This window comes from Pseudophryne corroboree, chromosome 6 (assembly GCF_028390025.1).
Source record: "Pseudophryne corroboree isolate aPseCor3 chromosome 6, aPseCor3.hap2, whole genome shotgun sequence".
Lineage (NCBI taxonomy): Eukaryota > Metazoa > Chordata > Amphibia > Anura > Myobatrachidae > Pseudophryne > Pseudophryne corroboree.
This window is the reverse complement of record NC_086449.1, coordinates 436,267,755-436,339,843: the sequence shown is the minus strand read 5'-3', so window position 1 is coordinate 436,339,843 and position 72,089 is coordinate 436,267,755. Positions and strand designations below refer to the sequence as shown.

At 45.7% G+C, this 72,089-nt stretch overlaps 1 protein-coding gene across 1 annotated transcript; it reads left to right on the top strand.

Annotated features, from left to right (window-relative positions):
• Nucleotides 1–44,511: 44,511 nt before the first annotated feature.
• On the top strand, nucleotides 44,512–64,531 carry LOC134935343 (hyaluronidase-5-like). Its single transcript, XM_063930467.1, has 3 exons — nucleotides 44,512–45,545; nucleotides 61,939–62,028; nucleotides 64,018–64,531. Exons 1-3 carry the CDS (start codon nucleotides 44,607–44,609, stop codon nucleotides 64,387–64,389), a joined length of 1,401 nt encoding a protein of 466 aa, XP_063786537.1. The 5' UTR covers nucleotides 44,512–44,606; the 3' UTR covers nucleotides 64,390–64,531.
• The last annotated feature ends 7,558 nt before the right edge of the window (nucleotides 64,532–72,089 follow it).

The following is a 72,089-nucleotide window of genomic DNA, read 5'->3' as shown; positions in this document are numbered from 1 at the left end:
GGAGCGGCGGCCCGTCGGTGTGGGTATGGCGTACCCACGGCTAAATTCTTACGGGTACGCCGTACCCACCCGTACCCGCCCACTTGCACCACTGGGTAAATTGCTCCAGGCATTCCAGAGTTATGCTGTCTGCTAAAAAAAACTTTGTGCTGCTGCCTCAACCCTAGGGGTGCTAGGGTGTCTTACCCCCACAGTGTTTGTTCCCAGAGTGTAAGTAATATGTATAGCAAGTTTGGTGTAAATTGCTCCAGGCATTCCAGAGTTATGCTGTCTGCTGAAAAACTATGTGCTGCTGCCCCAACCCTAGGGGTGTCTTACCCCAACAGTGTTTGTTCCCAGCTTGTAAGTCATATGTGTAGCAAGTTAGTTGTAAATTGGTCTAGGCATTCTGGAGTTATGCTGTCTCCTGAAATTCTCTGTGCTGCTGTCCCACCCCTGGGGGGGTAGGGGTGTATAACCCCCACCGAGTTTGCTCCCAGATTGTAAGTCAAATGTGTACCAAGTTTGGTGTAAATTGCTATGCTGTCTGCTGACATACTCTGTGCTGCTGTCCCACCCCTAGGGGTGCTAGCGGTGTTTGACCCCCACATTTTTTTCCCCCTAGTGTAAGTCATATGTGTACCCAGTTTGTTGCAAATTGGTCTATCCATTCGGGATTTATGCTGTCTCCAGAAATATTCTTTGCAGCTGTGCCATCCCTAGGGGTGCTAGGGTTGTCTAACCCCCACAGAGTTTGTTCCCAGATTGTAAGTGAGATGTGTACCAAGTTTGGTGTAAAATGCTCCAGGCCTTCCATTGTTTTGCTGTCTTCTGAAATACTCTGTGCTGCTGTCCCACCCCTAGGGGTGATAGGAGTGTTTAACCCCCACAGAGTTTGTTCCAAGATTTTAAGAAAGATGTGTACCAAGTTTGGTGTAAATTGCTCCAGGCCTTCCACAGTTTTGCTGGCTGCTGACATACTCTGTGCTGCTGTCCCACCCCTAGGGGTGCTCGGGGTGTCTGACCCCCATAGTGTTTGTTTCCAGAGTGTAAGTCATATGTGTACCAAGTTTGTTGAAAATTGCTGCCGGCATTCCAGAGTTATGCTGTCTTCTGAAATACTCAGTGCTGCTGGCTCACCCCTAAGGGTGCTAGGGGTGTCTTCCTCCCACAGTGTTTGTTGCCAGATTGTAAGGCATATGTGTACCAATTTTTGAGTACATGGGTCCAGCAATTCTGGAGTTATGCTGTCTCCTGATATACTCTGTGCTGCTGTCTGCCCCCCTAGGGGTGCTAGGGATTTCAAATTGTTTAAGTTGCGTCCGCCATGTTTTAATACGCTTGTATGTGAAATTTCACGTTCTTCGCTTGTAAACTGTGGATTTGTATAGCAAGACAGAAGGACAGAATGACAGAATTTCATTTTTATATAGTAGATGGCTAAATTCTGTTTGCAAATATGCAATTTTTATGTAGTGTGTTTTGGAGTTTTTGCTAAAATATAAATATACCTAGGCTTACCATACTATTCATTTAAAACAAGATCATTTAAAACAAGACTCTCATGGATTATTATGCAATATTTTTGTTTTATTTTATTTTTAATGCCAATCCAATTAGAGACTATTTTTACCACCCAAAAAATTACCTGTTTTCAGCCAAAAACACATAGGATTCCTGATAAGTTCACATACCTATGTGTTTTTGCAATCATGGGCACTAAAATGTGGCAGATTAACAAGGATTTATTTTGGCCCTCTGATGACTGCTGACTTCGGGGACAATTAAATAGCCCAGGGGTGTGGGAGCCAACCAGCTGCAGTAATTTAAATACCCCCCTCCCCCACATAAATTATATATTGTTGCAAAAATCAAATACAGGTTGAGTATCCCTTATCCAAAATGCTTGGGACCAGAGGTATTTTGGATATCGGATTTTTCCGTATTTTGGAATAATTGCATACCATAATGAGATATCATGGTGATGGGACCTAAATCTAAGCACAGAATGCATTTATGTGTCATATACACCATATACACACAGCCTGAAGTCAATTTTAGCCAATATTTTTTATAAATTTGTGCATTAAACAAAGTGTGTGTACATTCACACAATTCATTTATGTTTCATATACACCTTATACACACAGCCTGAAGGTCATTTAATACAATATTTTTAATAACTTTGTGTATTAAACAAAGTTTGTGTACACTGAGCCATCAAAAAACAAAGGTTTCACTATCTCACTCTCGCTCAAAAAAGTCCGTATTTCGGAATATTCCGTATTTCGGAATATTTGGATATGGGATACTCAACCTGTACTACCTTATGATCTATTATATGATTATAAATTATGCTTATTTCTCTTAATAGAAAAACTGCAATGTGCAGCCTGGTCTAGGCAATATGTACTAGTAGCAGTGACGTCACAACGTGGGTGCGGGGGGGGTGCGGCCCGCACCCGGGTGTCACCCGCCGAGGGGTGACACCAAAATGCCGGCTCCTGCTCAGTGACAGGAGCCGGGTGCTGCACTGTAACAATACGTGCAGCACCTGGCTCCTGTCCCTGTGTAGGATCCGGCACTGCATTCCGCATTCAGCCTGTGCGCGAGAGACTTGCCACTGCTTCACCCGCCGGCAGCGCCGCACACTCACATGCAGACCGGACACAGGTGAGAGACTCAGGAGCCCCAGGCTGCAGCCTTAGGAGGGGGGAAGGGGCGGGATGGGGGAGGAAGGGACAGAGTGGGCATGTGTGAGGGATAGAGGCACTTCCGGGGGGGGGGGGGGGGGGCAGCCAACATCTTCTTAACCCCCTGGAGTGCCAAAAACGGGGGTCCGCTCGCGAGGCCACGCCCCCTTAGGGTAGGCCACACACCCGTTTCGCGACCTCCCGCACCGGGTGTCACCAGGGGCAGTGACGCCCCTGAATAGTAGCTACTGCTCCCTCTTTTTGTCTTATTTTTGTGATCTGTTTATCTGTGGTCAATTTAAAAGGGCAATCTCTGCTGCTGCAATTATACTTTCAGCGGTCAGCAAACGAAGCAAGTTGTGATTTTGAAGTGTTTTTCACAGGTAACATATCAAGCATTACACGGTCGAGACTCATTATAATGACCACCAGCTAATAGACAGAGTAACCGCGTGTGAAGTATGGACAGCAGCTAGACAGGCTAAACTGTCATTTTAGACACGTCTGGTAGCCCCAAGGTCCATTTTGATGGTGAGTTCCTCCACTGTAGTGTATCGGTCAGCCCTCATGCACCTTAATAGCCGACGTTCACCTCTCCCATCAATGGCACGTGGTGCTCTGCAGTTTCCACGTCGGTTATTTGACCAGTCATAAAACACCTTCACCACAGCAGCATGCGAACAGTTCCCAAACTACGCTGTTTCAGAAATAAAGCCACCATTGGCCCATAAGCTGATATTAATCTGTTTTTAAAACTCTGATAAATTGCCCCTTTTACCCATGACAACAATAAGTAATATGTGTGCAGACGGCCTAACGCACACCTTATATACCCACCAAGCCAGCGCATGACACGTGATGTACTTCATGGGCTACGCACTACCCACTTCAAATGTAGGAGGTGGTGATAATAATGTAACTCAACCATGTACTTAGTAATGTGTGTATATATATATATATATATATATATATATATATTACTATCACACCACTAATTGTACAGCATTGTACAGAGAACAGAGAATGTTTGTCATTTATATCAGTCCCTTCCCCTCTGCAGTCTATAGTCTAATTTGCACACTACAGTTACATTTGTAATGAGCCTACAGTATCAGCATGTTATTGGATTGTGGAATTGGATTGGTGTACCATGTGGAAACCCATGTACTTATGGTGAACGCATACAAACTCTTCTTATGGTATATACAGTTCCAAATAGTTCCCTAGTTTTGCCATAGACAGACTTAGAGGGCCTGAGTCAGAGTCTCATGAAAAACAGTTGCAATTGATGCCACTTTCAGGGATCAGAAATAAAAATCGCTAGATTGCTCCGCATTGACGGCCTGATTCTGAGAAGTACAAAGCATATGTTCCATGGAACTGAGCGATTATTGCAGACTGCTGCAAATCCACACGCAATGAGTATTCATCGCAAAGTGAATGACGGGAAGTGACCATTTGGGGGTGTTAACATGGTGTTAGTGGAGCGTGTATCTGTCAGCTGCAAGCCCTAACGTTCAAAAACATGGTACCTGCATTACTACAGCTGTATCTAGTCTGCATAGCCATAGGTCTACCCTTCAGCCAGATGTTCCTTGTTATTGCGTACAGGCTGTGTACAGTATGTGTACGCAATTGCGAATGAGTTGCGGTTACTCGAGTAGACATCTGTTTTCATTTCTGGATGGCAGCTCCACTTGCTGATATCTGCATTTGCATTGTGTATAAAATCACACTTGCAGCTGCATTAGCATACTTCTCTGAATCCTGCCCTTAGAACTGAGTACAACTCTAAATCAGGACCCAGAATCTATCACTTGTATGGTTACTTGCACTTTGTGTTTCTTTAGATGATTATTTTCGGTTCCTTTCAGTACAGGAATGAAGGGAAAGGGAAAATGCTTACCTACAGTATTAATAATCTGTAGTGCCTTCCACTGATCAAAGCACCAGACTTTAGAAAATGATAAGATGCACAGTAGTCCCCAGGTTTAAGATAAACCTGTTCTCACATCTGAATAAGAAAACAGTTTAAACAGTTTGGACAGCCTTATAAATACTGACCAGTGCAGATGTTTTCTGAAGGATGGTACAGCACGTACTTTGGTATAGGAACGTGCATTGCATTCTATTGGCATAAGGATTATGGTAAGCATTTATATTTGTCTCTGCATCAGGATAATTAATGTGGTATGCTGAGATTATAAGCACAAACAATTATTATTGTTTTAATTATATTAATAGGTACTAGACACATGGATCCTAAGTCAGGTCCTGATATTTTCCAGTAAGCTTTGTTTCTTTCTTCGAAAAGTAAAATGTTATTTTGTGGTTTATTATTGTCTATGGGGGTAATTCCAAGTTGATCGCAGCAGGAAATTTTGTTAGCAGTTGGGCAAAACCATGTGCACTGCAGGGGGGGCAGATACAACATTTGCAGAGAGAATTAGGTTTGGGTGGGTTATTTTGTTTCTGTGCAGGGTAAATACTGGCTTCTTTATTTGGGATGCGGTCAAGATGCCGCCGGCCGGAATCCCGGCGGTCGAAATACCGACGCCGGAATCCCGACCGCCACAATCCCGACCGCCACAATCCCGACCGCCACAATCCCGACATATTCTCCCTCCGTGGGTGTCCACGACACCCATGGAGGGAGAATATAATAGTGTGCCGAGCGTAGCGAGGCACCGTGCCCGCAGCGTGGCGAGCGAAGCGAGCCCGCAAGGGGCTGCGTTCCGCTCACCACCCCTGTCGGGATTGTGTGGTCGGGATTCCGGCGTCGGTATTTCGACCGCCGGGATTCCGACCGGCGGCATTTAGTACTGATCCCCTTTATTTTTACACTGCAATTTAGATTGCAGCTTGGACTCACCACACTCAAATCTATCTCTCTCTGCACTTGTTATATCTGCCTCCCCTGCAGTGCACATGGTTTTGCCCAACTGCTAACAAAATTCCTGCTGCAATCAACTCAGAATTACCCCCCATATCTTAAATGAGATATATATGGAGGCACCAAAATCTTTTAAGTGTTTAGGGCCTCTAAAGGTCTAATTCAGAGTTGACCGCAGCAGCAAATTTGTTAGCGGTTGGGCAAAACCATGTGGGTCATTTCGAGTTGTTCGCTCGTTGCCGATTTTTGCTATGCTGCGATTTGTTGCAAACTGCGCATGCGCATGGCATGCAGGGTACATGCGCTTAGTTGTTTAACTAAAAACTTAGCAGATCTGCTGAGGATTCTGCGGCGCTTTTCAGTCGCACTGCTGATCAGCAAATGATTGACAGGAAAAGGGCGTTTCTGGGTGGTAACTCAGCGTTTTCCCGGCGTTTGCTAAAAAACGCAGGCGTGTCAGGGAAAAACGCGGGAGTGTCTGGAGAAACGGGGGAGTGGCTGGTCGAACGCAGGGCGTGTTTGTGACGTCAAACCAGGAACTAAACGGACTGAGCTGATCGCAATCTGTGAGTAGGTCCGGAGCTACTCAGAAACTGCTAAGAATTATTTAGTAGCAGTTTTGCAAATTTTACGTTCGCTAGTCTGCTAAGCTAAGATACACTCCCAGAGGGGTCGGCCTAGCGTGTGCAATGCGGACAACTCGGAATGAGAGCCCATGTGCACCGCAGGGGGGGGGCAGATATAACATGTGCAGAGAGAGTTAGATTTGGGTGGGTTATTTTGTTTCTGTGCCGGGTACATACTGGCTGCTTTATTTCTACACTGCAATTTATATTTCAGATCTAACACTCCACCCAAATCTAACTCTCTCTGCATGTTATATCTGCCCCCCGACCCCCACCCCCCCCCACCCCCCGCAGCGCACATGGTTTTGCCCAATTGCTAACAAATTTGTTGCTGTGATCAACTCTGAATTAGGCCCTCAATGCAGCCCTGATTAACATATTATTGCTATTGCTTCCATGTAAGCAGCAGTGACAGTACCTCCACCCACATCTAAATAAGGCTCATGGTCACCAGCATGCATAACAAAGTCAGGTTTATCATTAGTGATAGAAATAGAGAACTACAGTAGAAAAGTAGAAAGATACATTTTCCAGTATTTGAATATTGCTAAAATGTCATATTATTTCTAATTCACTATCCCTCCGTAATAGCGCATTTGGATTATGAAACAGATTATTCAGTGCTACAACCAGTAAGTACACTTCAATATTATTGCTTTCATATCAAGCTATCATTACTCATACAAGTGTTTTTTTATTTGCTTTCCAAACAGAATGCACCACTAGGAGATCCCTGCAGCAAATTATGCAAGAAGAGATCAGCGGATCTCTATTCTGTATCTCTGTCACTATCCTTCACTCTCCCTGCAGACAGCAGTGATATCCAGGGCTAGAGAGACAGATACTGTATATTGGCCCTCATTCCGAGTTGTTCGCTCGGTATTTTTCATCGCATCGCAGTGAAAATCCGCTTAGTACGCATGCGCAATGTTCGCACTGCGACTGCGCCAAGTAACTTTACTATGAAGAAAGTATTTTTACTCACGGCTTTTTCTTCGCTCCGGCGATCGTAATGTGATTGACAGGAAATGGGTGTTACTGGGCGGAAACATGGCGTTTCAGGGGCGTGTGGCTGAAAACGCTACCGTTTCCGGAAAAAACGCAGGAGTGGCCGGAGAAACGGTGGGAGTGCCTGGGCGAACGCTGGGTGTGTTTGTGACGTCAACCAGGAACGACAAGCACTGAACTGATCGCACAGGCAGAGTAAGTCTGGAGCTACTCTGAAACTGCTAAGTAGTTAGTAATCGCAATATTGCGAATACATCGGTCGCAATTTTAAGAAGCTAAGATTCACTCCCAGTAGGCGGCGGCTTAGCGTGTGTAACTCTGCTAAATTCGCCTTGCGACCGATCAACTCGGAATGAGGGCCATTGACACTATTTCTTGCTGTAATCATTGAGCCACATATTTCATTGTTGTCTTCCTTGGTTGACATTTACAGAATGTAGCTATAGTTCATCCTATTCGTCCATCAATTTTCTTGACTGAAATTCCAGTAAATGATTTAATAAAGTTATTAAAAAAGGCAGTTAAAATAATTTTTCATAGATATTATCAGAATTTAAAAGAAAACAAACTAAACACATAGCATGGGTTCTTTGTTTAAAAATGTTTTACAATGTGAAAAAATACTGCATTTTAAATGTTTATTAGCAGTTATAAGCAAATAATGAACATGTAGATGAACCCTCTAGAATAGTAGGGATGGCTCTCGACTACCAAATTTAACCATTACAAATAAGTAAGTTCTGTCTCCTGTGCTCATTCCATACTTAACTAAAATCTGTAATCACTCTCTCTCACTCTCTACTGGTATTTCTCCTTCACTGTTCACGCATGCAGTGATTACTCCCATTCTGAAAAAACACAATTCTGAACCAAACTTTCTTTCAAGCTTGGTGGGGTATGGGAGCTGAGAGATGGGACGGTAGATCCCATCTCTCAGCTCCCATACGCCACCAAGCTACTTGAGAGACTTGCTTATACTCACCTCACACACTTTAACTCATACAACTTATTGGATACACTTCAATCAGACTTTCTTGCCCAACATTCCAGAGACAGCACTAACTAAAGTAGTGAATGCTCTGGCCATTGTCCAAAAGCCACTACTCACTTCTTATTCTTCTAGATCTCTGCTTCTTTTGACACCGTTGGCCGCTCTCTTTTTATACAAACACTACAATCCCTAGGTCTTTGGGACACAGCCCTTTCTTGGATCTCATCCTACCTATCTAATCGCTCTTTCAGTGGGCCTAATTCAGATCTGATCGCAGCAGCAAATTTGTTAGCTAATGGGCAAAACCATGTGCACTGCAGGGGGGGGGGGGGGGCAGATATAACATGTGCAGAGAGTTAGATTTAGGTGTGGTAGGTTCAAACTGAAATCTAAATTGCAGTGTAAAAATAGAGCAGCCAGTATTTACCTTGCACAGACACAAAATAACCCACCCAAATCTAACTCTCTCTGCACATGTTATATCTGCCCCCTCCCCCCCCCCCTTTCAGTGTACATGGTTTTGTCCATTAGCTAACCAATTTACTGCTGCGATCAGATCTGAATTAGGCCCAGTATCCACTTCATTGAATTCACCCCCTCTACGCTACCTCAGTTGGAGTACCGCAAGGCTCAGTCTTAGATCCTCTGCTTTTCTCTATACCACATCTCTTGGCAAACTAATCAGATATTTGGAATTTCAGTATCATCTGTATGTGGATGATACTCAAATCTACCTATCCTTCCCAGATTTGTCACAATCTGTATTGTTCCGTGTCACTGAATGCCTTTCTGCCGTTTCCTCTTGGATGCCATCTCGCCACCTCAAATTTACTATTTGGATTTCCTAAAACAGAATTAATTATTTCCACCGACCAATAGTAGTTACCAACCTGATATCTTCATCACTATGTCCTGCAGCTGAGAAGCTGCTTCCTGACTGGAGAGAGTGAGACTGACTGACAGTGTTGGAAACCCAAATTTGATATGTTTGTTACAGAAAGTGGGGACTAAGGGGTTTAAATCCTTAGCCATGGAGAGAGGTAAAGTGGATGGAGATAAAGTATCAACCAATCATCTAGCTGCCATGTTCCAGGCTGTGTTTGAAAAATGACAGTTAGGAGCTGGTTGGTTGGTACTAAGGGGGTCATTCCGACCTGATCGCTAGCAGGCTACTTTTAGCACTGCTGCGATCAGGTAATCGCCGCCTACAGGGGAGGGAGGAATCGCTGTGCAGGTGTGCGCTCGCTTGTGCAGAGAGCTGCACAGCTCAGGACTTACCCGCTGCGATCATTCAGGACGGAGCTGACGTCAGGATCCCTCCTTGGAAACACCTGGGCACGCCTGCGTTCAGTTGGACACTCCCTGAAAATGGTCAGTTGATGCCTCCGGCCGGCCTCTTCCTGTCAATCATCTTGTGGTCGCGGGTGCGATCGCTTTCTTTGTTAGTTCTGTCCAGGGAGCGACGTGCCTGCGCATTGTGACCCATACGCAGGCGCACTACAGACCTGATCACACTGTTGCGAAAAATAGCAGCGTGCAATCAGGTCAGAATTACCCCCTTTATCTCTGTCTACTTTATTTCTCTCCTAGGCTTAGTAAATAGACCCCTAAGCATATTTACTGTTATGTTTTACTGTGGATAGTACTGTACCTCCATTCATGCCCAGCAACAGGGGAGGGGGGGGGGGGGGTCAGGGGGGACACTTGTGATGGGCCCCATGATTCTGTGGAGCCCCGGACACTCAGGAGACTAGGGAGTCCAGTCGATGTCCTGTATGCTTTTGATCCAGACTGAAACAGCCAGCATAATCAATCAAAGATCATTGATATCGGCAAAAGCTGTACTTTTGAGGATCAAAGATCTTAGATTGATTATGTTGACTGCCTCAGTCTGGATCTATCGAGTGCTAAGCTGTTAACTGCCCAGACCCTGCATCAGTGACTTTCTGTAGCAGCATCCTCTTCCCTCAGGCAGACTCCAGTAGTTAGTGTGTGCGTTTTTGTATGTATGCGTATATGTGTTCTACAGTATGTGTGTATCTCTGTGTGTGTTCTATGTGTGTATGTGTCCTATGTATGTGCATATGTGTTTTTTGTGTGTGTATGTGTTCTATGTATTGTGTTTGTGGGGGGGGGGGGGGGCTGAGAGACACAGAACAACGTTGGAAGGATGGAGCTGGAGTAGGTGAGGATGAAGCTGGAGGACTGGTGTGATACAGGTGAGGCGAGAGGCTGGAGAGAGACGGGAGGGTGAATAAATCAATGGCCAACTATCCTGTACCCACTTTGGAGGGATGGGGGCCCCAAAAATATGAGTGTACCGGGCCCCAAGAATTTCTGTTGCTGTCCCTTCCTCCATGATCTGAAATTCAATAACCGTAAAATTTCTGTAACTAAGCATAATTTCAGCATGCTATAAATTGTGTGTGCTTTGACTCTGGACTATATAGTAGTAGTAAAACATACAGTATGATTGAATAACTGTATTGCAGTAATTTTATGTCATGAAATATATATGGTGGAGTATTCTGCCGGCATTCAATGAACAATGATGTATTGTAATATTATATACTGCAATAACTGACCGGTCACTAATGTTCTCTGTATTATATAGCGATCATGGATGCTCCTTGTATTATATGGCAGGCATTGCTAGTCTCTATTATCTGGTGGTTACTGATGTTGTCTGCACTGTATGGCAATCACTGATGCTCTCTATATTGAGAGGTAGTCACAGATGCTTTCTGTGATATACTGTATGGTGGTTGCTGATGCTCATTGTAGTATATGCTGGCAGTTGATGCTCTCTGTATAATATGCTGGTAACTGGTATTCTTTATATTATTTGGTGGTCACTGATGCTCTGTATATATTGAATAGTGGTCATGCTTTCTGTGATATATGGTGGTTGCTTATGCTCTCTGTACTATATGGCAGTCCCTGATACTCTCATTGTTGTATGGCAGTCACTGATACTCTCTGTGTAGTATGGCAGTCACTGATGCTCTCTGCATTATATGACAGCCAGTCACTGATATTCTCACACATGCTCTCAGTATTATATGGCACACATAACTACTCTCTATATTGTATGGTGGTCAGTGTTGTTCTCTCCATTATATTACTCTATGCTCTGTATTATATGTCAAGTTGCTCTTTGCATTACACAGTGGTGAGTGGAGCTCTCTATAGTATATGGTGGTAACTAATGATCCTTGTATCATATGGAAGTTAGAGATGCTATCTGTAGTGTATGGCAGCAACTGGTGCTCTATATTTTATATATTATATGGTGGTCACTAATTTTCCTGCATTGTGTGACTGTCACAGAGGCTCTCTGAATTAAATGGCAGTCACTGATGCTCTCTACATTATATGGCACTCGCTGGTGCTCTCTGTATTGTACAGTGGTCACTGATTTTCTTTTTTTTATAGGAGATACCTGTTTTATATTTTTTGGTTACTGTTGCTCTCTATTTTAAATGGTGGGCACTGAAATGCCTTGCATAGTATGAATAACACTGATGCTCTTTGTATTGTATGGTGGTTGCTGATGCTTCAGTATAATAATAATAATAATAATAATAATAATAATAAAAAAAAGTTTATTTATAAAGCGCTTTTCTCCAAAAGGACTCCATGCACTTGTTTATATGGTAGTTACAACTACTCACTGTATTGTATTGCTCCCTGCATTATACAGTATAGTGGTCACTGGTGTTCTCTACAGTATATGTAGGTCACTTAAGCTCTTTGTTTCATATGGCTGTCATTGATGCTATCTGTAGTAAAAGGAGGCCACTGGTGCTCTCTGTATTGTATAATGGTCACTGATGTTCTCCATAGTGTATGACGGTTGCTGATGTTTCTATATTATATAGCAGTCACTAATTGTCTCTGTAGGATATGACAGTGTCTGATGATCTCAATTGAATGTTGATCATTAATTTTCTCTGTATTGTGTGGCGGTCACTGAAGCTCCATGAATTCTATGATGGTCACTGATGCGCTCTGCATTTTATGGTGGTCACTGATGCTCTCAGTAATATATATGGCAATCACTGATTTATATGGTGGTAATTGATGCTCTCTGTAATATATGACAGTCACTGATGCTCTCTGTATAATATAGTGATCACCGCAATATTTTGTGGTGAGTGAGGTAGTGTTGTACAGCAGCAATACTTAGCTTTGATACTTGAGATAGTGGAGCCCGCATGCTCCAGTTAAAAGTAAAAGCTCACAAGGATGACAAAATAAATGTGCAGATGCACCTTCATGTAATGGATAAAAATGGATTTTGTTCTCACTCATTTCAGTGTTTACAATCTTGATTTCTGTTTTCAAGTAAGCCAAAGGTGGCTACTATTTATTGGGGAAGGTGAGTTTAATCTTTGCCCTGGGTGACAAAACGTCTAACTTCATCCCTGAATAGATAAATGTCTATCTTAGAGCCATCTAGGATACATTTCTATTATATAAATACAGTACATGGCTGAAAAATACAATTCATAAGAAAACTGGATCAATTTAGGGGTGTGTTTGTCAAAATCACATAACCTGAAATCCTGTGAAAATGGGAGTTTTAGCAGGTTTCTGAACTTATGCCTATTTATAAAAGCCCTCTCCTGGTGACAGCTACTACCAGCTATCACTAATGGTAGCCTCCTCCTTGGCCCTCCTACGATGCTTCACCATTCAACGATAATTGATCATAGATAGTAAAGGTACAACAGGGGCAGATCTAGACTTTTCTTTTGGGGAGAGCGGCTTAACAAGTAAACCTTTCCCCTCATCTAGTCCTGACTCCTTCTATTCAGTCCCGACTCTTCCCCTTTCCAGTCACATCTGGTGTAGGCCCTGCTCACCACAACACAGTCTTAGGAGCACCGGCATCACTAGTCTTCTACACCCTTAGCCTATAGGTGACACACTATAAGTGATACAGGGGTCCCTGGGGATCTACAGTGAGGCTACTAAATGACAGCTATATGCTACAGAGACCAAGAGAGGGTTATAACAGCAGAGGAAGGGAGTTTTTTTTCTCTTTGGTATCTCACCCCTTGCAGTGGCTATTCAGCCCCCCATGATATCCCGTGCCAATATAAGATGCAGAACACTGCACCAGATTGCATACAGTACATCTCCAAGGTACAGAAAGGGTATATGCCCTGGGCTGTATTCCACCTGTGGTCCCATCTTCCTTTGCAAGCAGGGGAACAGGGGTCTTAGGTCAGGTCCCTCTCTAGACTTTCACTGATCTGCCCTTTCTTGTTGGTCCTGGGCTGGTCACGAGTGTGTCTCTGATGATCCTCTGTGTTGGGCTTCCTCCACAGGTCCACTGCAATAGAGGCACTATGTCCCAGGATTGCAGCTCCTTCCCTCACAGGGTCCTTTCTGGAACTGCTCAGTAGGGGTCCTGGCGGGGTCTATAAGAGCGGGCTGTCCTTCTAACTGCCAAAGTGGGTCCTGGATCCTCAGATGCCTCTTCCCAGGTACTCAGCACATGAGCAGGGATAGGAACATGCTAGGTAGGACCAATAGGACAGCACATCCGGATAAAGATGGTCTCTTCTTGTGATAGGTTGTATCGCCAGCTCCTGCCTCGGGCTAATAGCAACTGTGTGTATAATGTGGCACAACAGCCATGCCCGGCTGGAGCTGCACTATCACAGCACTGATCAACATGTGGGTGTGGCTTTTACTGTATAACGGGGGCGATCGCCCTGTTCGCTCCCCCTGGATCTGCTACTAAGATACAAGTATAAGTAGCGCCACATTCACTTAATTGCTAATGCCATCTCAGGTTTTTTATTTATTTAAATCTAGAAGCTGAAGTCCAGGCTGTCTATTCCAGTGCACAGGCAAGAGCCAAGAAGCATTGCTGATTAACAACTGACTGTCCTCTCATGCAGTAAAACTACACTTAAAGCTGCCAGACAGCTTACCTGGGAGGGGGGAGTTAAACTGCCCCTGTGGCTTTGGAAGTCAAAATGCCTTTCAGAGACTTCACTTTTTTTGGGGGATGGTATCGGGATCCCAGCACTTGGGATGCCGGCAGCCAAAAGACCAACAGATGCATCCCGACACCTGTTAGGTAAGTATTCTAATCTTCCCTCCCCGCAGCCTAACCCTAACCCTCCCGCCTTTGTGCCTAAATCTATTACTCACCCTAACCCTCCCTTTTCAGTGCCTAACCCTACTAACCCCTCCCCCCTAGCACAGCCTAACCCTGGGCCTCTTTCTAGTGCCTAAACCTAAAACCACACACCCCTCCCTGCAGCCTAACCCTCCCTGGCATACTTACGATTAGGATGCCGATAGGTGGAATTCCAGCGCCCGCATGGATTCCAGCACCAGTGATCGAACCCAGCATTGGTTTTCTGACCAGTGTCGGGAATCCGGGGTTGGTATTCCGACTGCCAGCTTCCCGAATGCTGGTATGCTATCCAGATCCTGTTTTAGCCAATAGTTGAATGTACTCTAACATACAGTAAGTTGCATTTCAAATAATTAGAGAATAACAAGTAAATTATTCGTTTTCCTTTAGTTCATACATATGCATGGATTTTAGAAGACTTTCAAAAGCAAATTGAAATTATGACCTATATTGAAACTTTTTGTAGCCAGTAGAGTAACTTATCCATTAAAGATTTATTTGTAAGTGGCATTCAGTAAGTAAATTTTAGAGAAAAGAGGAACTCTTAAAAAGTAAGCTCTACTAAATTGTAAGAAAACCCTTTACACAAAAAAAATCACCTGATCCCCAATTGTATTAATAATAAATAATAACAATAATAATAATAATAATTTTATTTATATAGCGCTCTTTCTCCAACAGGACTCAAGGCGCTTATCAATCCCTTTATCCCATTAGGGAAACATTTCCATGTCTTAAAAGGTCTCAGCAGAATATGGCAATACACAATACCATAATTGTTTCAATTAATACAGGTTGAGTATCCCTTATCCAAAATGCTTGGGACCGGAGGTATTTTGGATATCGGATTTTTCCGTATTTTGGAATAATTGCATACCATAATGAGATATCATGGTGATGGGACCTAAATCTAAGCCCAGAATGCATTTATGTTACATATACACCTTATACACACATCCTGAAGGTAATTTTAGCCATTATTTTTTTATAACTTTGTGCATTAAACAAAGTGTGTCTACATTCACACAATTCATTTATGTTTCATATACACCTTATACACACAGCCTAAAGGTCATTTAATACAATATTTTTTAATAACCTTGTGTATTAAACAAAGTTTGTGTACATTGAGCCATCAAAAAACAAAGGTTTCACTATCTCACTCTCACTCAAAAAAGCCTGTATTTCGGAATATTCCGTATTTCGGAATATTTGGATATGGGATACTCAACCTGTATCATATACAGTATGTTTGGCTTTATTATTCTTTGAAATATTGCAATATGCAATACTACATATTTTATATTTAGTAGTGATAAGCGGGTTCGGTTCCTCGGAAACCGAACCCCCCCGAACTTCACCCATTTTACACGGGTCCGAGGCATACTAGGATTCTCCCGTATGGCTCGGTTAACCCGAGCGCGCCCGAACGTCATCATCCCGCTGTCGGATTCTCGCGAGATTCGGATTCTATATAAGCAGCCGCGCGTCGCCGCCATTTTCACTCGTGCATTGGAAATGTTAGGGAGAGGACGTGGCTGGCGTCCTCTCCGTTTATTCATTGTTGAGTTGATGCAAATATTTGTGCTTGCTTATATCATTGTGGGGACTGGGGAGCAGCTTTATATTAATATAGGAGGAGTACAGTGCAGAGTTTTGCTGATCAGTGACCACCAGTTTTATCCGTTCTCTGCCTGAAAAAAACGCTCCTTATCTGTGCTCAGTGTGCTGCATATATCTGTGCTCACACTGCTTAATTGTGGGGACTGGGGAGCAGCTGTATTATATAGGAGGAGTACAGTGCAGAGTTTTGCTGACAGTGACCACCAGTATACGTTGTCTGCCTGAAAAACACTCCATATCTGTGCTCAGTGTGCTGCATATATCTGTACTCACACTGCTTTATTGTGGGGACTGGGGACCACCAGTATAATATTATATAGGAGGAGTACAGTGCAGAGTTTTGCTGACCAGTGACCACCAGTATACGTTGTCTGCCTGAAAAACACTCCATATCTGTGCTGCATTGTGTAGTATATAGTAGTACAGTGCATCATTTTGCTGACCACCAGTATATAATATATAGGAGTACGGTACAGAAGGCCACTGCGGTACCTACCTCTGTGTCGTCAAGTATACTATCCATCCATACCTGTGGTGCATTTCAGTTTTGCACAGTTTGCTGACCACTAGTATATAATATATAGCATTACGGTACAATAGGCCACTGCTGTACCTACCTCTGTGTCGTCAAGTATACTATCCATCCATACCTGTGGTGCATTTCAGTTTTGCACAGTTTGCTGACCACCAGTATATAATATATAGCATTACGGTACAGTAGGCCACTGCTGTACCTACCTCTGTGTCGTCAAGTATACTATCCATCTAGATTCTATACCTGTGGTGCATTTCAGTTGTGCAGTTTGCTGACACAAGGACCACCAGTATATATAGCAGTACTATACGGAAGGCCACTGCTGTACCTACCTCTGTGTCATCAAGTATACTATCCATCTAGATTCTATACCTGTGGTGCATTTTAGTTTTGCAGTTTGCTGACAGTGACCACCAGTATATATAGCAGTACGGTACGGTAGGCCACCTCTGTACCTACCTCTGTGTCGTCAAGTATACTATCCATCTACATTCTATACCTGTGGTGCATTTCAGTTGTGCAGTTTGCTGACAGTGACCACCAGTATATATAGCAGTACGGTACGGAAGGCCACTGCTGTACCTACCTCTGTGTCGTCAAGTATACTATCCATCTACATTCTATACCTGTGGTGCATTTTAGTTTTGCAGTTTGCTGACAGTGACCACCAGTATATATAGCAGTACGGTACGGAAGGCCACTGCTGTACCTACCTCTGTGTCATCAAGTATACTATCCATCTACATTCTATACCTGTGGTGCATTTTAGTTTTGCAGTTTGCTGACAGTGACCACCAGTATATATAGCAGTACGGTACGGAAGGCCACTGCTGTACCTACCTCTGTGTCGTCAAGTATACTATCCATCTAGATTCTATACCTGTGGTGCATTTCAGTTGTGCGCAGTATATATAGTAGTAGGCCATTGCTATTGATACTGGCATATAATTCCACACATTAAAAAATGGAGAACAAAAATGTGGAGGGTAAAATTGGGAAAGATCAAGATCCACTTCCACCTCGTGCTGAAGCTGCTGCCACTAGTCATGGCCGAGACGATGAAATGCCATCAACGTCGTCTGCCAAGGCCGATGCCCAATGTCATAGTAGAGAGCATGTAAAATCCAAAAAACAAAAGTTCAGTAAAATGACCCAAAAATCAAAATATTAAAAGCGTCTGAGGAGAAGAGTAAACTTGCCAATATGCCATTTACGACACGGAGTGGCAAGGAACGGCTGAGGCCCTGGCCTATGTTCATGGCTAGTGGTTCAGATTCACATGAGGATGGAAGCACTCATCCTCTCACTAGAAAAATGAAAAGACTTAAGCTGGCAAAAGCACAGCAAAGAACTGTGCGTTCTTCTAAATCACAAATCCCCAAGGAGGAGTCCAATTGTGTCGGTTGCGATGCCTGACCTTCCCAACACTGGACGGGAAGAGCTTGCGCCTTCCACCATTTGCACACCCCCTGCAAGTGCTGGAAGGAGCACCCGCAGTCCAGTTCCTGATAGTCAAATTGAAGATGTCAGTGTTGAAGTACACCAGGATGAGGATATGGGTGTTGCTGGCGCTGGGGAGGAAATTGACAAGGAGGATTCTGATGGTGAGGTGGTTTGTTTAAGTCAGGCACCCGGGGAGACACCTGTTGTCCGTGGGACGAATATGGCCATTGACATGCCTGGTCAAAATACAAAAAAAAATAAGCTCTTCGGTGTGGAATTATTTCAACACAAATCCGGACAACAGGTGTCAAGCCGTGTGTTGCCTTTGTCAAGCTGTAATAAGTAGGGGTAAGGACGTTAACCACCTAGGAACATCCTCCCTTATACGTCACCTGGACCGCATTCATCAGAAGTCAGTGACAAGTTCAAAAACTTTGGGTGACAGTGGAAGGAGTCCACTGACCACTAAATCACTTCCTCTTGTAACCAAGCTCCTGCAAACCACACCACCAACTCCTTCAGTGTCAATTTCCTCCTTACCCAGGAAAGCCAATCGTCCTGCAGGCCATGTCACTGGCAAGTCTGACGAGTCCTCCCCTGCCTGGGATTCCTCCGATGCATCCTTGAGTGTAATGCCTACTGTTGCTGGCGCTGCTGTTGTTGCTGCTGGGAGTCGATCATCATCCCAGAGGGGAAGTCGGAAGACCACTTGTACTACTTCCAGTAAGAGATTGACTGTCCAACAGTCCTTTGCGAGGAAGATGAAATATCACAGAAGTCATCCTGCTGCAAAGAGGATTACTCAGGCCTTGGCAGCCTGGGCGGTGAGAAACGTGGTTCCGGTATCCACCGTTAATTCAGAGGCAACTAGAGACTTGATTGAGGTACTGTGTCCCCGGTACCAAATACCATCTAGGTTCTATTTCTCTAGGCAGGCGATACCGAAAATGTACACAGACCTCAGAAAAAGAGTCACCAGTGTCCTAAAAAATGCAGTTGTACCCAATGTCCACTTAACCACGGACATGTGGACAAGTGGAGCAGGGCAGACTCAGGACTATATGACTGTGACAGCACACTGGGTAGATGTATTGCCTCCCGCAGCAAGAACAGCAGCGGCGGCACCAGTAGCAGCATCTCGCAAACGCCAACTCGTTCCTAAGCAGGCTACGCTTTGTATCACCGCTTTCCAGAAAAGGCACACAGCTGACAACCTCTTACGGAAACTGAGGAACATCATCGCAGAATGGCTTACCCCAATTGGACTCTCCTGGGGATTTGTGACATCGGACAACGCCACCAATATTGTGCGTGCATTACATCTGGGCAAATTCCAGCACGTCCCATGTTTTGCACATACATTGAATTTGGTGGTGCAGAATTATTTAAAAAACGACAGGGGCGTGCAAGAGATGCTGTCGGTGGCCCGAAGAATTGCGGGCCACTTTCGGCATTCAGCCACCGCGTGCCGAAGACTGGAGCACCACCAAACATTCCTGAACCTGCCCTGCCATCATCTGAAGCAAGAGGTGGTAACGAGGTGGAATTCAACCCTCTATATGCTTCAGAGGATGGAGGAGCAGCAAAAGGCCATCCAAGCCTATACATCTGCCCACGATATAGGCAAAGGAGGGGGAATGCACCTGACTCAAGCGCAGTGGAGAATGATTTCAACGTTGTGCAAGGTTCTGCAACCCTTTGAACTTGCCACACGTGAAGTCAGTTCCGACACTGCCAGCCTGAGTCAGGTCATTCCCCTTATCAGGCTTTTGCAGAAGAAGCTGGAGACATTGAAGGAGGAGCTAAAACAGAGCGATTCCGCTAGGCATGTGGGACTTGTGGATGGAGCCCTTAATTCGCTTAACCAGGATTCACGGGTGGTCAATCTGTTGAAATCAGAGCACTACATTTTGGCCACCGTGCTCGATCCTAGATTTAAAACCTACGTTGTATCTCTCTTTCTGGCAGACACAAGTCTGCAGAGGTTCAAAGACCCGCTGGTGAGAAAATTGTCAAGTCAAGCGGAACGTAACCCGTCAACATCTCCTCCTTCACATTCTCCCGCAACTGGGGGTGCGAGGAAAAGGCTAAAAATTCCGAGCCAACCCGCTGGCGGTGATGCAGGGCAGTCTGGAGCGAGTGCTGACATCTGGTCCGGACTGAAGGACCTGCCAACGATTACTGATATGTCGTCTACTGTCACTGCATATGATTCTCTCACCATTGAAAGAATGGTGGAGGATTATATGAGTGACCGCATCCAAGTAGGCACGTCAGACAGTCCGTATGTATACTGGCAGGAAAAAGAGGCAATTTGGAGGCCCTTGCACAAACTGGCTTTATTCTACCTAAGTTGCCCATCCTCCAGTGTGTACTCCGAAAGAGTGTTTAGTGCAGCCGCTCACCTTGTCAGCAATCGGCGTACGAGGTTACTTCCAGAAAATGTGGAGAAGATGATGTTCATCAAAATGAATTATAATCAATTCCTCCGTGGAGACATTCACCTGCAGCAATTGCCTCCAGAAAGTACACAGGGATCTGAGATGGTGGATTCCAGTGGGGACGAATTAATAATCTGTGAGGAGGGGGATGTACACAGTGAAAGGGGTGAGGAATCGGAGGATGATGATGAGGTGGACATCTTGCCTCTGTAGAGCCAGTTTGTGCAAGGAGAGATTGATTGCTTCTTTTTTTGGTGGGGGCCCAAACCAACCAGTCATTTCAGTCACAGTCGTGTGGCAGACCCTGTCGCTGAAATGATGGGTTCGTTAAAGTGTGCATGTCCTGTTTATACAACATAAGGGTGGGTGGGAGGGCCCAAGGACAATTCCATCTTGCACCTCTTTTCTCTTTCATTTTTCTTTGCATCATGTGCTGTTTGGGTCAATTTTTTTGAAGTTCTATCCTGTCTAACACTGCAGTGCCACTCCTAGATGGGCCAGGTGTTTGTGTCGGCCACTTGTGTCGCTTAGCTTAGCCATCCAGCGACCTCGGTGCAAATTTTAGGACTAAAAATAATATTGTGAGGTGTTCAGAATAGACTGGAAATGAGTGGAAATTATGGTTATTGAGGTTAATAATACTATGGGATCAAAATGACCCCCAAATTCCATGATTTAAGCTGTTTTTTAGGGTTTTTTGAAAAAAATACCCGAATCCAAAACACACCCGAATCCGACAAAAATTTTCGGTGAGGTTTTGCCAAAACACGTCCGAATCCAAAACACGGCCGCGGAACCGAATCCAAAACCCGAAAAATGTCCGGTGCACATCAATAATTTCTCTGACGTCCTAGTGGATGCTGGGAACTCCGTAAGGACCATGGGGAATAGCGGGCTCCGCAGGAGACTGGGCACTCTAAAAGAAAGATTAGGTACTATCTGGTGTGCACTGGCTCCTCCCTCTATGCCCCTCCTCCAGACCTCAGTTAGAATCCTTTCAGTACAGGAATGAAGGGAAAGGGAAAATGCTTACCTACAGTATTAATAATCTGTAGTGCCTTCCACTGATCAAAGCACCAGACTTTAGAAAATGATAAGATGCACAGTAGTCCCCAGGTTTAAGATAAACCTGTTCTCACATCTGAATAAGAAAACAGTTTAAACAGTTTGGACAGCCTTATAAATACTGACCAGTGCAGATGTTTTCTGAAGGATGGTACAGCACGTACTTTGGTATAGGAACGTGCATTGCATTCTATTGGCATAAGGATTATGGTAAGCATTTATATTTGTCTCTGCATCAGGATAATTAATGTGGTATGCTGAGATTATAAGCACAAACAATTATTATTGTTTTAATTATATTAATAGGTACTAGACACATGGATCCTAAGTCAGGTCCTGATATTTTCCAGTAAGCTTTGTTTCTTTCTTCGAAAAGTAAAATGTTATTTTGTGGTTTATTATTGTCTATGGGGGTAATTCCAAGTTGATCGCAGCAGGAAATTTTGTTAGCAGTTGGGCAAAACCATGTGCACTGCAGGGGGGGCAGATACAACATTTGCAGAGAGAATTAGGTTTGGGTGGGTTATTTTGTTTCTGTGCAGGGTAAATACTGGCTTCTTTATTTGGGATGCGGTCAAGATGCCGCCGGCCGGAATCCCGGCGGTCGAAATACCGACGCCGGAATCCCGACCGCCACAATCCCGACCGCCACAATCCCGACCGCCACAATCCCGACATATTCTCCCTCCGTGGGTGTCCACGACACCCATGGAGGGAGAATATAATAGTGTGCCGAGCGTAGCGAGGCACCGTGCCCGCAGCGTGGCGAGCGAAGCGAGCCCGCAAGGGGCTGCGTTCCGCTCACCACCCCTGTCGGGATTGTGTGGTCGGGATTCCGGCGTCGGTATTTCGACCGCCGGGATTCCGACCGGCGGCATTTAGTACTGATCCCCTTTATTTTTACACTGCAATTTAGATTGCAGCTTGGACTCACCACACTCAAATCTATCTCTCTCTGCACTTGTTATATCTGCCTCCCCTGCAGTGCACATGGTTTTGCCCAACTGCTAACAAAATTCCTGCTGCAATCAACTCAGAATTACCCCCCATATCTTAAATGAGATATATATGGAGGCACCAAAATCTTTTAAGTGTTTAGGGCCTCTAAAGGTCTAATTCAGAGTTGACCGCAGCAGCAAATTTGTTAGCGGTTGGGCAAAACCATGTGGGTCATTTCGAGTTGTTCGCTCGTTGCCGATTTTTGCTATGCTGCGATTTGTTGCAAACTGCGCATGCGCATGGCATGCAGGGTACATGCGCTTAGTTGTTTAACTAAAAACTTAGCAGATCTGCTGAGGATTCTGCGGCGCTTTTCAGTCGCACTGCTGATCAGCAAATGATTGACAGGAAAAGGGCGTTTCTGGGTGGTAACTCAGCGTTTTCCCGGCGTTTGCTAAAAAACGCAGGCGTGTCAGGGAAAAACGCGGGAGTGTCTGGAGAAACGGGGGAGTGGCTGGTCGAACGCAGGGCGTGTTTGTGACGTCAAACCAGGAACTAAACGGACTGAGCTGATCGCAATCTGTGAGTAGGTCCGGAGCTACTCAGAAACTGCTAAGAATTATTTAGTAGCAGTTTTGCAAATTTTACGTTCGCTAGTCTGCTAAGCTAAGATACACTCCCAGAGGGGTCGGCCTAGCGTGTGCAATGCGGACAACTCGGAATGAGAGCCCATGTGCACCGCAGGGGGGGGGCAGATATAACATGTGCAGAGAGAGTTAGATTTGGGTGGGTTATTTTGTTTCTGTGCCGGGTACATACTGGCTGCTTTATTTCTACACTGCAATTTATATTTCAGATCTAACACTCCACCCAAATCTAACTCTCTCTGCATGTTATATCTGCCCCCCGACCCCCACCCCCCCCCACCCCCCGCAGCGCACATGGTTTTGCCCAATTGCTAACAAATTTGTTGCTGTGATCAACTCTGAATTAGGCCCTCAATGCAGCCCTGATTAACATATTATTGCTATTGCTTCCATGTAAGCAGCAGTGACAGTACCTCCACCCACATCTAAATAAGGCTCATGGTCACCAGCATGCATAACAAAGTCAGGTTTATCATTAGTGATAGAAATAGAGAACTACAGTAGAAAAGTAGAAAGATACATTTTCCAGTATTTGAATATTGCTAAAATGTCATATTATTTCTAATTCACTATCCCTCCGTAATAGCGCATTTGGATTATGAAACAGATTATTCAGTGCTACAACCAGTAAGTACACTTCAATATTATTGCTTTCATATCAAGCTATCATTACTCATACAAGTGTTTTTTTATTTGCTTTCCAAACAGAATGCACCACTAGGAGATCCCTGCAGCAAATTATGCAAGAAGAGATCAGCGGATCTCTATTCTGTATCTCTGTCACTATCCTTCACTCTCCCTGCAGACAGCAGTGATATCCAGGGCTAGAGAGACAGATACTGTATATTGGCCCTCATTCCGAGTTGTTCGCTCGGTATTTTTCATCGCATCGCAGTGAAAATCCGCTTAGTACGCATGCGCAATGTTCGCACTGCGACTGCGCCAAGTAACTTTACTATGAAGAAAGTATTTTTACTCACGGCTTTTTCTTCGCTCCGGCGATCGTAATGTGATTGACAGGAAATGGGTGTTACTGGGCGGAAACACGGCGTTTCAGGGGCGTGTGGCTGAAAACGCTACCGTTTCCGGAAAAAACGCAGGAGTGGCCGGAGAAACGGTGGGAGTGCCTGGGCGAACGCTGGGTGTGTTTGTGACGTCAACCAGGAACGACAAGCACTGAACTGATCGCACAGGCAGAGTAAGTCTGGAGCTACTCTGAAACTGCTAAGTAGTTAGTAATCGCAATATTGCGAATACATCGGTCGCAATTTTAAGAAGCTAAGATTCACTCCCAGTAGGCGGCGGCTTAGCGTGTGTAACTCTGCTAAATTCGCCTTGCGACCGATCAACTCGGAATGAGGGCCATTGACACTATTTCTTGCTGTAATCATTGAGCCACATATTTCATTGTTGTCTTCCTTGGTTGACATTTACAGAATGTAGCTATAGTTCATCCTATTCGTCCATCAATTTTCTTGACTGAAATTCCAGTAAATGATTTAATAAAGTTATTAAAAAAGGCAGTTAAAATAATTTTTCATAGATATTATCAGAATTTAAAAGAAAACAAACTAAACACATAGCATGGGTTCTTTGTTTAAAAATGTTTTACAATGTGAAAAAATACTGCATTTTAAATGTTTATTAGCAGTTATAAGCAAATAATGAACATGTAGATGAACCCTCTAGAATAGTAGGGATGGCTCTCGACTACCAAATTTAACCATTACAAATAAGTAAGTTCTGTCTCCTGTGCTCATTCCATACTTAACTAAAATCTGTAATCACTCTCTCTCACTCTCTACTGGTATTTCTCCTTCACTGTTCACGCATGCAGTGATTACTCCCATTCTGAAAAAACACAATTCTGAACCAAACTTTCTTTCAAGCTTGGTGGGGTATGGGAGCTGAGAGATGGGACGGTAGATCCCATCTCTCAGCTCCCATACGCCACCAAGCTACTTGAGAGACTTGCTTATACTCACCTCACACACTTTAACTCATACAACTTATTGGATACACTTCAATCAGACTTTCTTGCCCAACATTCCAGAGACAGCACTAACTAAAGTAGTGAATGCTCTGGCCATTGTCCAAAAGCCACTACTCACTTCTTATTCTTCTAGATCTCTGCTTCTTTTGACACCGTTGGCCGCTCTCTTTTTATACAAACACTACAATCCCTAGGTCTTTGGGACACAGCCCTTTCTTGGATCTCATCCTACCTATCTAATCGCTCTTTCAGTGGGCCTAATTCAGATCTGATCGCAGCAGCAAATTTGTTAGCTAATGGGCAAAACCATGTGCACTGCAGGGGGGGGGGGGCAGATATAACATGTGCAGAGAGTTAGATTTAGGTGTGGTAGGTTCAAACTGAAATCTAAATTGCAGTGTAAAAATAGAGCAGCCAGTATTTACCTTGCACAGACACAAAATAACCCACCCAAATCTAACTCTCTCTGCACATGTTATATCTGCCCCCTCCCCCCCCCCCTTTCAGTGTACATGGTTTTGTCCATTAGCTAACCAATTTACTGCTGCGATCAGATCTGAATTAGGCCCAGTATCCACTTCATTGAATTCACCCCCTCTACGCTACCTCAGTTGGAGTACCGCAAGGCTCAGTCTTAGATCCTCTGCTTTTCTCTATACCACATCTCTTGGCAAACTAATCAGATATTTGGAATTTCAGTATCATCTGTATGTGGATGATACTCAAATCTACCTATCCTTCCCAGATTTGTCACAATCTGTATTGTTCCGTGTCACTGAATGCCTTTCTGCCGTTTCCTCTTGGATGCCATCTCGCCACCTCAAATTTACTATTTGGATTTCCTAAAACAGAATTAATTATTTCCACCGACCAATAGTAGTTACCAACCTGATATCTTCATCACTATGTCCTGCAGCTGAGAAGTTGCTTCCTGACTGGAGAGAGTGAGACTGACTGACAGTGTTGGAAACCCAAATTTGATATGTTTGTTACAGAAAGTGGGGACTAAGGGGTTTAAATCCTTAGCCATGGAGAGAGGTAAAGTGGATGGAGATAAAGTATCAACCAATCATCTAGCTGCCATGTTCCAGGCTGTGTTTGAAAAATGACAGTTAGGAGCTGGTTGGTTGGTACTAAGGGGGTCATTCCGACCTGATCGCTAGCAGGCTACTTTTAGCACTGCTGCGATCAGGTAATCGCCGCCTACAGGGGAGGGAGGAATCGCTGTGCAGGTGTGCGCTCGCTTGTGCAGAGAGCTGCACAGCTCAGGACTTACCCGCTGCGATCATTCAGGACGGAGCTGACGTCAGGATCCCTCCTTGGAAACACCTGGGCACGCCTGCGTTCAGTTGGACACTCCCTGAAAATGGTCAGTTGATGCCTCCGGCCGGCCTCTTCCTGTCAATCATCTTGTGGTCGCGGGTGCGATCGCTTTCTTTGTTAGTTCTGTCCAGGGAGCGACGTGCCTGCGCATTGTGACCCATACGCAGGCGCACTACAGACCTGATCACACTGTTGCGAAAAATAGCAGCGTGCAATCAGGTCAGAATTACCCCCTTTATCTCTGTCTACTTTATTTCTCTCCTAGGCTTAGTAAATAGACCCCTAAGCATATTTACTGTTATGTTTTACTGTGGATAGTACTGTACCTCCATTCATGCCCAGCAACAGGGGAGGGGGGGGGGGGTCAGGGGGGACACTTGTGATGGGCCCCATGATTCTGTGGAGCCCCGGACACTCAGGAGACTAGGGAGTCCAGTCGATGTCCTGTATGCTTTTGATCCAGACTGAAACAGCCAGCATAATCAATCAAAGATCATTGATATCGGCAAAAGCTGTACTTTTGAGGATCAAAGATCTTAGATTGATTATGTTGACTGCCTCAGTCTGGATCTATCGAGTGCTAAGCTGTTAACTGCCCAGACCCTGCATCAGTGACTTTCTGTAGCAGCATCCTCTTCCCTCAGGCAGACTCCAGTAGTTAGTGTGTGCGTTTTTGTATGTATGCGTATATGTGTTCTACAGTATGTGTGTATCTCTGTGTGTGTTCTATGTGTGTATGTGTCCTATGTATGTGCATATGTGTTTTTTGTGTGTGTATGTGTTCTATGTATTGTGTTTGTGGGGGGGGGGGGGGGGCTGAGAGACACAGAACAACGTTGGAAGGATGGAGCTGGAGTAGGTGAGGATGAAGCTGGAGGACTGGTGTGATACAGGTGAGGCGAGAGGCTGGAGAGAGACGGGAGGGTGAATAAATCAATGGCCAACTATCCTGTACCCACTTTGGAGGGATGGGGGCCCCAAAAATATGAGTGTACCGGGCCCCAAGAATTTCTGTTGCTGTCCCTTCCTCCATGATCTGAAATTCAATAACCGTAAAATTTCTGTAACTAAGCATAATTTCAGCATGCTATAAATTGTGTGTGCTTTGACTCTGGACTATATAGTAGTAGTAAAACATACAGTATGATTGAATAACTGTATTGCAGTAATTTTATGTCATGAAATATATATGGTGGAGTATTCTGCCGGCATTCAATGAACAATGATGTATTGTAATATTATATACTGCAATAACTGACCGGTCACTAATGTTCTCTGTATTATATAGCGATCATGGATGCTCCTTGTATTATATGGCAGGCATTGCTAGTCTCTATTATCTGGTGGTTACTGATGTTGTCTGCACTGTATGGCAATCACTGATGCTCTCTATATTGAGAGGTAGTCACAGATGCTTTCTGTGATATACTGTATGGTGGTTGCTGATGCTCATTGTAGTATATGCTGGCAGTTGATGCTCTCTGTATAATATGCTGGTAACTGGTATTCTTTATATTATTTGGTGGTCACTGATGCTCTGTATATATTGAATAGTGGTCATGCTTTCTGTGATATATGGTGGTTGCTTATGCTCTCTGTACTATATGGCAGTCCCTGATACTCTCATTGTTGTATGGCAGTCACTGATACTCTCTGTGTAGTATGGCAGTCACTGATGCTCTCTGCATTATATGACAGCCAGTCACTGATATTCTCACACATGCTCTCAGTATTATATGGCACACATAACTACTCTCTATATTGTATGGTGGTCAGTGTTGTTCTCTCCATTATATTACTCTATGCTCTGTATTATATGTCAAGTTGCTCTTTGCATTACACAGTGGTGAGTGGAGCTCTCTATAGTATATGGTGGTAACTAATGATCCTTGTATCATATGGAAGTTAGAGATGCTATCTGTAGTGTATGGCAGCAACTGGTGCTCTATATTTTATATATTATATGGTGGTCACTAATTTTCCTGCATTGTGTGACTGTCACAGAGGCTCTCTGAATTAAATGGCAGTCACTGATGCTCTCTACATTATATGGCACTCGCTGGTGCTCTCTGTATTGTACAGTGGTCACTGATTTTCTTTTTTTTATAGGAGATACCTGTTTTATATTTTTTGGTTACTGTTGCTCTCTATTTTAAATGGTGGGCACTGAAATGCCTTGCATAGTATGAATAACACTGATGCTCTTTGTATTGTATGGTGGTTGCTGATGCTTCAGTATAATAATAATAATAATAATAATAATAATAATAATAAAAAAAAGTTTATTTATAAAGCGCTTTTCTCCAAAAGGACTCCATGCACTTGTTTATATGGTAGTTACAACTACTCACTGTATTGTATTGCTCCCTGCATTATACAGTATAGTGGTCACTGGTGTTCTCTACAGTATATGTAGGTCACTTAAGCTCTTTGTTTCATATGGCTGTCATTGATGCTATCTGTAGTAAAAGGAGGCCACTGGTGCTCTCTGTATTGTATAATGGTCACTGATGTTCTCCATAGTGTATGACGGTTGCTGATGTTTCTATATTATATAGCAGTCACTAATTGTCTCTGTAGGATATGACAGTGTCTGATGATCTCAATTGAATGTTGATCATTAATTTTCTCTGTATTGTGTGGCGGTCACTGAAGCTCCATGAATTCTATGATGGTCACTGATGCGCTCTGCATTTTATGGTGGTCACTGATGCTCTCAGTAATATATATGGCAATCACTGATTTATATGGTGGTAATTGATGCTCTCTGTAATATATGACAGTCACTGATGCTCTCTGTATAATATAGTGATCACCGCAATATTTTGTGGTGAGTGAGGTAGTGTTGTACAGCAGCAATACTTAGCTTTGATACTTGAGATAGTGGAGCCCGCATGCTCCAGTTAAAAGTAAAAGCTCACAAGGATGACAAAATAAATGTGCAGATGCACCTTCATGTAATGGATAAAAATGGATTTTGTTCTCACTCATTTCAGTGTTTACAATCTTGATTTCTGTTTTCAAGTAAGCCAAAGGTGGCTACTATTTATTGGGGAAGGTGAGTTTAATCTTTGCCCTGGGTGACAAAACGTCTAACTTCATCCCTGAATAGATAAATGTCTATCTTAGAGCCATCTAGGATACATTTCTATTATATAAATACAGTACATGGCTGAAAAATACAATTCATAAGAAAACTGGATCAATTTAGGGGTGTGTTTGTCAAAATCACATAACCTGAAATCCTGTGAAAATGGGAGTTTTAGCAGGTTTCTGAACTTATGCCTATTTATAAAAGCCCTCTCCTGGTGACAGCTACTACCAGCTATCACTAATGGTAGCCTCCTCCTTGGCCCTCCTACGATGCTTCACCATTCAACGATAATTGATCATAGATAGTAAAGGTACAACAGGGGCAGATCTAGACTTTTCTTTTGGGGAGAGCGGCTTAACAAGTAAACCTTTCCCCTCATCTAGTCCTGACTCCTTCTATTCAGTCCCGACTCTTCCCCTTTCCAGTCACATCTGGTGTAGGCCCTGCTCACCACAACACAGTCTTAGGAGCACCGGCATCACTAGTCTTCTACACCCTTAGCCTATAGGTGACACACTATAAGTGATACAGGGGTCCCTGGGGATCTACAGTGAGGCTACTAAATGACAGCTATATGCTACAGAGACCAAGAGAGGGTTATAACAGCAGAGGAAGGGAGTTTTTTTTCTCTTTGGTATCTCACCCCTTGCAGTGGCTATTCAGCCCCCCATGATATCCCGTGCCAATATAAGATGCAGAACACTGCACCAGATTGCATACAGTACATCTCCAAGGTACAGAAAGGGTATATGCCCTGGGCTGTATTCCACCTGTGGTCCCATCTTCCTTTGCAAGCAGGGGAACAGGGGTCTTAGGTCAGGTCCCTCTCTAGACTTTCACTGATCTGCCCTTTCTTGTTGGTCCTGGGCTGGTCACGAGTGTGTCTCTGATGATCCTCTGTGTTGGGCTTCCTCCACAGGTCCACTGCAATAGAGGCACTATGTCCCAGGATTGCAGCTCCTTCCCTCACAGGGTCCTTTCTGGAACTGCTCAGTAGGGGTCCTGGCGGGGTCTATAAGAGCGGGCTGTCCTTCTAACTGCCAAAGTGGGTCCTGGATCCTCAGATGCCTCTTCCCAGGTACTCAGCACATGAGCAGGGATAGGAACATGCTAGGTAGGACCAATAGGACAGCACATCCGGATAAAGATGGTCTCTTCTTGTGATAGGTTGTATCGCCAGCTCCTGCCTCGGGCTAATAGCAACTGTGTGTATAATGTGGCACAACAGCCATGCCCGGCTGGAGCTGCACTATCACAGCACTGATCAACATGTGGGTGTGGCTTTTACTGTATAACGGGGGCGATCGCCCTGTTCGCTCCCCCTGGATCTGCTACTAAGATACAAGTATAAGTAGCGCCACATTCACTTAATTGCTAATGCCATCTCAGGTTTTTTATTTATTTAAATCTAGAAGCTGAAGTCCAGGCTGTCTATTCCAGTGCACAGGCAAGAGCCAAGAAGCATTGCTGATTAACAACTGACTGTCCTCTCATGCAGTAAAACTACACTTAAAGCTGCCAGACAGCTTACCTGGGAGGGGGGAGTTAAACTGCCCCTGTGGCTTTGGAAGTCAAAATGCCTTTCAGAGACTTCACTTTTTTTGGGGGATGGTATCGGGATCCCAGCACTTGGGATGCCGGCAGCCAAAAGACCAACAGATGCATCCCGACACCTGTTAGGTAAGTATTCTAATCTTCCCTCCCCGCAGCCTAACCCTAACCCTCCCGCCTTTGTGCCTAAATCTATTACTCACCCTAACCCTCCCTTTTCAGTGCCTAACCCTACTAACCCCTCCCCCCTAGCACAGCCTAACCCTGGGCCTCTTTCTAGTGCCTAAACCTAAAACCACACACCCCTCCCTGCAGCCTAACCCTCCCTGGCATACTTACGATTAGGATGCCGATAGGTGGAATTCCAGCGCCCGCATGGATTCCAGCACCAGTGATCGAACCCAGCATTGGTTTTCTGACCAGTGTCGGGAATCCGGGGTTGGTATTCCGACTGCCAGCTTCCCGAATGCTGGTATGCTATCCAGATCCTGTTTTAGCCAATAGTTGAATGTACTCTAACATACAGTAAGTTGCATTTCAAATAATTAGAGAATAACAAGTAAATTATTCGTTTTCCTTTAGTTCATACATATGCATGGATTTTAGAAGACTTTCAAAAGCAAATTGAAATTATGACCTATATTGAAACTTTTTGTAGCCAGTAGAGTAACTTATCCATTAAAGATTTATTTGTAAGTGGCATTCAGTAAGTAAATTTTAGAGAAAAGAGGAACTCTTAAAAAGTAAGCTCTACTAAATTGTAAGAAAACCCTTTACACAAAAAAAATCACCTGATCCCCAATTGTATTAATAATAAATAATAACAATAATAATAATAATAATTTTATTTATATAGCGCTCTTTCTCCAACAGGACTCAAGGCGCTTATCAATCCCTTTATCCCATTAGGGAAACATTTCCATGTCTTAAAAGGTCTCAGCAGAATATGGCAATACACAATACCATAATTGTTTCAATTAATACAGGTTGAGTATCCCTTATCCAAAATGCTTGGGACCGGAGGTATTTTGGATATCGGATTTTTCCGTATTTTGGAATAATTGCATACCATAATGAGATATCATGGTGATGGGACCTAAATCTAAGCCCAGAATGCATTTATGTTACATATACACCTTATACACACATCCTGAAGGTAATTTTAGCCATTATTTTTTTATAACTTTGTGCATTAAACAAAGTGTGTCTACATTCACACAATTCATTTATGTTTCATATACACCTTATACACACAGCCTAAAGGTCATTTAATACAATATTTTTTAATAACCTTGTGTATTAAACAAAGTTTGTGTACATTGAGCCATCAAAAAACAAAGGTTTCACTATCTCACTCTCACTCAAAAAAGCCTGTATTTCGGAATATTCCGTATTTCGGAATATTTGGATATGGGATACTCAACCTGTATCATATACAGTATGTTTGGCTTTATTATTCTTTGAAATATTGCAATATGCAATACTACATATTTTATATTTAGTAGTGATAAGCGGGTTCGGTTCCTCGGAAACCGAACCCCCCCGAACTTCACCCATTTTACACGGGTCCGAGGCATACTAGGATTCTCCCGTATGGCTCGGTTAACCCGAGCGCGCCCGAACGTCATCATCCCGCTGTCGGATTCTCGCGAGATTCGGATTCTATATAAGCAGCCGCGCGTCGCCGCCATTTTCACTCGTGCATTGGAAATGTTAGGGAGAGGACGTGGCTGGCGTCCTCTCCGTTTATTCATTGTTGAGTTGATGCAAATATTTGTGCTTGCTTATATCATTGTGGGGACTGGGGAGCAGCTTTATATTAATATAGGAGGAGTACAGTGCAGAGTTTTGCTGATCAGTGACCACCAGTTTTATCCGTTCTCTGCCTGAAAAAAACGCTCCTTATCTGTGCTCAGTGTGCTGCATATATCTGTGCTCACACTGCTTAATTGTGGGGACTGGGGAGCAGCTGTATTATATAGGAGGAGTACAGTGCAGAGTTTTGCTGACAGTGACCACCAGTATACGTTGTCTGCCTGAAAAACACTCCATATCTGTGCTCAGTGTGCTGCATATATCTGTACTCACACTGCTTTATTGTGGGGACTGGGGACCACCAGTATAATATTATATAGGAGGAGTACAGTGCAGAGTTTTGCTGACCAGTGACCACCAGTATACGTTGTCTGCCTGAAAAACACTCCATATCTGTGCTGCATTGTGTAGTATATAGTAGTACAGTGCATCATTTTGCTGACCACCAGTATATAATATATAGGAGTACGGTACAGAAGGCCACTGCGGTACCTACCTCTGTGTCGTCAAGTATACTATCCATCCATACCTGTGGTGCATTTCAGTTTTGCACAGTTTGCTGACCACTAGTATATAATATATAGCATTACGGTACAATAGGCCACTGCTGTACCTACCTCTGTGTCATCAAGTATACTATCCATCCATACCTGTGGTGCATTTCAGTTTTGCACAGTTTGCTGACCACCAGTATATAATATATAGCATTACGGTACAGTAGGCCACTGCTGTACCTACCTCTGTGTCGTCAAGTATACTATCCATCTAGATTCTATACCTGTGGTGCATTTCAGTTGTGCAGTTTGCTGACACAAGGACCACCAGTATATATAGCAGTACTATACGGAAGGCCACTGCTGTACCTACCTCTGTGTCATCAAGTATACTATCCATCTAGATTCTATACCTGTGGTGCATTTTAGTTTTGCAGTTTGCTGACAGTGACCACCAGTATATATAGCAGTACGGTACGGTAGGCCACCTCTGTACCTACCTCTGTGTCGTCAAGTATACTATCCATCTACATTCTATACCTGTGGTGCATTTCAGTTGTGCAGTTTGCTGACAGTGACCACCAGTATATATAGCAGTACGGTACGGAAGGCCACTGCTGTACCTACCTCTGTGTCGTCAAGTATACTATCCATCTACATTCTATACCTGTGGTGCATTTTAGTTTTGCAGTTTGCTGACAGTGACCACCAGTATATATAGCAGTACGGTACGAAAGGCCACTGCTGTACCTACCTCTGTGTCATCAAGTATACTATCCATCTACATTCTATACCTGTGGTGCATTTTAGTTTTGCAGTTTGCTGACAGTGACCACCAGTATATATAGCAGTACGGTACGGAAGGCCACTGCTGTACCTACCTCTGTGTCGTCAAGTATACTATCCATCTAGATTCTATACCTGTGGTGCATTTCAGTTGTGCGCAGTATATATAGTAGTAGGCCATTGCTATTGATACTGGCATATAATTCCACACATTAAAAAATGGAGAACAAAAATGTGGAGGGTAAAATTGGGAAAGATCAAGATCCACTTCCACCTCGTGCTGAAGCTGCTGCCACTAGTCATGGCCGAGACGATGAAATGCCATCAACGTCGTCTGCCAAGGCCGATGCCCAATGTCATAGTAGAGAGCATGTAAAATCCAAAAAACAAAAGTTCAGTAAAATGACCCAAAAATCAAAATATTAAAAGCGTCTGAGGAGAAGAGTAAACTTGCCAATATGCCATTTACGACACGGAGTGGCAAGGAACGGCTGAGGCCCTGGCCTATGTTCATGGCTAGTGGTTCAGATTCACATGAGGATGGAAGCACTCATCCTCTCACTAGAAAAATGAAAAGACTTAAGCTGGCAAAAGCACAGCAAAGAACTGTGCGTTCTTCTAAATCACAAATCCCCAAGGAGGAGTCCAATTGTGTCGGTTGCGATGCCTGACCTTCCCAACACTGGACGGGAAGAGCTTGCGCCTTCCACCATTTGCACACCCCCTGCAAGTGCTGGAAGGAGCACCCGCAGTCCAGTTCCTGATAGTCAAATTGAAGATGTCAGTGTTGAAGTACACCAGGATGAGGATATGGGTGTTGCTGGCGCTGGGGAGGAAATTGACAAGGAGGATTCTGATGGTGAGGTGGTTTGTTTAAGTCAGGCACCCGGGGAGACACCTGTTGTCCGTGGGACGAATATGGCCATTGACATGCCTGGTCAAAATACAAAAAAAAATAAGCTCTTCGGTGTGGAATTATTTCAACACAAATCCGGACAACAGGTGTCAAGCCGTGTGTTGCCTTTGTCAAGCTGTAATAAGTAGGGGTAAGGACGTTAACCACCTAGGAACATCCTCCCTTATACGTCACCTGGACCGCATTCATCAGAAGTCAGTGACAAGTTCAAAAACTTTGGGTGACAGTGGAAGGAGTCCACTGACCACTAAATCACTTCCTCTTGTAACCAAGCTCCTGCAAACCACACCACCAACTCCTTCAGTGTCAATTTCCTCCTTACCCAGGAAAGCCAATCGTCCTGCAGGCCATGTCACTGGCAAGTCTGACGAGTCCTCCCCTGCCTGGGATTCCTCCGATGCATCCTTGAGTGTAATGCCTACTGTTGCTGGCGCTGCTGTTGTTGCTGCTGGGAGTCGATCATCATCCCAGAGGGGAAGTCGGAAGACCACTTGTACTACTTCCAGTAAGAGATTGACTGTCCAACAGTCCTTTGCGAGGAAGATGAAATATCACAGAAGTCATCCTGCTGCAAAGAGGATTACTCAGGCCTTGGCAGCCTGGGCGGTGAGAAACGTGGTTCCGGTATCCACCGTTAATTCAGAGGCAACTAGAGACTTGATTGAGGTACTGTGTCCCCGGTACCAAATACCATCTAGGTTCTATTTCTCTAGGCAGGCGATACCGAAAATGTACACAGACCTCAGAAAAAGAGTCACCAGTGTCCTAAAAAATGCAGTTGTACCCAATGTCCACTTAACCACGGACATGTGGACAAGTGGAGCAGGGCAGACTCAGGACTATATGACTGTGACAGCACACTGGGTAGATGTATTGCCTCCCGCAGCAAGAACAGCAGCGGCGGCACCAGTAGCAGCATCTCGCAAACGCCAACTCGTTCCTAAGCAGGCTACGCTTTGTATCACCGCTTTCCAGAAAAGGCACACAGCTGACAACCTCTTACGGAAACTGAGGAACATCATCGCAGAATGGCTTACCCCAATTGGACTCTCCTGGGGATTTGTGACATCGGACAACGCCACCAATATTGTGCGTGCATTACATCTGGGCAAATTCCAGCACGTCCCATGTTTTGCACATACATTGAATTTGGTGGTGCAGAATTATTTAAAAAACGACAGGGGCGTGCAAGAGATGCTGTCGGTGGCCCGAAGAATTGCGGGCCACTTTCGGCATTCAGCCACCGCGTGCCGAAGACTGGAGCACCACCAAACATTCCTGAACCTGCCCTGCCATCATCTGAAGCAAGAGGTGGTAACGAGGTGGAATTCAACCCTCTATATGCTTCAGAGGATGGAGGAGCAGCAAAAGGCCATCCAAGCCTATACATCTGCCCACGATATAGGCAAAGGAGGGGGAATGCACCTGACTCAAGCGCAGTGGAGAATGATTTCAACGTTGTGCAAGGTTCTGCAACCCTTTGAACTTGCCACACGTGAAGTCAGTTCCGACACTGCCAGCCTGAGTCAGGTCATTCCCCTTATCAGGCTTTTGCAGAAGAAGCTGGAGACATTGAAGGAGGAGCTAAAACAGAGCGATTCCGCTAGGCATGTGGGACTTGTGGATGGAGCCCTTAATTCGCTTAACCAGGATTCACGGGTGGTCAATCTGTTGAAATCAGAGCACTACATTTTGGCCACCGTGCTCGATCCTAGATTTAAAACCTACGTTGTATCTCTCTTTCTGGCAGACACAAGTCTGCAGAGGTTCAAAGACCCGCTGGTGAGAAAATTGTCAAGTCAAGCGGAACGTAACCCGTCAACATCTCCTCCTTCACATTCTCCCGCAACTGGGGGTGCGAGGAAAAGGCTAAAAATTCCGAGCCAACCCGCTGGCGGTGATGCAGGGCAGTCTGGAGCGAGTGCTGACATCTGGTCCGGACTGAAGGACCTGCCAACGATTACTGATATGTCGTCTACTGTCACTGCATATGATTCTCTCACCATTGAAAGAATGGTGGAGGATTATATGAGTGACCGCATCCAAGTAGGCACGTCAGACAGTCCGTATGTATACTGGCAGGAAAAAGAGGCAATTTGGAGGCCCTTGCACAAACTGGCTTTATTCTACCTAAGTTGCCCATCCTCCAGTGTGTACTCCGAAAGAGTGTTTAGTGCAGCCGCTCACCTTGTCAGCAATCGGCGTACGAGGTTACTTCCAGAAAATGTGGAGAAGATGATGTTCATCAAAATGAATTATAATCAATTCCTCCGTGGAGACATTCACCTGCAGCAATTGCCTCCAGAAAGTACACAGGGATCTGAGATGGTGGATTCCAGTGGGGACGAATTAATAATCTGTGAGGAGGGGGATGTACACAGTGAAAGGGGTGAGGAATCGGAGGATGATGATGAGGTGGACATCTTGCCTCTGTAGAGCCAGTTTGTGCAAGGAGAGATTGATTGCTTCTTTTTTTGGTGGGGGCCCAAACCAACCAGTCATTTCAGTCACAGTCGTGTGGCAGACCCTGTCGCTGAAATGATGGGTTCGTTAAAGTGTGCATGTCCTGTTTATACAACATAAGGGTGGGTGGGAGGGCCCAAGGACAATTCCATCTTGCACCTCTTTTCTCTTTCATTTTTCTTTGCATCATGTGCTGTTTGGGTCAATTTTTTTGAAGTTCTATCCTGTCTAACACTGCAGTGCCACTCCTAGATGGGCCAGGTGTTTGTGTCGGCCACTTGTGTCGCTTAGCTTAGCCATCCAGCGACCTCGGTGCAAATTTTAGGACTAAAAATAATATTGTGAGGTGTTCAGAATAGACTGGAAATGAGTGGAAATTATGGTTATTGAGGTTAATAATACTATGGGATCAAAATGACCCCCAAATTCCACGATTTAAGCTGTTTTTTAGGGTTTTTTGAAAAAAACACCCGAATCCAAAACACACCCGAATCCGACAAAAATTTTCGGTGAGGTTTTGCCAAAACACGTCCGAATCCAAAACACGGCCGCGGAACCGAATCCAAAACCCGAAAAATGTCCGGTGCACATCAATAATTTCTCTGACGTCCTAGTGGATGCTGGGAACTCCGTAAGGACCATGGGGAATAGCGGGCTCCGCAGGAGACTGGGCACTCTAAAAGAAAGATTAGGTACTATCTGGTGTGCACTGGCTCCTCCCTCTATGCCCCTCCTCCAGACCTCAGTTAGAATCTGTGCCCGGCCCGAGCTGGTTGCACACTAGGGGCTCTCCTGAGCTCCTAGAAAAGAAAGTATTTGTTAGGTTTTTTATTTTCAGTGAGATCTGCTGGCAACAGACTCACTGCTACGAGGGACTAAGGTGAGAAGAAGCGAACCTACCTGCTTGCAGCTAGCTTGGGCTTCTTAGGCTACTGGACACCATTAGCTCCAGAGGGATCGAACACAGGCCCAGCCTCGGTCGTCTGGTCCCGGAGCCGCGCCGCCGTCCCCCTTACAGAGCCAGAAGCAAGAAGAACGTCCTGGAAATCGGCGGCTGAAGACTTCGGTCTTCATTAAGGTAGCGCACAGCACTGCAGCTGTGCGCCATTGCTCTCTATGCACACTGATGGGTGCAGGGCACAGGGGGGGTGGGGGGGGGGCGCCCTGGGCTGCAATTAGAGTACCTTAACTTTGGCAAACAACACATAATATAGCCTAATAAGCTATATATGTGTAAAAATCCCCTGCCATAATACAATTATAAGAGCGGGAGAAGTCCACCTAAAAAGGGGCGGGGCTATCTCCCTCAGCAAACTGGCGCCATTTTCTCTTCACAGTGCAGCTGGAAGACAGCTCCCCAGGCTCTCCCCTGCAGTTTCCAAACTCAAAGGGTTAAAAAGAGAGAGGGGGGGGCACTAAATTTAGGCGCAAACTGTATATAAAAATCAGCTATAGGGATAAATCACTTTCTATTAGTGTAAATCCCTGATTAAATAGCGCTGTGGTGGGTGCTGGCATACTCTCTCTCTGTCTCCCCAAAGGACTTTGTGGGGTCCTGTCCTCAGTCAGAGCATTCCCTGTGTGTGTGCGGTGTGTCGGTACGGCTGTGTCGACTTGTTTGATGAGGAGGCTTATGTGGAGGCGGAGCAGGTGCCGATAAATGTGATGTCACCCCCCCGCGGGGCCGACACCAGAGTGGGTGGATATGTGGAAGGTATTAACCGACAGTGTCAACTCCTTACATAAAAGGCTGGATGACGTAACAGCCATGGGACAGCCGGCTTCTCAGCCCGTGCCTGCCCAGGCGTCTCAAAGGCCATCAGGGGCTCAAAAACGGGCGCTACCTCAGATGGCAGACACAGATGTCGACACGGAGTCTGACTCCAGTGTCGACGAGGTTGAGACATATACACAATCCACTAGGGGCATCCGTTGCATGATTTCGGCAATGAAAAATGTGTTACACATTTCTGACATTAACCCAAGTACCACTAAAAAGGGGTTTTATGTTTGGGGAGAAAAAGCAGCCAGTGTTTTGTTCCCCCATCAGATGACTTGAATGAAGTGTGTGAAGAAGCGTGGGTTTCCCCCGATAAGAAACTGGTAATTTCTAAAAAGTTACTGATGGCGTACCCTTTCCCGCCAGAGGATAGGTCACGTTGGGAGATATCCCCTAGGGTGGATATGGCGCTCACACATTTGTCAAAAAAGGTGGCACTGCCGTCTCAGGATACGGCCACCTTGAAGGAGCCTGCTGATAGAAAGCAGGAGGAAATCCTGAAGTCTGTATATACACACTCAGGTACTATACTGAGACCTGCAATTGCCTCAGCATGGAGGTGTAGTGCTGCTGCAGCGTGGTCTGATACCCTGTCAGATAATAGTGTTACCCTCGACAGGGATACTATTTTGCTAACCATAGAGCATATTAAAAGACGTCGTCTTATATATGAGGGATGCACAGAGGGATATTTGCCGGCTGGCATCCAGAATTAATGCAATGTCCATTTCTGCCAGGAGGGTATGTGGACAGGTGATGCTGATTCTAAAAGGCACATGGAGATTCTGCCTTATAAGGGTGAGGAATTGTTTGGGGATGGTCTCTCGGACCTCGTATCCACAGCAACAGCTGGGAAGAATTTTTTTTTACCTCAGGTTCCCTCACAGCCTAAGAAAGCACCGTATTAACAGGTACAGTCCTTTCGGCCTCAGAAAAGCAAGCGGGTCAAAGGCGCTTCCTTTCTGCCAGAGGCAAGGGAAGAAGGAAAAAGGCTGCACCAGACAGCCAGTTCCCAGGATTAAAAATCTTCCCCCGCTTCCTCTAAGTCCACCGCATGACGCTGGGGCTCCACAGGCTGAGCCAGGTGCGGTGGGGGCGTGTCTCCGGAACTTCAGCGACCAGTGGGCTCGCTCACAGATGGATCCCTGGGTTCTGCAAGTAGTATCACAGGGATACAAGCTGGAGTTCGAGGCGACTCCCCCTCGCCGTTACCTCAAATCAGCCTTGCCTGCTGCCCTCAGAGAAAGGGAGGTAGTACTGGCGGCATTTCACAAGCTGTATCATCAGCAGGTGATAATCAAGGTACCCCTCCTTCAACAGGGACGGGGTTACTATTCCACAATGTTGTGGTACCGAAACCAGACGGTTCGGTAGGACCCATTCTAAATTTAAAATCCTTGAACATTTATATAAAAAAGTTCAAGTTCAAAGTACCTCAAGGGTGTGGTACAGGACTGTCATTACCAATTCCAGACGTTGCCGTCTGGTCTGTCCACGGCACCGTGGGTATTTACCAAGGTAATGGCCGAAATGATGATGCTCCTCCGAAAGAAGGGAGTCATGATTATTCCGTACTTGGACGATCTCCTTATAAAGGCGAGGTCCAAAGAGCAGTTGCTAGTCGGCGTGGCACTATCTCAGGAAGTGCTGCATCAGCACGGCTGGATTCTGAATATCCCAAAGTCGCAGCTGATTCTTGCGACGCGTCTGCTGTTCTTGGGCATGATTCTGGACACAGAACAGAAGAAGATATTTCTCCCAGAGGAGAAGGCCCAGGAATTATCATCTCTGGTCAGGGTCCTCCTGAAACCAAAGCAGGTGTTGGTGCATCCCTGCACGCGAGTCCTGGGAAAGATGGTAGCTTCTTACGAAGCAAGTCCCTTCGGCAGATTCCATGCAAGGATCTTCCAGTGGGATCTGTTGGACAAGTGGTCCGGATCGCATCTCCAGATGCATCGGTTAATCACCCTGTCCCCGCGGGCCAGGGTGTCTCTGCTGTGGTGGCTGCAGAGTGCTCATCTGCTCGAAGGCCGCAGATTCGGCATACAGGACAGGGTCCTGGTGACCACGGATGCAAGCCTCCGAGGTTGGGGGGCAGTCACCCAGGGAAGAAACTTCCAAGGACAATGGTCAAGTCAGGAAACTTCCCTACACTTAAATATTCTGGAACTAAGGGACATTTACAACGCCCTGAGTCAAGCAGAACCCCTGCTTCTAAACCAACCAGTTCTGATTCAGTCAGACAACATCACATCGGTCGCCCATGTAAACCGCCAGGGCGGCACAAGCAGCAGGGTGGCAATGGCAGAAGCCACAAGGATTCTTTGATGGCGGAGAATCACGTGATAGCACTGTCAGCAGTGTTCATTCCGGGAGTGGACAACTGGGAAGCAGATTTCCTCAGCAGGCACGACCTCCACCCGGGAGAGTGGGGACTTCATCCAGAAGTCTTCCAGCTGATTGTGAACCGTTGGGAACGGCCACAGGTGGACATGATGGCGTCCTGCCTCAACAAAAAGCTAAAAAGATATTGCACCAGGTCAAGGGACCCTCAGGCGATAGCTGTGGACGCTCTAGTGACACCGTGGGTGTACCAGTCGGTTTTATGTGTTCCCTCCTCTTCCTCTCATACCCAAGGTACTGAGAATAATAAGAAGGAGAGGAGTAAGAACTATACTCATTGTTCCAGATTGGCCAAGGGTGTCTCTGCTGTGGTGGCTGCAGAGTGCTCATCTGCTCGAAGGCCGCAGATTCGGCATACAGGACAGGGTCCTGGTGACCACGGATGCAAGCCTCCGAGGTTGGGGGGCAGTCACCCAGGGAAGAAACTTCCAAGGACAATGGTCAAGTCAGGAAACTTTCCTACACTTAAATATTCTGGAACTAAGGGACATTTACAACGCCCTGAGTCAAGCAGAACCCCTGCTTCTAAACCAACCAGTTCTGATTCAGTCAGACAACATCACATCGGTCGCCCATGTAAACCGCCAGGGCGGCACAAGCAGCAGGGTGGCAATGGCAGAAGCCACAAGGATTCTTTGATGGCGGAGAATCACGTGATAGCACTGTCAGCAGTGGGAAGCAGATTTCCTCAGCAGGCACGACCTCCACCCGGGAGAGTGGGGACTTCATCCAGAAGTCTTCCAGCTGATTGTGAACCGTTGGGAACGGCCACAGGTGGACATGATGGCGTCCTGCCTCAACAAAAAGCTAAAAAGATATTGCACCAGGTCAAGGGACCCTCAGGCGATAGCTGTGGACGCTCTAGTGACACCGTGGGTGTACCAGTCGGTTTTATGTGTTCCCTCCTCTTCCTCTCATACCCAAGGTACTGAGAATAATAAGAAGGAGAGGAGTAAGAACTATACTCATTGTTCCAGATTGGCCAAGAAGAGCTTGGTACCCAGAACTTCAAGAAATGATCTCAGAGGACCCTTGGCCTCTGCCACTCAGACAGGACCTGCTACTGCAGGGGCCCTGTCTGTTCCAAGACTTACCGCAGCTGCGTTTGACGGCATGGCGGTTGAACACCGGATTCTAAAGGAAAAGGGCATTCCGGAGGAAGTCATTCCTACGCTGATTAAAGCTAGGAAGGATGTGACCGCAAAACATTATCACCGCATATGGCGGAAATATGTTGCTTGGTGTGAGGCCTGGAAGGCCCCAACGGAGGAATTTCAGCTGGGTCGATTTCTGCACTTCCTACAGTCAGGGGTGACTATGGGCCTCAAATTGGGTTCCATTAAGGTCCAGACTTTGGCTCTGTCGATTTTCTTCCAAAACGAACTGGCTTCACTGCCTGAAGTTCAGACTTTTGTTAAAGGAGTGCTACATATTCAGCCCCCTTTTGTGCCTCCAGTGGCTCCTTGGCATCTCAAAGTGGTGTTGGATTTCCTAAAGTCGCATTGGTTGAGCCACTTAAAACCGTGGAGCAAAAATATTTCACGCGGAAAGTGGTCATGCTGTTGGCCTTGGCTTCGGCCAGGCGGGTATCAGAATTGGCGGCTTTGTCATGTAAAAGCCCTTATCTGATTTTTCATATGGATAGGGCGCAATTGAGGACTCGTTCCCAATTTCTTCCTAAGGTGGTATCAGCGTTTCATTTGAACCAACCTATTGTGGTGCCTGCGGCTACTCGGGACTTGGAGGATTCCAAGTAGCTGGACGTAGTCAGGGCCCTGAAAATCTATGTTTCCAGGATGGCTAGAGTCAGGAAAACTGACTCGCTATTTATCCTGTATGCACCCAACAAGCTGGGTGCTCCTGCTTCAAAGCAGACTATTGCTCGCTGGATCTATAGCACGATTCAACTTGCACTTTCTGCGGCGGGACTGCCGCATCCTAAATCAGTAAAAGCCCATTCCACGAGGAAGGTGGGCTCTTCTTGGGCGGCTGCCCGAGGGGTCTCGGCTTTACAGCTTTGCCGAGCTGCTACTTGGTCGGGTTCAAACACATTTCCAAAATTCTACAAGTTTGATACCCTGGCTGAGGAGGACCTTGAGTTTGCTCATTCGGTGCTGCAGAGTCATCCACACTCTCCCGCCCGTTTGGGAGCTTTGGTATAATCCCCATGGTCCTTACGGAGTTCCCAGCATCCACTAGGACGTCAGAGAAAATAAGAATTTACTCACCGGTAATTCTATTTCTCGTAGTCCGTAGTGGATGCTGGGCGCCCATCCCAAGTGCGGATTGTCTGCAATACTTGTATATAGTTATTGCCTAACTAAAGGGTTATTGTTATGAGCCATCTTTTCGTGAGGCTCAGTTGTTATTCATACTGTTAACTGGGTATAGTATCACGAGTTGTACGGTGTGATTGGTGTGGCTGGTATGAGTCTTACCCGGGATTCCAAATCCTTTCCTTATTGTGTCAGCTCTTCCGGGCACAGTTTCCCTAACTGAGGTCTGGAGGAGGGGCATAAAGGGAGGAGCCAGTGCACACCAGATAGTACCTAATCTTTCTTTTAGAGTGCCCAGTCTCCTGCGGAGCCTGCTATTCCCCATGGTCCTTACGGAGTTCCCAGCATCCACTACGGACTACGAGAAATAGAATTACCGGTGAGTAAATTCTTATTATTTAGCAGACTATACTTGATACTTAGCTGTTAGACTGTGAGATTTGGCAATATATGATGCTATCATTTGTTATATTTAGTGGCGTATAACATATATAGCTTTGTTAGACTGTCAGATATACAGTAATAAATGAAAATAAAAATGCACTGTATTTCCTTTCTCTGTCTGAACAGGTATGATATATCCTTGGTTTCAGGTGTGAGAATCTGAAGACTTAAAAACTCTTGTTAGAAAAACAGTAACTATTCTAAAACGGAGTTCCTATACTTTAAATGGAAGTAAAACATAATCTGAATATCTCTGTATTGATAAAGACATCATTTTTGCTTGCACTCATATCAAATTTACATGCAATAAGACCCAGAGCACCAGCCAGAACGCGGTCTCCTTTTGTGACTGTATGGAATGCGCCAACAGAACTCTGCATGAGAAAATTCAGAGTCCCTATAGATGTCCGCTTTTTTGATGCTGTGGGAAGCACACTGCCAACTGCCACAGCTCAAGACATTACAATATTCTATACCAACAGACTGGGCTACTATCCCTACATAGACCCAATAACTGGCAATAACTACAATGGAGGCATTCCCCAAATGACCAACATGGACCAACACTTAAAAAAAGCCAAAGAAGATATTCTTCATTATATACCATCAGCAACACAAACTGGACTTGCTGTGATTGACTGGGAGGATTGGAGACCAATATGGATAAGAAACTGGGCTTCTAAAAAAATATATAGGAAACAATCCATAGACTATGTTCAGCAAAAAGACCTGACTCTTAGTCTGCATAATGCAGAATCTGTAGCAACGTTAGAGTTTGAGTCATCAGCAAAACGCCTCATGCTAAACACTCTCAAGCTAGGAAAGCAATTAAGGCCAAACTACCTTTGGGGATTCTACCTCTTCCCCAATTGTCAAAACTATGATTATAAACAGAACCCTCATCATTACACTGGAAGTTGCCCAGATATTGAAGTGTTAAGAAATGATAAACTCAGGTGGATGTGGAAAGAAAGTACAGCACTATTTCCAAACATTTACCTGGAAAAGACACTTATGTCTTCACATCGTGCTGCGCTATTTGCTCGTCATCGCATACAAGAAGCTAAAAGACTTTCATCACTATCAAAGATGGGTATCTCCTTGCCAATATATGCATACAGCAGACCAGTATTTACCGACTATCCTGAAGAATATCTAACAGAGGTCAGTGCAGATTTGATTATAGGCAATCACTGTTAAATATGTATTTATGAATATTGGTTTGTCTTTATCTTCCTAAACTAGAGCTCCAAGTAGGATTCAATATGTAATCTAAATAATATTTACTTTGTTGCCTTAATATGAAAAGTTGTGTAAATCCAATTATATTTTAAAGTACAACATACTTGCCTGTTGGCTGGGAGACCCCCAAACTTCATGGTGTTCCCCCACACCCCCAGTAGAGCAGACCAGCATCCTTCATACTAAAGTGGGCTGTCTGGAGACTTGATAATGCAGTTTGTTGCAAACCACATAATCAAATCCTCAGATGGCAAAGTAGGTAGGATCTGGGATGCTGGCATGCATGCCCCACAACCACAGTGCTCAATCCCTCTGAACAGGTATAGAATCTATTATTCATTCTTGGAGTTCAGATGTTCTGGATATAGGATTTTTTCATTATTTTAAGTACCAAATCTAAAATTATATTGACAAATTACTAGAGATGTGCACTTGAAATTTTTCGGGTTTTGTGTTTTGGTTTTGGGTTCGGTTCCGCGGCCGTGTTTTGGGTTCGACCGCGTTTTGGCAAAACCTCACCGAATTTTTTTTTGTCGGATTCGGGTGTGTTTTGGATTCGGGTGTTTTTTTTAAAAAACACTAAAAAACAGCTTAAATCATAGAATTTGGGGGTCATTTTGATCCCAAAGTATTATTAACCTCAAAAACCATAATTTCCACTCATTTTCAGTCTATTCTGAATACCTCACACCTCACAATATTATTTTTAGTCCTAAAATTTGCACCTAGGTCGCTGGATGACTAAGCTAAGCGACCCTAGTGGCCGACACAAACACCGTGCCCATCTAGGAGTGGCACTGCAGTGTCACGCAGGATGGCCCTTCCAAAAAACACTCCCCAAACAGCACATGACGCAAAGAAAAAAAGAGGCGCAATGAGGTAGCTGTGTGAGTAAGATAAGCGACCCTAGTGGCCGACACAAACACCGGGCCCATCTAGGAGTGGCACTGCAGTGTCACGCAGGATGGCCCTTCCAAAAAACCCTCCCTAAACAGCACATGACGCAAAGAAAAAAAGAGGCGCAATGAGGTAGCTGTGTGAGTAAGATAAGCGACCCTAGTGGCCGACACAAACACCGGGCCCATCTAGGAGTGGCACTGCAGTGTCACGCAGGATGGCCCTTCCAAAAAACCCTCCCCAAACAGCACATGACGCAAAGAAAAAAAGAGGCGCAATGAGGTAGCTGTGTGAGTAAGATAAGCGACCCTAGTGGCCGACACAAACACCGTGCCCATCTAGGAGTGGCACTGCAGTGTCACGCAGGATGGCCCTTCCAAAAAACCCTCCCCAAACAGCACATGACGCAAAGAAAAAAAGAGGCGCAATGAGGTAGCTGTGTGAGTAAGATAAGCGACCCTAGTGGCCGACACAAACACCGGGCCCATCTAGGAGTTGCACTGCAGTGTCACGCAGGATGGCCCTTCCAAAAAACCCTCCCCAAACAGCACATGACGCAAAGAAAAAAAGAGGCGCAATGAGGTAGCTGTGTGAGTAAGATAAGCGACCCTAGTGGCCGACACAAACACCGTGCCCATCTAGGAGTGGCACTGCAGTGTCACGCAGGATGGCCCTTCCAAAAAACCCTCCCCAAACAGCACATGACGCAAAGAAAAAAAGAGGCGCAATGAGGTAGCTGTGTGAGTAAGATAAGCGACCCTAGTGGCCGACACAAACACCGGGCCCATCTAGGAGTGGCACTGCAGTGTCACGCAGGATGGCCCTTCCAAAAAACCCTCCCCAAACAGCACATGACGCAAAGAAAAAAAGAGGCGCAATGAGGTAGCTGTGTGAGTAAGATAAGCGACCCTAGTGGCCGACACAAACACCGTGCCAATCTAGGAGTGGCACTGCAGTGTCACGCAGGATGGCCCTTCCAAAAAACCCTCCCCAAACAGCACATGACGCAAAGAAAAAAAGAGGCGCAATGAGGTAGCTGTGTGAGTAAGATAAGCGACCCTAGTGGCCGACACAAACACCGTGCCCATCTAGGAGTGGCACTGCAGTGTCACGCAGGATGGCCCTTCCAAAAAACACTCCCCAAACAGCACATGACGCAAAGAAAAAAAGAGGCGCAATGAGGTAGCTGTGTGAGTAAGATAAGCGACCCTAGTGGCCGACACAAACACCGGGCCCATCTAGGAGTGGCACTGCAGTGTCACGCAGGATGGCCCTTCCAAAAAACCCTCCCCAAACAGCACATGACGCAAAGAAAAAAAGAGGCGCAATGAGGTAGCTGTGTGAGTAAGATAAGCGACCCTAGTGGCCGACACAAACACCGTGCCCATCTAGGAGTGGCACTGCAGTGTCACGCAGGATGGCCCTTCCAAAAAACCCTCCCCAAACAGCACATGACGCAAAGAAAAAAAGAGGCGCAATGAGGTAGCTGTGTGAGTAAGATAAGCGACCCTAGTGGCCGACACAAACACCGGGCCCATCTAGGAGTGGCACTGCAGTGTCACGCAGGATGGCCCTTCCAAAAAACATTCCACAAACAGCACATGACGCAAAGAAAAATTAAAGAAAAAAGAGGTGCAAGATGGAATTGTCCTTGGGCCCTCCCACCCACCCTTATGTTGTATAAACAGGACATGCACACTTTAACCAACCCATCATTTCAGTGACAGGGTCTGCCACACGACTGTGACTGAAATGACGGGTTGGTTTGGACCCCCACCAAAAAAGAAGCAATTAATCTCTCCTTGCACAAACTGGCTCTACAGAGGCAAGATGTCCACCTCATCATCATCCTCCGATATATCACCGTGTACATCCCCCTCCTCACAGATTATCAATTCGTCCCCACTGGAATCCACCATCTCAGCTCCCTGTGTACTTTGTGGAGGCAATTGCTGCTGGTCAATGTCTCCACGGAGGAATTGATTATAATTCATTTTAATGAACATCATCTTCTCCACATTTTCTGGATGTAACCTCGTACGCCGATTGCTGACAAGGTGAGCGGCGGCACTAAACACTCTTTCGGAGTACACACTTGTGGGAGGGCAACTTAGGTAGAATAAAGCCAGTTTGTGCAAGGGCCTCCAAATTGCCTCTTTTTCCTGCCAGTATAAGTATGGACTGTGTGACGTGCCTACTTGGATGCGGTCACTCATATAATCCTCCACCATTCTTTCAATGGTGAGAGAATCATATGCAGTGACAGTAGACGACATGTCCGTAATCGTTGTCAGGTCCTTCAGTCCGGACCAGATGTCAGCATCAGCAGTCGCTCCAGACTGCCCTGCATCACCGCCAGCGGGTGGGCTCGGAATTCTGAGCCTTTTCCTCGCACCCCCAGTTGCGGGAGAATGTGAAGGAGGAGATGTTGACAGGTCGCGTTCCGCTTGACTTGACAATTTTGTCACCAGCAGGTCTTTGAACCCCAGCAGACTTGTGTCTGCCGGAAAGAGAGATCCAAGGTAGGCTTTAAATCTAGGATCGAGCACGGTGGCCAAAATGTAGTGCTCTGATTTCAACAGATTGACCACCCGTGAATCCTTGTTAAGCGAATTAAGGGCTCCATCCACAAGTCCCACATGCCTAGCGGAATCGCTCCGTGTTAGCTCCTCCTTCAATGTCTCCAGCTTCTTCTGCAAAAGCCTGATGAGGGGAATGACCTGACTCAGGCTGGCAGTGTCTGAACTGACTTCACGTGTGGCAAGTTCAAAGGGCATCAGAACCTTGCACAACGTTGAAATCATTCTCCACTGCGCTTGAGACAGGTGCTTTCCACCTCCTATATCGTGCTCAATTGTATAGGCTTGAATGGCCTTTTGCTGCTCCTCCAACCTCTGAAGCATATAGAGGGTTGAATTCCACCTCGTTACCACTTCTTGCTTCAGATGATGGCAGGGCAGGTTCAGTAGTTTTTGGTGGTGCTCCAGTCTTCTGTACGTGGTGCCTGTACGCCGAAAGTGTCCCGCAATTCTTCTGGCCACCGACAGCATCTCTTGCACGCCCCTGTCGTTTTTTAAAAAATTCTGCACCACCAAATTCAAGGTATGTGCAAAACATGGGACGTGCTGGAATTTGCCCATATTTAATGCACACACAATATTGCTGGCGTTGTCCGATGCCACAAATCCACAGGAGAGTCCAATTGGGGTAAGCCATTCCGCGATGATCTTCCTCAGTTGCCGTAAGAGGTTTTCAGCTGTGTGCGTATTCTGGAAAGCGGTGATACAAAGCGTAGCCTGCCTAGGAAAGAGTTGGCGTTTGCGAGATGCTGCTACTGGTGCCGCTGCTGCTGTTCTTGCGGCGGGAGTCCATACATCTACCCAGTGGGCTGTCACAGTCATATAGTCCTGACCCTGCCCTGCTCCACTTGTCCACATGTCCGTGGTTAAGTGGACATTGGGTACAACTGCATTTTTTAGGACACTGGTGAGTCTTTTTCTGACGTCCGTGTACATTCTCGGTATCGCCTGCCTAGAGAAGTGGAACCTAGATGGTATTTGGTAACGGGGGCACACTGCCTCAATAAATTGTCTAGTTCCCTGTGAACTAACGGCGGATACCGGACGCACGTCTAACACCAACATAGTTGTCAAGGCCTCAGTTATCCGCTTTGCAGCAGGATGACTGCTGTGATATTTCATCTTCCTCGCAAAGGACTGTTGGACAGTCAATTGCTTACTGGAAGTAGTACAAGTGGGCTTACGACTTACCCTCTGGGATGACGATCGACTCCCAGCAGCAACAACAGCAGCGCCAGCAGCAGTAGGCATTACACTCAAGGATGCATCGGAGGAATCCCAGGCAGGAGAGGACTCGTCAGAATTGCCAGTGACATGGCCTGCAGGACTATTGGCATTCCTGGGTAAGGAGGAAATTGACACTGAGGGAGTTGGTGGGGTGGTTTGCGTGAGCTTGGTTACAAGAGGAAGGGATTTACTGGTCAGTGGACTGCTTCCGCTGTCACCCAAAGTTTTTGAACTTGTCACTGACTTATTGTGAATGCGCTGCAGGTGACGTATAAGGGAGGATGTTCCGAGGTGGTTAACGTCCTTACCCCTACTTATTACAGCTTGACAAAGGCAACACACGGCTTGACAAATGATGTCCGCATTTCTGGTGAAATACTTCCACACCGAAGAGCTGATTTTTTTTGTATTTTGACCAGGCATGTCAATGGCCCTATTCCTCCCACGGACAACAGGTGTCTCCCCGGGTGCCTGACTTAAACAAACCACCTCACCATCAGAATCCTCCTGGTCAATTTCCTCCCCAGCGCCAGCAACACCCATATCCTCCTCATCCTGGTGTACTTCAACACTGACATCTTCAATCTGACTATCAGGAACTGGACTGCGGGTGCTCCTTCCAGCACTTGCAGGGGGCGTGCAAATGGTGGAAGGCGCATGCTCTTCACGTCCAGTGTTGGGAAGGTCAGGCATCGCAACCGACACAATTGGACTCTCCTTGTGGATTTGGGATTTCGAAGAACGCACAGTTCTTTGCGGTGCTTTTGCCAGCTTGAGTCTTTTCAGTTTTCTAGCGAGAGGCTGAGTACTTCCATCCTCATGTGAAGCTGAACCACTAGACATGAACATAGGCCAGGGCCTCAGCCGTTCCTTGCCACTCCGTGTGGTAAATGGCATATTGGCAAGTTTACGCTTCTCCTCCGACAATTTTATTTTAGGTTTTGGAGTCTTTTTTACTGATATTTGGTGTTTTGGATTTGACATGCTCTGTACTATGACATTGGGCATCGGCCTTGGCAGACGACGTTGCTGGCATTTCATCGTCTCGGCCATGACTAGTGGCAGCAGCTTCAGCACGAGGTGGAAGTGGATCTTGATCTTTCCCTAATTTTGGAACCTCAACATTTTTGTTCTCCATATTTTAATAGGCACAACTAAAAGGCACCTCAGGTAAACAATGGAGATGGATGGATACTAGTATACTTATGGATGGACTGCCGAGTGCCGACACAGAGGTAGCTACAGCCGTGGACTACCGTACTGTGTCTGCTGCTAATATAGACTGGATGATAATGAGATGAAATCAATATATATATATGTATGTATATATAATATCACTAGTACTGCAGCCGGACAGGTAGATAATATATTTATTAGGTAATGATGACTGATGACGGACCTGCTGGACACTGTCAGCTCAGCAGCACCGCAGACTGCTACAGTAAGCTACTATACTCTATAGTATTATGTACAAAGAAGAAAGAAAAAAAAAAACCACGGGTAGGTGGTATACAATTATGGATGGACTGCCGAGTGCCGACACAGAGGTAGCTACAGCCGTGGACTACCGTACTGTGTCTGCTGCTAATATAGACTGGATGATTGATAATGAGATGAAATCAATATATATATATGTATGTATATATAATATCACTAGTACTGCAGCCGGACAGGTAGATAATATATTTATTAGGTAATGATGACTGATGACGGACCTGCTGGACACTGTCAGCTCAGCAGCACCGCAGACTGCTACAGTAAGCTACTATACTATAGTAGTATGTACAAAGAAGAAAGAAAAAAAAAAAACACGGGTAGGTGGTATACAATTATGGATGGACTGCCGAGTGCCGACACAGAGGTAGCTACAGCCGTGGACTAACGTACTGTGTCTGCTGCTAATATAGACTGGATGATTGATAATGAGATGAAATCAATATATATATGTATGTATATATAATATCACTAGTACTGCAGCCGGACAGGTAGATAATATATTTATTAGGTAATGATGACTGATGACGGACCTGCTGGACACTGTCAGCTCAGCAGCACCGCAGACTGCTACAGTAAGCTACTATACTCTATAGTAGTATGTACAAAGAAGAAAGAAAAAAAAAAAACACGGGTAGGTGGTATACAATTATGGATGGACTGCCGAGTGCCGACACAGAGGTAGCTACAGCCGTGGACTAACGTACTGTGTCTGCTGCTAATATAGAGTCTAGACTGGATGATAAATTATTGATAATGAGATGAAATCAATATAATATCACTAGTACTGCAGCCGGACAGGTACTATATATATTTATTATGTAATGACTGATGACGGACCTGCTGGACACTGTCAGGTCAGCACAGCACCGCAGACTGCTACAGTAAGCTACTATAGTAGTATGTATAAAGAAGAATGAAAAAAAAAAAACCACGGGTAGGTGGTATACAATATTATATATATATATATATATTATATACAATTATATATATATATATATATATATATATTAAACTGGTGGTGATTGATTATTAAACTGGTGGTCACTTCAGGTCACGTTGCAACTTGCAACTAGTACTCCGAGGCCTAAGCAGACAATCACAAAATATATTATTATACTGGTGGTCAGTGTGGTCACAACAATGGCAGTGTGGCACTGACTCTGGCAGCAAAAGTGTGCACTGTACGTTATATGTACTCCTGAGTCCTGCTCTCAGACTCTAACTGCTCCCCACTGTCAGTGTCTCCCCCACAAGTCAGATAATACACTTACAGTCACACTATCTATTATCTAATCTAGTATAAATATCACTTCAGCAAGTAGTATAGTAGTATACAGTATAGTAGTACTCCTCCTAATAATGCTCCCCAAAATACTGTGTCTCTCTCTTCTCTAAACGGAGAGGACGCCAGCCACGTCCTCTCCCTATGACTCTCAATGCACGTGTGAAAATGGCGGCGACGCGCGGCTCCTTATATAGAATCCGAGTCTCGCGATAGAATCCGAGCCTCGCGAGAATCCGACAGCGTGATGATGACGTTCGGGCGCGCTCGGGTTAGCCGAGCAAGGCGGGAAGATCCGAGCCTGCTCGGACCCGTGTAAAAAACCTGAAGTTCGGGCGGGTTCGGATTCAGAGGAACCGAACCCGCTCATCTCTACAAATTACTCTTATCTTCCCTGCAGTGCCACTTATATGTCCCTATGCGATCTATAATTTGGTTAAGTAGCTATTCATGTACCGTTACCTTTTCAGCAATGTGATGCGATAAGGAGGTCCCCCTGTGATCCTGTAAAGAAATAGGGTTCAGTGAGTTATCATGATGGCGGGTGCAATATATGCGAGCAGAGGTTGATGGGAGGGTCGGCTGTCTGCGGGGATCACAGAGGTAGTGTCTAGACTTAACTGGATCACAGGGGGCTGAGCAATCCATTTCAGCAGTGTGTAACACTACAGGACACTGCTGCGGATCTCCCCCCAGGACCCCTCTGCACCTCCTGCACTAAACACTGTTGGCCTGCTGCTGCTCTCCCCTCGGACCCTTTTGCATTGGGCGCTGTTGCGGTTCCCCCCTCCTTCCAGCTCTCCTGCACCTAGGTCAAGTGAGCCAGCAACAGGTAGCCAGAGAGGGGCAGGGCGAGGGGCACTGGGGCAGCGGTGGTGTACGGAGGAGGTATCCCGGCATATGCATATGTCTGGTCACCTATCTAACTATAGTGGTGGTGGGGGGGGATGTGACTATATTATGTACTCTAGTGAGTAAAAGATGTTGGACATATACAATTTGAGGTCTGGGGCTGTTGGGATAATCAACGGTTTAGCAAACTTTGATACCAATTGCTCAAAAAGCAGTGCATTATACGGACACTGAGGGGGCAGAGATACTGCAGAGGGGACAGGCTATTGGTTGGCCTCACTGAAGGGGGCAGAGAAGCTGGTGAGGAGGGGGGAGACAGCAGTCTCGGCTGCCTTTCTCCACACATCATCCACAGCAGAGCTTTCCATGCTTCTATGAATTGCTCTCCCCATACTACAATATAGGGAAGTGATATCTACCCTGATCAGGGGCACCACTGGAGAAATCTGAGATTTCTCCACAGTAACACCATCTATGAATAGCAGGAAGCAGTGAAAAGCACTGTTATCACTGATAAAGGGCTTTTCACTGCTACATGAATTAACCACTGTATCTCTCAGCCTCACCTCTGCCTTCTTTGTCTGAAACTGAGGGTGAGGCCAGTCCGGGTGGGACTTCCCCCGGATTGATGCTGTCAAAAGGCTAGCGCTGAGGAGAATAATCCGCCTCCTTCTGTACCCCATCCCACCTCTGATGCTGCCCTGCTCAGTGCTGTAAATGGTGGGACAACAGGCCAAGCGGGGTGCGAAGTTTGACAGTATTTAGGGGTGGCAGTTGATGTAGCTCCCCTATTTGAATAATGGTCTGCTCTGCAACTGCCACTGGCAATCACTAGTACTGTGGAACAATTCCGTGTAGAAAATTATTAATTTGTGTGTCAGGATGCAATTCAAGGATTCCACTGGGACACTTCACAAGCAACACTTCACCCATATGCTGTATACAGACAGAGCCACGATCGTGGCATAGTGCAAATGGGCTGTGCTGTGACTGATCACAGCCTGCATTCGTTCCATAGGCTTCCATTGGCATGCATACGTGTGCATTTGCAGGCACACTTGCCATAATCCACAAAGAAATACAAGTAGGCGCTAGTGTACAAGTAGGCGCTAGTGTACTGGCTATGAGACAATGATATTAATACTGACTGCAGCTTCACTTATTCGAGGTGCTGAGCCTCAAAAAACACCAAAATGATAATAAAAACCACAAAAGAGAAGCGCTGTCACTAAACGTATTAATATATTTTATTAAGATAACCTTAATCACATTATTAAGAATTATAGGAAAACCTAGACATCCTGTGACTATAAAAATTACTTTAGCAGTAAAACATCAATCATTTAAAAATGTAGCAATTCGTATTCCTTAACAGATTAAGCATACACCGCTATTTGGAAGTCTGTTATTATGCTTAACCCAATTTATGCAGTATGACAACAATTACTTTATATCCGTGGGGCGCCGGCTACCCCTTCTTGGATACTGCAATAAGATGAACAGGGCTTGTAGGTGATAATAGATGGAGCGCTCACAATCTCATTCAGAGCGGCATGAACATTCAGACACTATAACGCTCTCTCACCACAGTCCATTGAACCTCGTCAGGAACCTGCTGTTGGCTGTCATGAGCTGAATCTCCGTTTGGTGCGGTCAGCCAAGTGCCGAGCAAGTGCTGGGTGAGATACTGAGCGGCGGAGGCCGTCAGGGACGTGCTGCTGGGATCAGTCTCTGTTTGTAATGGTCAGCAGGATGCCGGGCAGAATGTCAGGCAGTGTAACCGGACGGGATGCTTGACGCGTTTCTCAGCCTCAATCCTGGAGCTGTTTCCTCAGAAGAAGGCCACACAAACTACTGAGCCTCATTTTGACTTGTTTTAAGGACATTACATCAAAGTTGGATCAGCCTGTAGTGTGTTTTTCCACTTTAATTTTGAGGGTGACTCCAAATCCAGACCTCCATGGGTTAATAAATTTGATTTCCATTAATAATTTTTGTGTGATTTTGTTGTCAGCACATTCAACTATGTAAAGAACAAAGTATTTAATAAGAATATTTAATTCATTCAGATCTAGGATGTGTTATTTCTCTGACGTCCTAGTGGATGCTGGGTACTCCGTAAGGACCATGGGGAATAGACGGGCTCCGCAGGAGACTGGGCACTCTAAAAGAAAGATTAGGTACTATCTGGTGTGCACTGGCTCCTCCCTCTATGCCCCTCCTCCAGACCTCAGTTAGAATCTGTGCCCGGCCCGAGCTGGTTGCACACTAGGGGCTCTCCTGAGCTTCTAGTAAAGAAAGTATTTGTTAGGTTTTTTATTTTCAGTGAGATCTGCTGGCAACAGACTCACTGCTACGAGGGACTGAGGGGAGAGAAGCGAACCTACCTGCTTGCAGCTAGCTTGGGCTTCTAAGGCTACTGGACACCATTAGCTCCAGAGGGATCGAACACTGGGCCCGTCCACGATCGTCCAATCCCGGAGCCGCGGCGCCGTCCCCCTTGCAGAGCCAGAAGCAAGAAGAACATCCTGAAAATCGGCGGCTGAAGACTTCGGTCTTCATTAAGGTAGCGCACAGCACTGCAGCTGTGCGCCATTGCTCCCCATGCACACCACACACTCCGGTCACTGATGGGTGCAGGGCGCTGGGGGGGGGGCGCCCTGGGCTGCAATTAGAGTACCTTCTATGGCAAAAAGCACATAATATAGTCCAATAAACTATATATGTGCAAAATCCCCCGCCATAATATAAATATAAGAGCGGGAGAAGTCCACCGAGAAGGGGGCGGGGCTATCTCCCTCAGCACACTGGCGCCATTTCCTCTTCACAGCTCCGCTGGAAGACAGCTGCCCAGGCTCTCCCCTGCAGTTTCCAGGCTCAAAGGGTAAAAAAGAGAGGGGGGGGGGGCACTAAATTTAGGCGCAAATTGTATATGTAAAGCAGCTATAGGGAAAAATCACTTTGTGTTAGTGTACATCCCTGATTATATAGCGCTGTAGTGTGTGCTGGCATACTCTCTCTCTGTCTCCCCAAAGGACTTTGTGGGGTCCTGTCCTCAGTCAGAGCATTCCCTGTGTGTGTGTGCGGTGTGTCGGTACGGCTGTGTCGACATGTTTGATGAGGATGCTTACGTGGAGGCAGAGCAGGTGCCGATAAGTGTGATGTCGCCCCCTGCGGGGCCGACACCTGAGTGGATGGATATGTGGAAGGTATTAACCGACAGTGTCAACTCCTTACATAAAAGGTTCGATGACGCAGCTTTGGGACAGCCGGCATCTCAGCCCGCACCTGCCCAGGCATCTCAGAGGCCGTCAGGGGCTCAAAAACGCCCGCTACCTCAGATGGCTGACACAGATGTTGACACGGAGTCTGACTCCAGTGTCGACGAGGATGAGACAAATATACAATCCACTAGGGCCATCCGATGCATGATTACGGCAATGAAAAATGTGTTGCACATTTCTGACATTAACCCGGTTACCACAAAAAAGGGTATTATGTTTGGGGAGAAAAAGCAGCCAGTGACTTTTCCCCCATCTGATGAGTTAAACGAATTGTGTGAAGAAGCGTGGGGTTCCCCAGATAAGAAACTAGTAATTTCTAAGCGGTTACTAATGGCGTACCCTTTCCCGCCAACGGATAGGTTACGCTGGGAGACATCCCCTAAGGTGGACAAAGCGCTCACACGCTTATCAAAAAAGGTGGCACTGCCGTCTCAGGATACGGCCGCCTTAAAGGAGCCTGCAGATAGAAAGCAGGAGGCTATCCTGAAGTCTGTATATACACACTCAGGTACTATACTGAGACCTGCTATTGCTTCAGCGTGGATGTGCAGTGCTGCAGCAGCATGGTCTGATTCCCTGTCTGATAACATTGATTCCCTTGACAGGGACACTATATTGCTAACCATAGAGCATATTAAAGACGTAGTCTTATATATGAGAGATGCACAGAGGGACATTTGCCGGCTGGCATCTAGAATTAATGCGATGTCCATTTCTGCCAGGAGAGTATTATGGACTCGGCAGTGGACGGGTGATGCTGATTCTAAAAGGCACATGGAAATTTTGCCTTATAAGGGTGAGGAATTGTTTGGGGACGGTCTTTCGGACCTCGTATCCACAGCAACAGCTGGGAAGTCGACTTTTTTACCTCCAGGTTCCCTCACAGCCTAAGAAAGCACCGTATTTTCAAGTACAGTCCTTTCGGCCTCAGAAAGGCAAGCGGGTTAGAGGCGCGTCCTTTCTGCCCAGAGGCAGGGGTAGAGGGAAAAAGCTGCACCATACAGCCAGTTCCCAAGAACAAAAATCCTCCCCTGCTTCCACTAAGTCCACCGCATGACGCTGGGGCTCCACATGTGGAGCCAGGTGCGGTGGGGGCCCGTCTCCAGAACTTCAGCAACCAGTGGGTTCGCTCACAGGTGGATCTCTGGGTTCTACAAGTGGTATCTCAGGGATACAAGCTGGAATTAGAGACGTCTCCCCCTCGCCGATACCTCAAATCAGCCTTGCCAGCTACTCCCCAGGACTGGGAGGTAGTACTGGTGGCAATTCACAAGCTGTACCTCCAGCAGGTGATAATAAAAGTTCCCCTCCTTCAACAGGGACGGGGTTACTATTCCACAATGTTTGTGGTACCGAAACCAGACGGTTCGGTGAGACCCATTCTAAACTTGAAATCCTTAAGGAAGTTCAAGTTCAAAATGGAATCGCTCAGGGCGGCTATTGCAAGCCTGGAAGAGGGGGATTACATGGTATCACTGGACATCAAGGATGCTTACCTACATGTCCCCATTTACCCACCTCACCAGGTGTGGTACAGGACTGCCATTACCAATTCCAGACGTTGCCGTTTGGTCTGTCCACGGCACCGAGGGTATTTACCAAAGTAATGGCCGAAATGATGATACTCCTTCGAAAGAAGGGAGTTATAATTATCCCGTACTTGGACGATCTCCTTATAAAGGCGAGGTCCAGGGAGCAGTTGTTGGTCGGAGTAACACTATCTCAGCAAGGGCTACAACAGCACGGCTGGATTCTAAATATCCCAAAGTCGCAGCTGGTTCCTACGACGCGTCTGCTGTTCCTGGGTATGATTCTGGACACAGAACAGAAGAAGGTGTTTCTCCCGGAGGAGAAGGCCAAGGAGTTGTCATCTCTGGTCAGAGACCTCCTAAAACCAAAACAGGTGTCGGTGCATCACTGCACGCGAGTCCTGGGAAAGACGGTAGCTTCTTATGAGGCAATTCCATTCGGCAGATTCCATGCACGGATCTTTCAGTGGGATCTGTTAGACAAGTGGTCCGGATCGCATCTTCAGATGCATCGGCTGATCAACCTGTCCCCGAGGGCCAGGGTGTCTCTGCTGTGGTGGCTGCAGAGTGCTCATCTACTCGAGGGCCGCAGATTCGGCATACAGGACTGGGTCCTGGTGACCACGGATGCAAGCCTCCGAGGTTGGGGGGCAGTCACTCAGGGAAGAAACTTCCAAGGACAATTGTCGAGTCAGGAAGCTTCCCTACACATAAATATTCTGCAACTAAGGGCCATTTACAATGCCCTAAGTCAAGCAAAACCCTGCTTCTAAACCAGCCGGTGCTGATTCAGTCAGACAACATCACGGCGGTCGCCCATGTAAACCGACAGGGCGGCACAAGAAGCAGGATGGCGATGGCAGAAGCCACAAGGATTCTCCGATGGGCGGAAAATCACGTGATAGCACTGTCAGCAGTGTTCATTCCGGGAGTGGACAACTGGGAAGCAGACTTCCTCAGCAGGCACGACCTCCACCCGGGAGAGTGGGGACTTCATCCAGAAGTCTTCCAGCTGATTGTAAATCGTTGGGAAAGGCCACAGGTGGACATGACGGCGTCCCGCCTCAACAAAAAGCTAAAAAGATATTGCGCTAGGTCAAGGGACCCTCAGGCGATAGCTGTGGACGCTCTAGTGACACCGTAGGTGTACCAGTCGGTTTATGTGTTCCCTCCTCTTCCTCTCATACCAAAGGTACTGAGGATAATAAGAAAGAGAGGAGTAAGAACTATACTCATCGTTCCGGATTGGCCAAGAAGGACTTGGTACCCGGAATTACAAGAAATGATCTCAGAGGACCCTTGGCCTCTGCCGCTCCGACAGGACCTGCTACAGCAAGGGCCCTGTCTGTTCCAAGACTTACCGCAGCTGCGTTTGACGGCATGGCGGTTGAACGCCGGATCCTGATGGAGAAGGGCATTCCGGTTGAAGTCATTCCTACGCTGATAAAAGCTAGGAAGGATGTGACAGCAAAACATTATCACCGCATATGGCGAAAATATGTTGCTTGGTGTGAGGCTATGAAGGCCCCAACAGAAGAATTTCAGCTGGGTCGATTTCTACACAGTCAGGTGTGACTATGGGCCTAAAATTGGGATCCATTAAAGTCCAGATTTCGGCCCTGTCTATTGTCTTTCAAAAAGAACTGGCTTCACTGCCTGAAGTTCAGACGTGTGTTAAGGGAGTGCTGCATATTCAGCCCCCTTTTGTGCCTCCAGTGGCACCTTGGGATCTCAACGTTGTGTTGGATTTCCTAAAATCACATTGGTTTGAGCCACTTCAGACCGTGGAGTTGAAATATCTCACGTGGAAAGTGGTCATGCTTTTGGCCTTGGCTTCGGCTAGGCGTGTGTCAGAATTGGCAGCTTTGTCATGTAAAAGCCCCTATCTGATCTTCCATATGGACAGGGCAGAATTGAGGACTCGTCCCCAATTTCTTCCTAAGGTGGTATCAGCGTTTCATTTGAACCAACCTATTGTGGTGCCTGCGGCTACTCGGGACTTGGAGGCTTCCAAGCTGCTGGATGTAGTCTGGGCCCTGAAAATCTATGTTTCCAGGACGGCTAGAGTCAGAAAAACTGACTCGCTGTTTATCCTGCATGCACCCAACAAGCTGGGTGCTCCTGCTTCTAAGCAGACTACTGCTCGCTGGATCTGTTGCACGATTCAACTTGCACATTCTGCGGCTGGACTGCCGCATCCTAAATCAGTCAAAGCCCATTCCATGAGGAAGGTGGGCTCTTCTTGGGCGGCTGCCCGAGGGGTCTCGGCTTTACAACTTTGCCGAGCTGCTACCTGGTCGGGATCAAACACGTTTGCAAAATTCTACAAGTTTGATACCCTGGCTGAGGAGGACCTTGAGTTTGCTCATTCGGTGCTGCAGAGTCATCCGCACTCTCCCGCCCGTTTGGGAGCTTTGGTATAATCCCCATGGTCCTTACGGAGTACCCAGCTTCCACTAGGACGTCAGAGAAAATAAGATTTTACTCACCGGTAAATCTATTTCTCGTAGTCCGTAGTGGATGCTGGGAGCCCGTCCCAAGTGCGGATTGTCTGCAATACTTGTATATAGTTATAGCTTAACTAAAGGGTTATTGTTATGAGCCATCTGTTCAGTGAGGCTCAGTTGTTATTCATACTGTTAACTGGGTATAGTTATCACGAGTTATACGGTGTGATTGGTGTGGCTGGTATGAGTCTTACCCTGGATTCCAAATCCTTTCCTTGTAGTGTCAGCTCTTCCGGGCACAGTTTCCCTAACTGAGGTCTGGAGGAGGGGCATAGAGGGAGGAGCCAGTGCACACCAGATAGTACCTAATCTTTCTTTTAGAGTGCCCAGTCTCCTGCGGAGCCCGTCTATTCCCCATGGTCCTTACGGAGTACCCAGCATCCACTACGGACTACGAGAAATAGATTTACCGGTGAGTAAAATCTTATTTTTAGTGTTCCCTTTATTTTTTTGAGCAGTGTATATACATATATATATCTCCATAAGGAATTAATAGAGCGATCGCCAGCTGCCACTAGTCGCAGCCTGGCACACCATGCAGCATGCAGCATCACACCAAAATGAGTATGGCTACATATGTATTTTTATCACAAGTTACTTTTACATTATATTTTGTGTAGTACATTAGGTTTACTAATAAAATACGTGTTTTTATTTCCAGCTTGATCTTGTAAATACGATTGGTGAGAGTGCAGCCTTGGGTGCCACTGGATTCGTAATGTGGGGCGATGTAAACCTGACTCGGAGCATGGCATGTAATCATGATCATTGTTTAATTGTAGAGTAACTAAGATTATTCTGTGAATACAAATTTCTCACAAATAAAGATGTAATATCATTCAGGGTTATTCTGATGTGGATTGAAGTGCTTTTCATGCTGCAAGGTACAGATTAATGGTACTTTGTTTGCACATGTGCAGGACCCGTTGTGCACAAACGGGTCCTGTGACAGTACAGAGGGCCCCATTTCTCCAAAAGTAGGTGTGTTGCCACGGTTTAGTGGGAGGGAAGAGGACAGGGATTTCTGTGGTTATATGTGACAGGCGACTTGTGTGACACCATGGGTTCCTCAAACTGCCCGATGGTAAGTGAGAGATCCGATGGTGAGTGAGAGAGCTGATGCTGAATCCTAGGATGCAGGTTGGTTCACTACTGCAGCAGGAGGTGTCTGCTTGTAATAGACACTTCCTGCTGTTTTACCATACAGCACTATCACTGGAAGCAGCAGTGATAGCAATTCCAACCACATCCGAATGCGCCTCATTGTGACACACTAAAATTATTTGCAGAAGTTTTGCGCAAAAGGCTTCTATAAAAATGAAACAGATTTGTGCGGAGCTTCATGTGCACGCAAACATCATCTTTTGAATGCAGTAGGACATGCACCTTCCTTGAAAACATATACATTCATACAAATATAGGTGCATGAGAAAAAAAACATTTTGTGCTGCTTAATTATCCTTTGAAGTTTTGACAAACTAGTAATTATACTTTAACTCTGTAATTGTTAGCCAAGCCTCTATGGTTGCTGTCCACTACCCTAAACATGAACTCCTACCACAGCATTCCCCCCGGTGTGCTCTTCATGCCCCAGTCCGACACTGGGCAGTATATTTACTAATATTCTATTCTGGTCGATGTTTGATCGATTTTTGATCGATTTTGTGTTTGGGGGCCTAAATCACACATTTACTAACAGATGATTTTTGACATTGGTTAAAAAAAAAAAAAAATGTGTTAGTAAATGTGGAATTTAGACACTGGAATAGAAAATTGACCAAACAATCGCCAAACATCGACAAAAACAAATCGACTCGGATCGATTTTTAGGAAATATATTCCACATTTACTAACATTTTTTTTAAAGGATGTAAAAAATCATCTGTTAGTAAATTTGTGATTTAGATTCTGAACAAAAAAATTTAGCAAAAATCATCCCAACATTGACCCAAAAATGTGATAAACATCGACCTAAATCGACTTTTAGTAAATATACCCCCCTGGTGAGAGAGGAGGAAGAAGAGAGGGTGGGGAGATGACAAAATGAGGGAGAGAGAGAGAGAGAGAGAGAAAGAAAGAGTGAGTATATTTATGAGTACTGGCTCAATACCAGGCCAGTGTTGTGCACAGGAAATAATAAAAAAAAAAAACCTATATTTTAACTACAGGTATATAGTACTGTACTTTAAATGTAAATAAAAGAAATGAGCTGTACTGTAAGGCTGGCCATACACTTGGATGACTCACATTAGATACAAGCCGTCCCCTGCCCCATACCTCCCCAGCTTGCGATAGATTGTACAGTGCTTTGTACCATACGATCTATCGTACCTCCGCAACTGCCAGCACATATGATCAATTTATGCAACGTGCTACCAGCGGGACCGTGCATCGCATTGTATTCGCACCCAAAACATGCACAATGTGCATGCGATGAGTCGAGTGACGCGCCAGTATCGTGTATTCGTACACGATGTTGACGTAGTGTATGGCCAGCTTAACTCATTTTATTCTCCAAAGATATTTATTTAACATTTCTGTGTAACATAAATAAGTCAGGAGGCAGCAGTGTTAACAGGTGTGTCACAGAACCAATTGGGTTGCCAACCTCTGATCAAAGGATAAAGAAGTTTAATGTAAATGGAAAATATAATTTGTTATGATTTCAACAATAATATACCTGTATGTATATCAATCATTAGTTTGATGTTTACTAATTTCCTTTTGTTGTTTGTTTTAGAATTCTTGCACGAGTTTGAATACCTTCATTATCAATATTCTCAATCCATATGTGATCAATGTCTCATTATCAGCCAAACTGTGCAGTGCTGTACTGTGCCAGAATAATGGAGTATGCATCCGCAAAGCATGGAACACTAGCACTTATCTGCATCTGAATCAAACAAACATTGCAATAGAACAATATAAAGGTACCTATAACGTCAGAGGAACTCCAAGTCTAGAAGACCTTAAATATTACTCAGAAAACTTCAAATGCCACTGCTATGCTGGCCACAAATGCAAAGAGCTTCCAGATATATATGCAATTGCACAAATGCATATTTGTATAACTCAGAATATCTGCATACATATTGAAAATGTATCATTGTAGACTTGCTGATTTGTGATATGCATAGTACTTCATCCTGAAAAGTATTGTCACAATGTAATTCACATCTGTATAATGTACTTGTTGTAACATACTGTACTGTTTCATATCAACAGCAAATTGTTTTGTTATCTATGTATTGTATTTGCCATGTTTATATTTATTTATAGGATATACTTTAGAATATTATAAACCTTTTTATCATAATCTCTTTTTGTAGTAAAATGATTATGTCTGATGGCTGCTGAAGTTTGATGCTTTATCAGAATTTGCTATTATATTATACAAATTACATAGACAAACCTGTGACCTACCTCCTCAATACTCATATGTACAGTATATCACTGACTGAGCAGAATGCTATTTATAGAATGAACATTTGGGGCATGTTTTGGGGGTACTATACCCTTTATATTTCTCATACGTCCTAGAGGATGCTGGGGTCCACTTCAGTACCATGGGGTATAGACGGTTCTGCAGGGGCCATGGGCACTTTAAGAATTTTCAAGGGTGTGAACTGGCTCCGCCCTCTATGCCCCTCCTCCAGACCTCAGTTTAGAAAATGTGCCCAGGCAGACTGGATGCACTCCAGGGGAGCTCTACTGAGTTTATCTGAAAAGACTTATGTTAGTTTTTTTATTTTCAGGGAGAACTGCTGGCAACAGTCTCCCTGCTTCGTGGGACTTAGGGGGTAGAAGTTGGAACCAACTTCCTGAATAGTTTCATGGCTCTGCTTCTGGCTGACAGGACACTATTAGCTCCTGAAGGGAACTGAACGCTAGCTGCAGCTATGTGCTCACGCCTACAGCCCGCCGTCACCCCCCTTACAGAGCCAGAAGTCAGAAGATAGGTGAGTGTAAGAAGAAATCTTCAGACATTATGACGGCTAAAAGGTACTGCGCAGCGGGCGGGAACGCTGCGCGCCATGCTACCCACACATACACAGGCGCTGCAAGGTGCAGGGTGCTGGGGGGGGGGGCACCCTGGGCAGCATGAAACCTAGTAAAACTGGCAAATAAAGGGGCATAAGATGCTGAGGCACAGTCCTACCCCCACCAGCATAAAAAATTACCTCAGAATTGCTGAGCAGAAACGCGCCATTACGGGGGTGGGGCTTCCTCCTCAGTCAGCCAGCACACTGCTCAGCGCCATTTTCTCTCCTTCCAGGCTGCAGAGAAGAACGCTGGTCCTCCTCCACTGCTGAACCAAGTATCAGGGTGCAAAACAGGGGGCCACAGTGAAATTTGGTGCTATATATTGTGTGATTACCATTATAAAAGCGCTGCATGTCAGTGGGCATTTTGTGTTTCACAGACAATTTATTACTGGCGCTGGGTTGTGAACTGGCAAATCCTATCTGTGTCCTTCTGACAGATTTTACTGTGGGTCTGTCCCCTATAAGTCCCAGAGTGTCTGTGGTGTGGTTGTGCATGTGTGTGACATGTCTGAGGCAGGGAGCTCTTCCCCTGAGGGAGCCATTTTAGGGACACAGAGTTGTAATGTGGTGGCGCTGCCGGCACACCATGAGCCTGAATGGGTGAAAGAATTACGTGATAGTGTGAATCATATCAGTAAGAGATTAGATAAGTCTGAGTCTCATGCAGAGAGCTGGAGAAAATCAGTGGAAGATGTGATTTTTCATAGTTCTGCCTTTTCATCCGCAGGCGACCCCTCTGGGTCACATAAGAGACCATTTGCACAAATAGTACATACTGATACCAACACGGACTCTGATTCTTGTGTCGACGATAGTGATTCCAGGACGATAGATTCTAAATTGGCAAAAAGCATTCAATATATGATTGTTGCTATAAAGGAACTTTTGGAAGTTACGGAAGCCCCTCCTGTACCTCAGGAGAAGGCTTATTTTTCTAGAGAAAGAAAAATTAATGTAACTTTCCCTCCTTCTCATGAGCTTAATACTCTACAGTATTTGAGGGAGTTTGGGTAAACCCTGAAAAGAAATTTCAGATTCCCAAAAGGATTCAGGTTGCTTATCCTTTCCCGGCAGAGGACAGGAAAAGATGGGAGTCACCCGCCGTATTAGACCGTGCCCTGTCAAGGTTAACTAAAAAGGTGATTCTCCCTGCACCTGGGACGGCTTTACTGAAGGAGCCGGCAGACCGCAAGTTGGATACTACGTTAAAATCTATTTATGTGGCCAATGGTACGTTGCTCAGGCCCACCATTGCTTGCGCGTGGGTGAGTAGGGCTATCGAAAAATGGTCAGATAACTTGTCATCCGAAATTGACTCGATAGATAGAGACGAGATACTCCTAACGTTAAGTCATATCAAAGACGCTGCTGCATACATGCTAGAAGCCATGAAAGATATTGGACTCTTGGGTTCAAAAGCTGCTACCATGGCAGTATCAGCTTGGAGGGCGTTGTGGATTCGCCAGTGAAATGCTGATGCATATTCCAAAAGAAATATGGAGGCTCTCCCGTATAAAGGTGAGGCATTGTTTGGAGATGGGCTGGATGCGTTAGTCTCTGCAGCTACCGCAGGTAAGTCGACATTCTTGCCTTATGCTCCTGCACCGGCGAAAAAGACACAGCACTCTCACATGCAGTCCTTTCGGCCCAACAAATACCAAAAGGCCAAAGGTTCCCCCTTCTTTGCAGATAGAGGAAGGGGAAGAGGAAAGAAATCCACAGCGACTCCAGGATCGCAGGAGCAGAAATCAACCCCTGCTTATGCCAAATCTGCAGTATGACGCTGGGGCTCCCTTGCGGGAGTCCGCTCGGGTGGGAGCACGTCTGAAACTTTTCAGTCAGATCTGGCTTCAATCTGGCCTGGACCCATGGGTCTTACAAATAGTGTCCCATGGATACAAACTGGAGTTTCAAGACGTCCCCCCATGCCGATTTTTTAAATCGACCTTGCCAGCTTCTCTTCCAGACAGAGAAGTCGTAACAGCTTCAATTAAAAAATTATGTCAGGATCAAGTCATTGTCCTGGTACCCTTGTCACAGCAAGAAGAAGGTTTTTAGTCAAGCCTTTTCGTAGTTCCGAAGCCGGACGGCTCGGTCAGACCAATTTTAAACCTGAAAAATCAGAATCTCTACCTCAAAAGGTTCAAGTTCAAGATGGAATCTCTGAGGGCAGTGATTTCCAGTCTGGAGGAAGGATATGTCATGGTGTCGGTAGACATAAAAGATGCTTACTTGCATGTTCCCATTTATCCTCCTCACCAAGCTTATCTGAGATTCGCAGTACAGGATTGCCATTACCAGTTCCAGACATTGACGTTCGCGCTTTCCACGACACCGAGGGTATTCACCAAGGTGATGGCAGAGATGATGGTTCTCCTTCGACAACAAGGAGTCAATATAATTCCTTACCTGGACGATCTCCTAATAAAAGCAAGATCCAGGGAACGGTTGGTGCAGAACATTGCACTCTCCCTGTCAGTACTCCAACAACATGGTTGGATCATGAATTTTCCAAAGTCACAATTGGAACCGTTGACAAGATTGTCCTTTATGGGGATGATACTGGACACAGAAGTACAGAGAGTTTTTCTGCCAGTAGAAAAGGCTCTGGAAATCCAGAGAATGGTCAAACAGATTTTGAAACCAACAAGAGTGTCAATACATCAGTGCATTCGGTTGTTGGGGAAAATAGTGGCGGCCTACGAGGCCATACAGTTTGGTCAATTCCATGCCAGAATATTCCAGTGGGACCTGTTGGACAAGTGGTCCGGATCCCACCTACACATGCACCGGAAAATAATCCTGTCCTCCAAAGCCAGGATTTCGCTCCTCTGGTGGCTACACAGTTCTCACCTACTAGAGGGACGCAGGTTCGGGATTCAGGACTGGGTCCTAGTAACCACGGATGCAAGTCTCCGAGGCTGGGGAGCAGTCACACAGGGGGAAAGCTTCCAAGGAAAATGGTCAAGTCAGGAAACCTGCCTTCAGATAAACGTTCTGGAGTTGAGAGCCATTTACAACGGGCTTCTACAGGCGGTACATCATCTTCAAGATCAACCCGTGCAGATCCAGTCGGACAATGTAACAGCAGTCGCGTACATATACCGTCAGGGCGGAACGAAAAGCAGAGCGGCAATGGCAGAGGTGACAAAGATCCTCCTCTGGGCAGAAAGACATGCAAGAGCTCTGTCAGCAATTTTCATTCCGGGAGTGGACAACTGGGATGCAGACTTCCTCAGCAGACACGATCTCCATCCAGGAGAATGGGGCCTCCACCAAGAAGTCTTCACAGAGGTGACAAGTCTTTGGGGAGTTCCTCAAGTAGACATGCTGGCTTCTCGTCTCAACAAGAAGCTTCAGAGATATTGTTCCAGGTTGAGAGACCCTCAAGCAATAGCAGTGGATGCACTGGTGACCCAATGGGTGTTTCGGTCGGTATATGTTTTCCCTCCACTTCCACTGATACCAAAAGTTCTCAAAATCATAAGAAGAACAAGGGTTCGAGCAATCCACATTGCCCCAGACTGGCCAAGGAGGGCTTGGTATCCAGATCTTCAGGAGTTGCTTATAGAGGATCCTCGGCCTCTTCCTCCTCGCGAGGACCTGCTGCAGCAGGGGCCGCGTGTGTATCAAGACTTACCGTGGCTACATTTCATGGCATGGCTGTTGAGCGCCGGATCCTAGCCCGAAAGGGTATTCCCAAAGAAGTCATCCCCACTCTTATTCAGTCCAGGAAAGGAGTAACGTCTAAACATTACCACCGTATTTGGAGAAAATATGTGTCTTGGTGTGAATCCAAGAAGGCTCCTACAGAGGAGTTTCAGTTGGGACGTTTTCTCCATTTTCTGCAGGCTGGTGTGGGTGCGGGCTTAAGATTGGGTTCAATCAAGGTCCAGATTTCGGCCTTGTCAGTTTTCTTTCAAAAACAATTGGCCGCCCTTCCAGAAGTTCAGACGTTCGTGAAAGGGGTGCTGCCAGGGCCGTCTTAACAGCAGTGTGGGCCCCTGGGCACAGAAATGCACTGGGCCCCCTACCCATCCTCCAGCGGTAGGGGTGGGGGGTGCTATCAGCGGCAGCTTTGATGTCTGACGGGCGGTAGGGGGTGTTCTATCTTCCGCTCAGCATGTAGGACCTGGACCAGTAATTTCTGCTAATCACTACTTTACTGCACAGATTAGGTCAGAGGGAGAACATTAAACTGTAAAAGTGGGCATTGGGCTAAATGAAGGGGCCCTGGTACATGACTTCCAGGGTGGTAGGGGGTGTTTAATACATAGGGGAGTGGTGGATAGTGGAGTGGGATTAATATTCATAATTTTCTGGTGGGAGGGCAGCTTGCTTGACTGCACATATCCCAAGTTCCTGAAAATAGAATTCTTAGCTTTGAATGGTATAAAAAAAACTAGAGAGTCTCACCTTTCAGGCGGTACAGAGACTTGAGGATCAGAGTTCTGGAGCCAGAGCAATCCACCAATGAAAATATAAAACTGCATACCAGGCGTGTGGAGCTGGAGTAGGGACCAGCTGCTGGAAGGCTGATATCTCTGGTTCTGGGCATAGCAGAAACAAGCTGTCAGTGTCCACCAAAAGGAGAGAGTCCCAGCTTTTGGAGTATATACTCAGAAAAACTCTAAGTAAGACAGAACCTGAGATATCTGGCTGGGAAGAGCAAGTAACAGGCTTGGATGGGGACCACTGCTTTGAAGTAGGATATCTCTGGTTCCCCAGGGCCGATTTTCAAAAATCTGGTACCCCTGGAAAGAGGGGACACTCAGCTATCAGCCTAGGCCCCTTATACTCCTGGGGCCCTTGGGCAAGTGCCCATTGATCCCATACGAAAAGACGGCCCTGGGTGCTGCACATCCAGCCTCCATTTGTGCCTCCAGTGGCACCATGGGACCTTAACATGGTGTTGCAGTTCCTTCAATCGGATTGGTTTGAACCTCTGCAGGAGATAGAATTGAAGTTTCTCACTTGGAAATTGGTGATGCTTTTGGCCTTGGCATTCGCAAGGAGGGTGTCTGAGTTGGGGGCCTTGTCTCACAAGAGCCCTTACCTGATCTTCCATGAAAATAGGGCAGAGTTGAGAACTCGCCAACAATTTCTTCCAAAGGTGGTTTCGTCTTTCCATATGAACCAACCTATTGTGGTGCCAGTGGCTACTGACACTTTCACTGAGTCAAAGTCTCTTAATGTGGTCAGAGCTTTGAAAATGTATGTTGCAAGTACAGCTCGGATACGGAAAATAGAGGCTCTGTTTGTCCTGTATACTCCCAATAAGATTGGGTGTCCTGCTTCTAAGCAGACTATTGCGCGCTGGATCAGAGGGACAATTCAGCACGCTCATTCCACGGCAGGATCGCTGATACTGAAGTTGGTAAATGCCCATTCTACTAGAAAGGTGGGCTCATCCTGGGCGGCTGCCCGGGGGGTCTCGGCATTACACCTTTGCCGAGCAGCTACTTGGTCAGGGTCAAACACATTTGCAAAGTTCTACAAGTTTGACACCTTGGCCGATGAGGACCTCAAGTTTAGTCAATCGGTGCTGCAGGGTCATCCGCACTCTCCCGCCCGTACTGGAGCTTTAGTATAACCCCATGGTACTGAAGTGGACTCCAGCATCCTCTAGGACGTATGAGAAAATAGGATTTTAATACCTACCGGTAAATCCTTTTCTCCTAGTCTGTAGAGGATGCTGGGTACCCGACCCAGTGCGTACTTTACCTGCAGTAGTTATGTTGTTGTAGTTACACAAGTGTTGTGTTACAATTATTTTCAGCATGTTGCTGCAAATTTTTCATGCCTGTTGGCATGTGTTATGTTGAATGCCATGTTGTGCGGCATGGTTGAGATGTGAGCTGGTATGAATCTCACCGTTAAATTAAAAGTAAATCCTTTCCTCGAAATGTCCATCTCCCTGGGCACAGTTCCTATACTGAGGTCTGGAGGAGGGGCATAGAGGAGGAGCCAGTTCACACCCTTGAAAAGTCTTAAAGTGCCCATGGCTCCTGCGGAACTGTCTATACCCCATGGTGCTGAAGTGGACCCCAGCATCCTCTACGGACTAGGAGAAAAGGATTAACCGGTAGGTATTAAAATCCTATTTTTCTTGATTTTACTAATGTTGGCTGAGCTTAGTATGAACTACAGTGGAGTATATGGTAAGAAGATTCCATTTCTGGGTGTCATGTGTAATTCTGTCTATTGTACAGTTATACCTATTGCAATGGATCTGTACATTTGGAACTGCTTTTGTGAGGCTGATTTAATTATGTCTGTAGATTCTACTTTAACTATCATAAGTGTGATAACTAGTAGGTGTGTCTGTAGGTATGATTCAGAGAGGGATGCTTATGCATTCACAGCTGTGAATTTGCACAAAGATAATGGAAAAAAATGTGATATCGCAGCTGCATGGATTTGTATTAAGATCCCCACTGGCAGCTTTGCAAATCCCAGCAGCTGCATACAAACACACAGCGTGAGGTACCAGAGCAGCTGAGACACGCCCAAAAAAGGATTGTGACATGCCTGAATTTTTGCTGATACTCCCTGTTACCTTTCCCAATGGTCCTTGACTGTCAATCACTTTGCAAATAAATTCTGCAAAGTATTTGCTTGTTAAGGGTAACCCTCTGGCTGCGCAACCTAACTACGAAGGCAGACGTCTACCCGCCACGTTTAGACTCGCAATGGCTGCGTGTTACGTCATGCAGCAGCCGCAGCCTGCACCGCAGATGGTCTGGACATGCCTGCATTGTCCGTT

Bases quoted from the DNA above. Each gene is read 5' to 3' on its own strand.
- LOC134935343 (XM_063930467.1), top strand. From the start codon at position 44,607: ATGGAAGTAAAACATAATCTGAATATCTCTGTATTGATAAAGACATCA. The intron at 45,546-61,938 runs GTCAGTGCAGAT...TTTTATTTCCAG, and splicing joins CTGAAGAATATCTAACAGAG to CTTGATCTTGTAAATACGAT. The intron at 62,029-64,017 runs GCATGTAATCAT...TGTTTGTTTTAG, and splicing joins TAAACCTGACTCGGAGCATG to AATTCTTGCACGAGTTTGAA.